The sequence below is a fragment of the Diadema setosum genome, chromosome 10 (assembly GCF_964275005.1).
Source record: "Diadema setosum chromosome 10, eeDiaSeto1, whole genome shotgun sequence".
NCBI lineage: Eukaryota > Metazoa > Echinodermata > Echinoidea > Diadematoida > Diadematidae > Diadema > Diadema setosum.
In genome coordinates this window covers 3,457,179-3,529,267 of record NC_092694.1, presented here as the reverse complement: position 1 = coordinate 3,529,267, position 72,089 = coordinate 3,457,179, and the positions used below count along the sequence as shown (strand labels likewise).

General features: G+C 39.9%; 1 protein-coding gene and 1 pseudogene across 1 annotated transcript; one reads left to right on the top strand and one right to left on the bottom strand.

Annotated features, from left to right (window-relative positions):
- The first annotated feature begins 9,877 nt into the window (after nucleotides 1–9,877).
- Nucleotides 9,878–14,069, top strand: LOC140234415 (uncharacterized; annotated as a pseudogene).
- Nucleotides 14,070–36,064: 21,995 nt separating this feature from the next.
- LOC140234414 (lysine-specific demethylase 8-like) lies at nucleotides 36,065–69,246 on the bottom strand. Its single transcript, XM_072314464.1, is given in 9 exon segments — nucleotides 36,065–36,229; nucleotides 45,908–45,997; nucleotides 47,198–47,557; nucleotides 49,383–49,436; nucleotides 50,019–50,157; nucleotides 51,092–51,270; nucleotides 67,025–67,231; nucleotides 68,135–68,241; nucleotides 69,054–69,246. Coding segments are annotated over 9 exon segments (1,494 nt in total).
- Between the last annotated feature and the right edge of the window lie 2,843 nt (nucleotides 69,247–72,089).

Below are 72,089 nucleotides of genomic sequence, written 5' to 3'. Positions count from 1 at the left end.
CATCATTATGCATAAATTAGCATAATTTAGTGTAAATGATACTTTTTGAAAAAATTAACTTCATGGTACTTTAGATTACATCATAGGCAATGCATGTGCCAATTTTCGTCGCGATCGCGCGGTCGACGGCCGAGATCCGGAGGGGGGGCCTGGGAGGCCCCCCCCCCGGCTCTATCATCTACCTGAATAGCCCGGCCTAGTTAGGGTTAAAGCAAGACTTACATGTAGTTTGCTTGCATCATTTGAACTTCTTTACATGGAAATGAATCTGCACGATGGATGTACAATGTAATATGAAGATGTCAATGTACAAACAAGAAGGAATTAATAATGATAAGAGTTATGCCACTGATACATCAAAGTACATGATTTATTTTATTTAAGAACTGAGTAATGAACATATTATGAGGCTAAAGCATTATTCAAAGGTTTGCTTTTCATTCTAATTTGCCTAAAGTTTATCACATTTTAATGAGAAAGGAAAGTATAATACAGCATATTTTTGTTTCCATACCCATCGCAGGAACAAAGGGTAAGATTCATACAATAAACATGGCTGTTTTGGTCACACTTTATCATTTCTGACAATCAAATGCACGCCAATAAATTGCATCGTTGTTATGTTGTTGTTTTGTCATATCACTTCACAAGGAGGTGCACCTGCATGTTTTGGAAGTATGTGTATACTGCACTGTGTCTGGTTTTATGGCACCTTTTCAATGTGACATGTAAGCAACTACCAACTGAGCTATGTTTGAGTCGACCTTCAAAGTCATAATTTACCATTTGCAGAAGAAAAAAAACCCTAGCATTAGTGCTTTAAGATAGTTCCAAATTGTGAGTTAAGGAGTGAGGGATAGAAACAACCACTGTAAAAATTTGAATCTGTATAATCGATGTTATCATTGTTACACAAAATGTGAACAATAGTTGTAATAAAAATGTTTCCAGATTAATCTGTCTACAATTATGGCTTAATGAGAATAATACTGATATCTCTTTATATTTTAGGCTTTATTGCAAATATTTTATATGGTAGGATGTTGTGTGATACAACAGACCTACACACATGTATCAAATGTGATATCTTGAACACTTTTAAATCACTACTCCCAAAGGTAAACAGGAGCTTTAAAGGAAACCAAAGTCCAAATGAATGTGAATTTAGTTAAAGCAGCAGAATTAGAAAAACAAATCAGTGAATGTTTGTTAAAGGTAATATTATTCCCCCTGCTCTCTGGAAGAGGTAAGTCAAGTACTCTTTCATTATGTTACAGTAGCAAAATGAAAATAACAATGTTGAATTTTCTTTATATTTTCTTTAACTCTTCATGTGCCATGGTGGACACCCCCTTTGTGCCACATTATTCTGAGACACTAATGGTTTCATGCTTTGAGAAAACATTCTGTTTTTCAAGTCTATGTAACTTCTATAGATTTCTGTTGATCTGGACAAATAGTAAAGTTGTAGAGAAAATACCAAGCTTTGCTTTGATGTATTATTGTATGACAAATCTATGGTTGTTTTTCTTTCACATGACCAGAAGCTACATTAGTGCAAAGGGATGACTTTTGCACACAAAACAGTGACAGAAACTTAGAAATTACTCTCAAATCCAGTAGAAAACACCTCTTGATAATCAATCACTACATGAAATGCAAGCTATATGTGAGAGGAACGGAAGCGCGATAAACGGTTTCATTGTATCGCGGCATGTGGTGATTTATCGATTGGATTGGGCGGATTGGTGCGTTTGAGCAGAATATGCGAAGTTGGCACGCCGTTGACTGAGTCGGACGTGCGAACGTGGCACATAAAGAGTTAATGATGCCATGAAGTGTAGTAGTCTCCTTTATCCAGTAATGACGGCACCAAAACTTTAAGAATTCATAACATTTGAATCAATTACATGACTTTCCTAGAAACTTTCACTGATCAGATGTGTTCTAAAATAGTTGCCTTCATTCAATCCACATTGATATATGGGCTTTGGTTTCCTTTTAACATCCCCAGGACCACCAGCCTAAAATCCTATAGACATTGTATATAAAATGCTGTCCACAGGACTCATAGCAACAACATGCCCCTTTGTTGTAAGGCGAGATCATCACACTCTTTTCTGATTGCCTTTTGCCCTGTATGCATACTGCACATAGAGTTAGGCATTTACTGCATCCACCCCCCTATTACTGTGATTGAGTAGTCACTTTTTTTTTCTTTTGTGAAGGGGATGTTTATTTGTTTGTTTGTTTTTCCTGGCTAGTGATCGAAGTTACATTATAATTTGTTTTATCTCAAATTTCCTCACAGTTATTTGACCATAGTAAAGTAAAAAAAATAGTACAAGCTGGTTTGTGGCAATTTTGCTTGCATAATCCTTTGTTTACTTTAAGGAAGAGCTCTGAAGAAAGATAATTATGTCAAATGTTTGTCTTTCATGTTCCGTGATGAAAGTTTAATTATATGTCCGTTGTTGTTATTATCCCACATTAAATACTATGTGCACAAAGTGTACAACCATTATTCTTGACCTTGTATATCTTTTCAATTCTTTGGCCTGTTGAGACCTGTTCTGTGACAGTCATTCTCACATTTTAAAATGTCTGAAGTTTTGGGCACAAGGATTGGTTTTAGACATTCGAAACTAATGGACACTGCAGATGAGTCAGTCAGCAAATGTACCAAACTAGAGTTGTGATAGCAAGGTTTTGTTTTTTGTTTTTTTATTGTTGCATTTCTCAGAAATGGTCATAAAAAGAATGTTTTCCTATGGTAATATGTATGTATGTATGTATGTATATATTTTATATATATATATATATATATATATATATATATATATATAACATATACATACATGTATTATCGCAAGAAAACAATCTTATACATTTTCCTTGAAAAAGCTTCTTTTTTTTTTGTACTGATGTGAGATTAACTCGGTGCATGGTCAGCTGCCTATAAATATACAAATACACATATATAAATACAAATATATAATCATATATGTATATATGATATATATATATATATATATATATATATATATATATATATATATATAATATATATATATATATACATATATATATATATATATACACACAATACAAAACACACACATGCGTGCACACACACACACACACACACACAAACATGCTCATCACTAAACCAGGAGAGAGCAGCAGGTTGATCAAGTAACCATTCACATGACTAAAACTCAGATCAGAAGTAACACCTGAACACAAAAAGAAACTTGGCAAGAAGACAAAACAATTAAAATCTGAGACCAGAGAAGTTGTAGCCTCACAGATTTTATTCTAAAATTCAATTTTCTGTCACATCTCCTCAATGATATACATAGACATATATTGTATATATTATAATAAAAACAAGATGAATGGATACCCACAATAAGAATGCCCACAATAACAAAATGAATGAATACCTAAAATAAAAAAAAATATATATATATAAGAGTTGCTCTAAAAGAGTGTTACTGTTAAGTGAAGAATAAGAAAACAGTAATAGTGCAGCGGATGTGAGGGAGCAACAAAGGGCTTTGGCTCATCAGAGGCTAAACCCTTTGGACTGAACCTTCCAAGTAAAACTTGTCTTATGCATTTCAATTTCATATTCCCTGTGTCAGACTGTCAAATAAGGCAAGAAATATAAAATGGAAGTGTACAATGTAACAGGCACAGGAGCAAATAAATTAATCTTTAAGCATCAAAATACAAGAAAACATTTAAGACAGCGAATGCGGGCATGGGTGCATGATCGGCAAACCAAAAAAAAAATAACATTTCAACAGACCATATATGGACTGTGCCATGAAAATTACTTTTTTTTTTCTGGTGAGATTGCCCAATGTTTCCCAAAGTGCATTATTTCATCAAAACATGACATTCTATGGCATGATAAGAAACATGTCGGTTCTACCAAGGCTATGAAACCAGCCATTGCCTCAGCCAGAAATAGAGGCATTTGAACAATGATCTATTTGAAGGACATTCTCATTCCATCCCACACCAGTGAAGAGTGCATTAATAATACCAAACTAATGATAACCTGTTCTCCTCCTTGGGTTTTTCAATCGATTAATTTATAGACAAATTGAGAGTAAATCCAAAACATGTGGAGACCCTTTCATAGTTTTTCACATTCACAGAAAACAAATCTGATCTTATCCCATGACAAAACTGACAAACAATTCATGAATTATCAAATCCTTGGGAATTCATCTCTATTTTGCAAAGAAACGAAAGTTTGGCATGTAGTCAAAAGCGTTGGGTCTTGTATCTACCTTTGAATGCTTTCCACAAGGAAAATTACATAAAATTTCTGTCATTTGGAATCAGAGAAAACAAACTCTGATGACTCTATCATGTTATCAAGTCACATCAAACACAAAATTTGTTTGCTGGCTGTCTCTGAAAGCCAAATAATTTCCACTGTTATGAATCCTGCTCTAATTGGCAAAACAATTTCAACTGATACAAGCAAGAACAGATGGGAATCAAATTTGAATAAATGGCAATTAAGTATCCCAGGTCATCTCTAATGCAAAAAGATTTTTCTTTTCATATCAGTGTTTTAAAATTGTTGGCAATCCAAGATGGTCTTCAGGTTTTGTGTGACTCATGTACACACAACTATTCATATTCAATCAGACAATACTATAACCTTACTTTTGCAACAAAGTAGATGTCAACATACAGTATATACTTGATATGAGCCAAATACATTGTAACTGTCAGCATTTTGAAATGGTGTCTAGACTACAACGATAGCCCACTTCAGTAAATGAATTCAAACTTTATGCATGCCTTGCTTATGAAAATTGCCTTTATCAACCACAAAGCATGTTGATGACTTGCAATACTGAGAAACAAGGAATTCCTGCCTACGGAATTAATTATTCCAACTGTTCCTACAGCTTAGTTACTACCCTTTAGGATTACGAGCATGCTGCAAAACATTAGCGAATGGTCCATTGGCTATCAGCTTCCCATTGAACTGGTTTTGACAATTCTGAAGTTGATCAAATGTCCTCTGGGAGCTGCACTCATGCTGTCAGGCACATACTTTCAGAAGGTTGTTACCTAAAAGATCACACTAAACATTATGGGAACTTTAGAAGGCAATTATCACAGGCAGTTATTGTATGCTCTGCACAGTCACTTTGCAGGCATATTGGGGGGGGGGGATCTAGGAATTGGAAGTCCATGAAGTTGTGGAGTGAGGTAGGTAAAGGCCTGATGTCATCGTCGATTGGTTGTTCAATTTTCATAGATGTAATTGAAATTTTTAGGTGCAGTTTAAAATTTTCTTTATGGTTGCTATGCATCAATTCATTTCTTGATAAGCCTAGATAATATTGTGTGGAGATACCTGCAAGAGTAGAGATTACCATATTATTTACAGTATGAGGCCCATTATAGAAAAGTTGTTTACATTCAGGTTACAGGACATTACAGCCTGATACCACCAAAAACTTCAATGTAGCAGCAAGATTTTCCAGCTATGCTACTCCAGAAGGTCCTTCTTGTAGGTGATGCCAGAAACGACTGCCCTGGGTATTGTGCACAGTACTGCACTTTATACAATCCTGGACCACACAACAAAGAACATCCAAGGTGTGGAGTTCCTTGATAAGAGGGAGATGTGTGACAAAAGACCTGTCTTCATTCTGATCCAGGGAAACTATTAAACCCACTCAGAACTAGCTCAAGATAGTTTGTAAAGTAGTCGCAATTAGCACGCTATTTCGTGGGTTTCAGCTCGAGCTTACAAGCCCAAGTCAACTAGGTTTTTTTTTTTGCTTGTTTTTGTTTTTTTAAATAGCGCACTATTTGGTGGTCGACAAAAAATGTTAGATGACAGACTCTCCAAAAGACTTTTGTCTTTGGGATTCAACAAAACCGAGAAACATGATCATATATGAACTCAATCTTTCCATTGTGCGAGCCATGGAGGCTATAACGCACAAGGATGTGAAGATCTCGCGACTGATCACAAATGAAATGCATTTGCTGTAATCACAGCACAACTGAGGATGCAATTTCTCCTTTGAAAGGGCACTGCCTTTTAAATGCAACACATGGATTCATTATCTGTGCTTAATTGCACTGGATAGCAAATTTCAGCATGTGAGAAATCACACTGCAGGGCAGCAGCAGACTTTAGGAAAGGGTAACACACTTTCAACAGAAACTAATGATATTTAACTGCGGGTCTGACAGATAACACTTAGGGTGCGTTCGAGCGCTCTCCTAAAGCAAATTGTACCGTACCGTACCCGCGCCAGAGGAGCGCTTGAACGCTCCTAAAGTGTACCGTACCGTAGTGTACTCTACCGTACTGTACCGAGCCAAAAGCGGACCACTTGATCCTGATGTGCTCCAAAAGCGTACCAAAGCGTACCAAAAGTTTGTTGTAAAGCATGCACGTATCATGTGCATACGTCACAATGCAAAGACATCATTCTCTTTGTTCCGGACAGCTGTAAGTAGTAAAGAGCCAGGTGGATGACATTCTTTACAAACAAGCGTGACCTTTCCTAAAAACAACTCGTGAGGTACGCTTTCTCCACAGAGAGCGCTCAAACGCTCCAAAACTGGCACAGTTCGGTACGGTTCGCTTTGGTTCGCTTTAGAGCGCTCGAACGAACCCTTAGACTGATTGCCATGTTCATGTGAATGTTAATGTACCACATGACGAGGCAAACGATAACACTGGAAATCCCAGTCAGAAGACTCTGCAAGGGAGAGTATTGATCCCCAAGCTAACATGATATATGTTGGGGAAAGTGTGAGCCTCAGTGACAAAACTGAGCCTCATGCTGTTCTAGACAGCGTTCATAGAAATGCAACGTCCATGGCACACAAGTCACATATGCCATGCAGAGCTCTGATTAGTGATGACAAAACTTTGTTTAACTCTAGCAGCATGTCAGATTTATCTATTGCTACCACTACAATAACATTATGTGATAGCCAAATAGCTGTGACCGCTATTAAAAGACAAACAAAGTTTTGTTCACTTTGGACAAATTTGTGAAACAGTCAATCTGCACGGGCACATAAAGAAAAATGGATACAAATTTATTGATTCATGTCATGTGAAGCATAAGTTTCACATCCATTCTTCATTCATGACACAAAACATTTGTGTGAAAAAACAATATAATTATTTGCGTACCAGCTCTGCAGCTCCTAACTGAAGAATTAAGATCAGGAGATAAGGACACAAAAGTACAAATGTGTAAAGAGCTTTCTACTGAAATAGCAAAACTTGCTGCGCATGCTCATTGCTGTCAATACACAGGATGGAAGTTCACAAAAAGATTCAACATCAGATGAGGAAAATGCAAAATAGAGGGCAGACAAGAAGCAAAGGTACAATCTGCCGCCTGAAGAGCTCATTTACCCCACTGAGAATTTTAGTAGAACTGGACTGGTAAAACAATTCAGGAAGAGATATCCAGCTGTGTTTCCATCACTGCAGGTAGAAAGACAGACTAAAGAAGTGCTGATGTGTTTCTTTAACCCTAATCAGGCTGGGGGGGGGGGGGCGGAATCCGCCCCCCCCTCGACGTTTCGCGCAATATCTTCGCAGCGCGATAAGCTCCCACCGCGATGTTTCATGACTTTTTTCTTTCAAGTATCGCGCAACTTTTGAGACCAAAATTGTTGCGCCTGCGCGTACCGTTTTGACACGACGCCCGTTCGAAAAAAATTTGTCAACCCCAAAATTGCTCCAAAACGTGATTTTGTGTACAAATCCAATGCAAATTGTGTTTTTTCAATTAATTCACATAAAAATTCATATCTTGACTTAGAATGGACGAAATTAATTCATTTTAGCATAATAAAGCTTCGAAAAATGTCTGTGACAAATTTTGGCATAAAAACAAACAAAAATAAAAGGTCGAAAAACAAAGAAATACATAAGAAATTCAAAAAAAACAATCAAATACATAAGAAATTAATTTCGAAACAAATTTTTTTTTATCCTATGTCTCAGGAGAATGATACAAGAAACATTTTAAAAAAGAAATTAGCTTAATTAGAGCATTAATAAATGAGTTATAGCCCAAAACTGATTTTATGCATAAATTACAATAATTTATTAATATAAAATATAAGAAAATTTTTCGGAGAAAGCAACCATACATTTTGATAGTATACGTCGCGGGCGTCGCGTGTGCCGATTTTCGGCGCGATCACGCGTTCCATAGGCGAGATCTGAAGGGGGGGCGGAATCCCCCCCCCCCCCAGATATAGCATAGCCAAAAAAGCCCAGCCTGATTAGGGTTAATGCAACATTGTTTACCCAAACACACTGCAACTGGGTGGTTCATTGATCCTGGCCATCTTGTACAAATTCTAGCATTTAGTCATCCATTCCTAAAAAGTGGTCCTTTGCATATCAAGTTGTGGGGAGATAGCAGAGCAATAGACGGTCTTCATGGTACATTTTTGACACTGTCAATTTTGAATAATAAGATGCATCTCAGAGATATCTCATTTCATAGACCTGAACATTCATATCCCTTTGCAGTGTTCTATGAAGGAGATTCTAGAGACAATTTGGAGACAAATCTGGTGAAAAATGAAGGCAACATTCCTGAAATTTTTTATCAAAGGCAGGAATTCAGATCAGTTCTATTTGACAGGCGATGAGATGTTTCTCATAAAAATGCTGGATGGATCTAATTAGTTGGGACTCACCTCTGAGACTGGATGGAATCTCTACCATTGTCAGGGAAAGGAAAAGAGTTGTGTTAATGATAGTGGCTTACACATAGACCATGATGTCTTGATGGATAGGGAACATCCAGAATCTCTTGTTCCATTCATACCTCTAGGCCATGTAATTTTGTAGATATTACTCGACTTTATATGTATTGTGGAAAAATTACTGAAACTTACTGAAACAATGATGACTCCATATATTTTCCATCAAACTGTGACCTATGCACTACAAAACTCACACGTTGGAAAACCAAACAACGGAAAAAGCAACCAGCTGAGGTGAACATCACTGTGGATAACTTCGGAAAACATGCTGAAAATTATGTAGTACGTAAAACAATGAATCAGCCCAGCATTTCATTCTTAGACAAAGTTAAAGAATATGCAGGTGCATGTAATAATGTGTGCGTTGAAGCAAGAAGGGACAGGGTACTCATCGTAGAATTGGACAGTGAGGGCGACTCATGCAAAGCAGCCATCATAATGGAAGAAGGTACATGGTGAGTAAAAGTTTATGGGAAGGACGTATCAAAGAATGAACTCTTACAGCCTTGTCCATCCACTTTGACTGCCAACACGTTTTCAACCTTCTTGGACACATTCATTACCCTTCATGTTTGCAGTGGAAATCCGGAATAAAGATTTGACAGAAGAAGAAATCTCTGCCCGGCCAGTATATTTTCACCTATGTCCATGACTTTTCAAGAAGAGTGGGTCACAATGACTGTCCCGTGTTAACCAAAGAGGCAGGAAAGTGTCCAGTGCGCCGGATTTAGAGGAGCAATTGGGCTGTTCTCCGCACTATGAAGGGAAGAAAACAGGACATGGCTCACACCTCAGCTAACAAACCCCAAAAATACATGACAAAGACAGAACTGAAAGAGAGATTGCAGTCCGTAACTCAAGAAAAAAGAAATGTCAAAAAACAGCTTGCAGTTCTGCCAATTAAAAACAATTGAAAAATACGATTCAGCAGGATGGACATGAGCTTACTAAAACTCAACATAAAGCGTTCAAAAAAAAAAAAACTGTCGCCGAGAATGCTGGTGTTTCTTCCAGGTTACAAGAAGACTCTCCTGCAAGACTATTTTTGTAGGGACAACAAAAGGTGGCATCCACAAAAAGTGCCCGACAGATGCAATGACATCCTGCCATGATCCGATTATGTATTGCCCTGCATGCCAAATTCCTTTCAGCGTACAGTTTGCTGCGTTCCTCTGGTTTCATCAAGTTACCCTACAAACACACACTATAATTACACTCATGCATTTGATGTCTCTCCTGGATATAACTTTCAACTACCGGAGAATGTTTGTAAAGACATTGGTTTTGATACTCTGCCTGCTTTTAAGAAATATGTTTCTAACATTTTCGATAAAATGAAAGTTAAAACAGGATTGGTGTACACCTCTAAAGGAAGTCTTGTTGGCTTCACAGATCTTGGGGAATTAACAATGAACTGCAAAAGTCCCTGCAAGCTGCAGCAGACATATCGAAGCCACCTATTGCATGTACTTGCAGTTATGGTTCGCGACATTTTTACAAGACTTCAGTCTCCATTTGGATACTTTCCATGCACTGCCATGACTACTGATTAACTTTACCATATAATATGGGAAGGTGTGAAGATGCTGCATACAGTAGGATTTCGTGTCAGAGCCTTTGTCACGGATGGAGGTTCTACAAACTGTAAATTTTAATAACTCTGTCCAGCTCACCACTTCATAATCGGTCCAGTCGAAGAGGGAAGTCACATTTATTTTTTCAATTTTTCTTTTTTTTTTTTCTATTTTTCATTTGTCTCATAGAATGCCTCTAACTACGAAAGATAGGCTTGCACACTACTGAGCCCAGTTTAAGGACAATCCTGCTAAGTATGCTGAGCATCTTGCAAGAGAGAGACAGCGAGAAGCAAAATCAAGGATGGCAGCTAAAAAGAAAATGACAGCGAGGGAATGGACAGCTCATAGGGGTGCAGAAAATCAATGTGTCTAGGCCTATCGTCAGAAGGTCAAACATCAGACCGAATGATGAAGCACCTGTAAACCAGCCTTACCAGTCACGCCAAGCCATGAGTAAGGCAATTAAGAAGGTACGCTCCTCCCTGCCAATCTCATCCCGCAAGAGAAAGGTTAAAAGTTATATGAGACATTTGAAAAGGCAGTTTCGGTCAGGTTACTGGTACAATGTATGTGATATTACAGAAAGATACTACAGAAAACTTTGCAGCAAGATCAAGTTATTTGTCAGCTCACTATGTATCAAGCCCCTCTTGGCTCTTAATCTTTGGACTGCAGACGCCAGAAATGACTCACCAGGGTGTAGCGCCAAACGCTGTACATATACCATCCCGGAACATTCCACAAAGAATAATTATGCTTGATGTCAAGTTCATGGACAAGAGGGAAACTGAAGATACAAGCCAAAACATGGAAACTCTAGCCCTTGTGAAAGCCATGGAGGATAAATGAACAAGACTGTACATACATCATCCTGGATCAGTCCACAAAGAATATCCTGGACGTCAAATTCGTGGACAAAAGGGAAAGTGGAGACAAAGTCCCAAACATGGAAACACTGGCTTTGTGAAAGCCATGGAGGCTATGGAAAATCAATTTATTTTTCAGCTCACTATTGTAGTAGGAGCACCCCTGTGGTACCGGGAATAACGGGAGATAATAGCGCTCCACACACCAGTTATGGAGCATTCCATACACATTACGGGAGTCCCATCCCATATATAAGTGGCCAGTTTTTCACACACCATTTAGTTGGTGCACGGGTTTTTGACAGAGACAGTTGATAAAGATACAGTTTCCAGGGATTATCACGGACGGTGAGTTTTCATTGTGGATGTGTGATTTCACAACATTGGTGTCACGGACAATTATCTATTTCCGTGCTCCCCGTTGGATTTCGGGAGGTTGATTCCATAGATTTTTCCACTGCTCTTGCTTACTCTGCTGCTGCGAGGTTTTTGCCGACAGGCGTCGCGCTCCGATTCCACACCGATACGCAAAGGGAGGAGTAAATGCGACAGAGCCCAGGTAAAAGCAGGCCTAGTGAGAGGCTAATTTGGCAGCTTGAGGGAGCCTTGCAGTCCTAAATTAACTGTTTGCGCCCTCCGTGTAAGTTTTTTGTACTTTAATTCATTCTTAAACATCAACTTCTGTTGTATTGTCTTTGCTTCGTGTGTTCGTTGCTTGCGTGTGATTTTGTTAGTGAGAGGGAAGAATACCCTCCTTTCCAACATCAAGCTGCACAGAGGCAGTATAGGGAGGATGATAGTGAATCCTACTCCTCAGGTGTGGGACAACAAAATCCTCCGAGGCACCAGAACCCAACTAAGACCATCACCTTTTATAATGGTATGGGTTGTTGGCGGGCATTCTACCGCAAATTTGAAGCATTTGCTGCGGACAGGAGTTGGACCCTTCCGCAGTGCCTCAACCACTTGTGCTGGTGCCTGGAAGGCAAGGCGAGCAAGTATTTGGATTCACTATTAGATAGGGAGCCTAGGCTGACCTATGTTCAGGTGATTTCACGTCTCGCAGAACGCTTCGGTCAAAGTGAACCACCAGAAGCAGTGTAAGTGGGGTTCCTGAGCACAAAGCAGGGCACGGAGGAGTCCCTTGATGATTGGGCAGATAGGCTGCGCGACCTATCTGCAAGGGCGTTTCCTGGGGTACAGGATAGGTACCTGCTTAGGTAGGTAGTACTGCGTCTGTGTCATCATTTTCGATGAAATGAAAGTGAAAACGGGATTGGTGTTCACCTTTAAAGGCAGTTTTGTTGGCTTCACAGATCTTGGGGAACTGAACAATGAACTACAAAAGTTCCAGCAAGCTGCACAGCAGACATATCGAAGCCACCTACTGCATCGCATGTATTTACAGTCATGGTATGCAGCATTTTTACTAGACTTCAGTCTCCATTTGGATACTTTCCATGCACTGCCATGACTACTGATCAACTTTACCTTATAATATGGGAAGGTGTGAAGATGCTGCATACAGTAGGATTTTGTGTTAGAGCCTTTGTCTCGGATGGAGGTTCTAGAAACTGTAAATTTTAGTAACTCTGTTCAGCTCACCACTTCACAATCGGTCCATTTGAAGAGGGAAGTCACATTAATTTTTGATTTTTTTTCCTTCTTTTTCATTTGTCTCATAGAATGCCTCTAACTACGAAAGATAGGCTTGCACACTACTGAGCCCAGTTCAAGGACACTCCTGCTAAGTATGCTGAGCATCTTGCAAGAGAGAGACAGCGAAAAGCAAAATCAAGGATAGCAGCTAAAAAGAAAATGATAGCACGGGAATGGGCAGCTCACAGGGCTGCAGAAAATCAACATGTCTGGGCCTATCGTCAGAACGTCAAACATCAGACCGAATGATGAAGCACCTGTAAACCAGCCTTACCAGTCAAGCCAAGACATGAGTAAGGCAATTAAAGAAGGTAGGCTCCTCCTTGCCAATCTCACCCCACAAGAGAAAGGTTATAAGTTATATGAGACCATTGGAAAAGCAGTTTACTGGTATAATGGATGTGATATTACAGAAAGATACTACAGAGAACTTTGCAGCAAGATCAACTTATTCGTAAGCTCACTATGTATCAAGACCCTCTTGGCTCTTAATCTTTGGCTACAGGTAATGCCAGAAACGACTCACCAGGGTATAGCGCCAAATACTGTACATATACCATCCTGGAACATTCCACAAAAAATATGCTTGATGTCAAGTTCATGGACAAGAGGAAACTGAAAATACAAGTCAAAACATGGAAACTCTAGCCCTTGTGAAAGCCATGGAGGCTCAGTGAACAAGACTACATACATCATCCTGGATCAGTCCACAAAGAATATCCTGGATGTCAAAATTCGTGGACAATAGGGAAAGTGGAGACAAAGTCCCAAACATGGAAACACTCGCCTTTGTGAAAGCCATGGAGGCTATGGAAGATCAATTTATTTTTCAGCTCACTATTGTAGTAGGATCACCCCTGTGGGGAATGACGGGGGATAATAGCGCTCCATACACCAGTTAAGAAGACTTGGTGTACATCTTGGCTAGTGCCAAGATCAAGGGGGTGTGTAAGAAACTAAGTTCTCCTTGGAAGGGACCAGCCCGCATTAGGTAATGGCTTTCCCCTGATCTCTATCGTGTGGAATTAAGGAATATTGTCTCAACCAGACATCATGATAGGTTGAAGCCCTGTAGGGATAGGGATATTCCAGCATGGTGTAGAAAGGACAGTCACCCCAGAGAGGATGCTCTTTATTGTATTTGTCATGGACCAGACGATGGTGCCTTCATGATACAATGCGATTATTGTGATGAGTGGTACCATGGTTCCTGTGTGGGAGTGACTCCACAGGAAGGGGAAGCCATGAACAAGTGTACAAGTACAAGTGTCCCCCTTGTCAGGAAAGGAATTAAGGTGAGTAGGATTCCATGGAGGGGGGTATTAACTGCTCTTTCTGTTTTTATTTTTTTGCAGGATGCCGCAGGAAGGGGAGCCTAACTGTCCCTGGACAGGAGGGACGCCTCCTCCACCCAAGTGTTTGGATACGAATAGTACCCGTCTGGGTGATTCCCTGAGTGTTAGATGCTCTGGATGTGCAGTTCCGGAGAGCAACCGCCACGGAGGACTCTAGGTGGGTTGCATGTCTGCAGGAGTATCTCCTGGACCACATGGACTATGAGGAGATCATCCTCAGGTTTCCAGCCCCCGAGGGAGTAGGGAACTTGGAGGCTCTGGGACAATCTATCCCAGAGAGGTTGTACTTTGACCCATCAACCCCTTGGTGGGATGCCTTCTCAGCTCCACGTCTCTCAGGGGTGTTAACACTCCACCCCTCATTTTCTGAGCGTGCATCACGGATAATCCCCTGTTGTGGTTCACGAGATGTCCAGCCAAACTGAGGGGCAACCTGAAGTGAGGATTAAGGGGGATGACGCAGCTGATGGGTTGGGGGACCTATCGGACATTTCCATTGAGGAAAGGGAACTCCCAATGGAGGAGGATTCCCAACAACTACTTTGGTTAATGGGGAGCCTCCTATTGTGGTGGAGATACCACCAACACCTCCACGTCCTGTATCCCCTCTCCCACAGCGCGTACCTCAAGAGCGGAAGGCAAGGGAACCTCCCAAAACACCAGAGCCCTCCCATCCACCTAAGAAGGTGCATTGGAAGGATCAGAAAAAGGCTGGGAAGAAGGGGTATCCTCGCTTGTATAAGCGAGGAGCAGAGTTCACCCCAGCCCAGCCTAGGGCTAAGGTGCGGAGACGGCCATGTATGTACCCAGGCTGCTCAGGGGTGACCCTGGTCCGTTTTCAGGATGGCGGCGAGACCATTTCTGGGAAGTACTGTCTGCAGCAGGTGGGCTGTCTGCAGTTCCTCGCTTGTGCATTAACGTCCAGCAATGATTTGGAGCAACTCCTCACCCTGTTGGATGAGGAGGCACCAAATGAATATAGCTGGGAAGTGCCGGAGCACCTGGCGAGGGAAATGGAGTGCCTGATTCGCACCATTGGCTGGAGGTGTCCTGCTGAGCTGAGGGTGAGGACAAGCTCGACTGTGGCAGCACTGTTGCATTGGAGAGCACTGGCCTGGCTCATTAATCAGCTCTCGCATGAGCAGTGGGAGGAATTCCTCTCACTTGGGTCTGAGGGCACCTCAGCTAAACCAGCCCAGGCTGCTCTGCGCAACACCCCGCCCCACTGTGAGGAGTTCCTCTAGTGGTGGTGAACGGGTGGCTACACCTAATGGCTGAGGAGCAGTGTCCTTGGAAGCCTCTGGAGGGGTAGCACCTCCAGAAGTTCGGCCCACACCCCGTGCCGGGCCGGAGGAGACTACTCAAGCTAGGGCTGGAGTTAGCCTTGGCAGAGGCGGGCCTCCCTCCCAGGGTACCCATTCACCTTACAAGCGGGGTTATCAATTATTGTGATCCGGCTCAGTTCAATGAGGTCAAAGTCCCAGTGGACCGGAATTGAGTCATGTCTGTGGGGATTCACCCCAAGCATGCAAAGACTGCTAGGGAGCGGGAGGTCGATGCCCTGGGTGGATTGTTGTACAATCCAGGCATCCGTGCAATGGGTGAGGTGGGGCTTGAATACACCAGCAGGTGGCAGGGGCCTCTTTTACATATGTGTCTTGCTATTTTCAGCTTCTAGTGATGACTGTTCGGTGGATGCTTTTGAAGGTGATCAAGTAGGCCCTTTACCTGCTGGAAGGAGCAGCATGGAGACAGATGGGGCGTGTAATTTTGACGAGGAAGCCAGTGAAACTTGTGCTGTAGAAAGTGAGGAGAGTGATGATATTGAGGATGAGTTTGAGCATGAGCCCAATATTTTGGCCACATCAGATAATGAAAGCCATTGTGCATGTCATTTTGACTCTGAAACTGAGTCATTGGAATTTGGTGAGAGTGACGTTGAAGAAGATGAAACCCAAGCTGAGGTGAGTGACACCACTGGTGAGATGTCAGAGCCCGAAGTTGAACTTAATCAAGACAATCACAGGCAGGACGTTGGCAAACCAGTGGACCAGGCAGATCAGCCGATATATATAAAGGAAGCAGGCTGACAGAGATGATTAGCACGATTGTAATTGCAACAGTTACTTTTATAATGCGTCATGGACTGCCCGGAGAATGTGCTCAGGTCCTTTGAACATTGATTGAATTGCACTGTTTGAGTGACAATCTGTGCTGTACGTCTTTCAAGGTATTTCAGAGATTTTTCAGTAAAGATGTGTTTGGAGAAATTGAGCAACATTTTTACTGTACCAAATGTTATACATACCTTGGCAAAACAACCACCCGTAGGTGATTGGACTCGGCAAGAAATCCCACCCTTTGCCAGCTTTTCCCAGGGATTCCCAGAGATTCCCAGAGATTCCCAGAGATTACCAGCCGATCCCAGACAATTGCCAGGAACTTCCAACCAATTGCGCTGCGCTGCGAGAGGGGCAAAAAGTGCGCATGCTCATAAAATATTGATGACGTACGGGTGATCGTTTGATCGACCCGGCTCAGATATTACTGCAGCACGCACTCACGAAGCTCTTGCCATGCTCTCGCGAAGACGAAGCTCTGCGACAAAGTTGATGAACTATTTTGGCGGTCCCTACCCTTTGCCTTTGGATAAAAAAAGGTCAGTATCAAACGACGTATCTCATAATTACTAGTGCCATTTTCATAAAAATGGGAAAACCAGCAATTCAGTTGACTTTTACTATTCACTCATCGCCTTCGACTTCGGTACCGTAACCGGTTCAGCTGATCATTAACGTTACACTTCGTAGTCTGTGGCGGTGGCCGTAGTCCGTGGGCCATGCACAGCCTGTGTCTCTGTCGCTAGCGATCGCCATACATAGAGACAATGTATGAAGCAAGTTAATAAATAACTTATAAATATCACGCTCGATTACAGATTACAAAGCATTGTTGCAGAAAAGATGTGTTTTTATAATGGATTTTAAGTCATGAAGAGATTTGTGGTTTCAGGCTGTGTTGAGGACTGAGAGATACCTGAGAGATACCAGAGTGGGAAAAGGCTTTATCACCACAAGAAATGTGTAAAACCTGAAAGATAATAAAGCAAATTGAGATGAACAAAGTTGTCTTGTAGGTCACAATCAATGAAACATTTAATAAGGACCCAGTTAAAAGCTCACAAATTGTACAAGAGGAGGGCATGACACATTACAGAATATAGTAAGAAGTTAGGAAAGAAATGGAGTAAAAAAAATAACAGCGACTTCATAGAATATTTTATGAGAAAGGGCTGATTTGTTTGTGCTGCTAGTAATCTTAATGATCTTTAGACAGCAATCACATAATCTTTTTGTGCATGATTATGTAATGAATTACAGGTATGCTAAAGCAAGGAAAGTCAAACGACAGTTGGGAGGCTGTGATGAAGAGTTATGCAGCTGGTTTGTACCACTTTGGGACAGGCCGGGCTCCTGGCTCCAAGAGATGGAAAGACATCAAGAGTAAGATAGACAAGTGTCCAAGCCACAAGAAAACGAGGCAGTCTGTGGATCTCTCTGGTAATACTATCAAGTGCAGTTGTGGCTACCATGAGGCGAGTAACTTAAGTATAATACTATATATGGTGGTCTGCAAAGAATGTTACACATGAGATCCTTATGTAAATCAAATTTACGTACATGTTCAAATATAATCATTTGGATTCGAACTGTATAGATTCTTCGAAGTTGGTACCAAGATCGATCATTTCACCCAATGCATTAAGAATTTAGAGTCGTTCTCTTGAAACCGTTTTTTTTTTTTTTTTTTTTTCATGAATTGGACAGATTTGCCTTGAAATTTATTGTTGTTCAGGAAGTAAGTCACATTCCACATAAATTACTTAATCAACACGACAAAGACAATTTATAGTACACCAAATGTATTCATATACTAGTACTGAATCGCTGTACTCTCAATGGAAAGTAAATCAAACAATTTAAACTTTGGTTTCATGTTCATTACCATGGAGCACCACTTTAGGACCATCTTTAGTATCTTCTTTCAACTGTTGGTTTGTAGTGAATCTTGCAAGTTTGGGAAAAGGTCCTTTTTGAGAAAATGGCCATAACTTCTGAGCATGTATGCCAAAATGTGTGATTTTGGTGTCATCTTTAAGGAAAATGTATATTCTGCAGATTTAAAGTCAAATGCTTTTATTCAAAGCTTGTAAATTTGATTTCATTAGGATCTTGCATATAAAATTCTTTGCAGGCCACCCTGTATATTGATAAAGACTTTGAAATCTATGTTTATTTATTATTCCCTTAGTATGCTTCATAGTCCCTGCCAAACAATGGTTGCCTCTGACGAAGATTCTGCTAGGATCGAAAGCTCAGGCCCCTTTTGACTCCATTTTACTCCATTGGCTCACCTTTATTGGATAAGCAGTTTTCAGCAGCCTTTTTTGCTACATTTAAACAATGTTTTCAACTGAACTATGGAACGGTCTGGTTCATTTGCATGTGCTCGTTCATGTATGAGTGTGTGTGGGGGTGTGTTTGTGTGTGTGTGTGTGTTTGTGTGCACACACGTGTGTTTATATCCATCCTTAAAATGTAAGAAAAGGTTACTTCATTTATTTTAGATTTGGATTCAAATTAATTGGTGATTTTTATAAGATAATGCTAGCTCAGGGCTTATAAAGTTATACAGAATTTTGAAATGTATTACTATTTTATTTCATATTAACTGTGCAAATAAAATATTTATTATGATTTAATATGATTAATTGTGCATGAAGCCAAGACTGGCTGTTGTGCACTAGTTAGTTATCTGGTGTCTGGTACTTTTCCATGTGCTGGCGGAGTCTCAAATAAGCAACCACACCTATTTTCTGTTCGTCCATCTTTATTTAGTATTATGTTATACTAACAGTTATTCAGCATGGGCCACTATACAACAATGATAATATGTTTATAACACTTCAGGAAAGTAGATTCAGATGTCAAAATGGGTAATGCTAACATGTATGCAGGGGGCTTTTGGTTATGCAGATGATTTATCACTTTCAGCTCCGAAAAAAAAGGGTAAACAAAAAATGGTTGACATTTGAGAAAATTGTGCTCAAAATCATGACATTTTATTTCATGGAAATAAGACCCAGTGTCTGATATTTAAAGGTAATTAAGCGGTAATTTTCCTTCAGATTGCAAAGTTACAGTAAAATGTGCATTAGTCCAGCCTCACAGGGAAGAGAAGCACAAACTGTGAGGGATTGTTGCGAGAAGACGGTCGGGAGGGTCCCTCGAGAGATCGCCAAGCGGATATCCAGGGGCTTAGCGGATCATGTGCTAAGCGATGTGTACTGTCTGTTTACCGACGAAATCATGCACGATGGACCGCGCTCAGACGAAGGCCCGAAGTTGATGTACTGGTACGTACTGGTGCCATAGCGCCAAATCCAGGCAAGGAGGATTCACATGCATCATTGGCATCAAAAGCCGCACCTCAACGTATGCAAATGTGATGGACCTGTAAATTGACTGTTGTATGTTCATGGTTGGGTTTTTCGTAGTTTAGGCCAGTTTTTTTAATTGTTATGGTGTTAGTTATCTTACAATACTTGTAGCCTGTTTTGCATTTACCAATCTTTTTTGTTTTTAAAAATAGTTAGTTGAATCAATGCAAATGGGGTGTAGTTTTGGTTGAGGCCAGTCGACCACACGCAAGAACCGAGAGAACATGTAAACCCAGCGTAGTGGCAGCCCTGCTCAAACGCCTGCTTCAGACAATGGTGTGTGCTGGTACCATTGGACCTATGGAGAGAACGCTTGCCGTTGTCAACCACCTTGCCGTCAACAATCGTCTTCTGATTCTCAACTGTCCGCTGCCACAGACCAGGGAAACGGAAAAGCCAGCGCCTAATGGCGACAACCAGCACTGGTGCACACACCCACGGTCACCTCTTTTACATATAAGACAGGAACACCGATACGCTATTCCTCATCGACACCAGTGGAGAAGTCATGTGTTCTTCCCCCTTCCCCGGCTGAGAGGTGATTGCAATCGAACAAAATTAAGCTACAGGCTGCAAACTCGTCCAATATCACAACATACGGCGAACGCTCAGTGACGCTGAACTTAGGACGGCGAATGCTCACCGACGCTGAGGACTGCGACAGGTTTGTCAATGAATCTTCATACCTGCGGACGTGCCAACACCTATATTAGGAGCCGACTTCCTAATGCATTTTGAACTTTTAGGTGACGTTAGGCAACACAAACTGAAAGATGCAGTGAGGAACCTTTCGATTAGCAGCTTCGCCACTGCAACCGATGACAACGTTCCTCAGTCTCAGGTGAATACACTAAAAAACTCTGGATTACAAGAGTTTATTATCCCTCAAACAAACAATTTCATAGGCCTACATGATACTGTGTAGGGACACCTGTACAAGTACAGATTGACACATTGTTTATGAGACCCTTCGAAAAGAAGTTTACATTCAGGTTACTGGTATGTGATATTACAACAAGATACTACCAAAAAATTTTGCAGCAAGATTTCATTTTTCAGCTCGCTATGTATCAAGTCCCTCTTGGCTCTTAATTTTTGACTACAGGTGATGCCAGAAATGACTCACCAGGTTACAATGCACAGTACTGTACATACACCATCTTGGATCATTCCACAAAGAATATCCTGGATGACAAGAGGAAAACTGGAGACAAAATCCCAAAATTCACTCAGTAGGCCTACTCATGCACTCTGTATTGCATCGCACTGCCTTGCATGCAAAAGAGAAGATCTCAAATACTAGAATCATCAGTCAGTAAGGATACTATATACTTTGGGTAAGTGTAGGGAATTGGAGACCGTAGGGAATTGGAGACCACCAAGCTTGAACCAACCCCTGTCTTTCCGTGCTGGCTGCTATATTGCTATAGCGCCATCTACGGCCTCTAACAACACTATAGTGTTAGATGCGATTCATTTTCAAGACTTCCAAGCGATATTTCTCCGAGAAAATTGCCCAAATTTACCAAGGTAAGCCATTTTGATCGTAACATTTTGCTCTGATATAAAAATCACATTTTCAATGAATGTTGTGGTGTATTCACATAGCTAAGGGGTAACTCGTAAAAATAGTTTTAAGTGAAAATTTATGAAGTGGGCTAACCACCACAGACAACTTACGGCCATTGTGTGTAGTGAATGGGTGATGCAGTGCACATTATGAATGGTGTCTGATCAATAATGTGTGTAGGTAATGGGGGACACCAAGATGGCAGCCGTTTTTTGTGAATATAGAGTATGCTGTGGACAGTCGGTGACCTGATGTTGGTGGGTTAATTGCCCATGTGTGAAATAAAACCCCTCATTATGTTAAAAACAATTGTACACAACTCCACATATTGTTATTTGTTTATTTGTTAAGTAAATAATAATATAAAAAGCCTAAAGGTATCTTTTATGAATGATATTGAGTAAAATACTGTGAACGTGGAAATTTTCGCGGTACATTAATTTTCGCGGATTTCGCGCTACGTTCGGCTAGCGCGAATTCAAAAACGCGCGAATATATCTTCACAATTCATCGATGATACTGCTACGTAGTACAATGTACAGGCATGTTTACGCTACTAGTACTGTGCGAAGAGACGATAGATTGCTGTGTACTGTACAGTAGCATGCATGTGTGCACCGCACGCACCGATGCTACATTCCCCCGTGACTGCGGTACTACAGCCACAGCTGTACTACGTATTTGAGTGCTTGTACTCGCAGTCGAGCCGCTCGCTACGTCGCTTGTCGTACGCTGGCATAGCAAGCTATGTAGCAGAGGCTTTGGATGAAAGCAGTGAATGTGTACTACAGTAAAGTAACCTGCTGCGGAGCGCGAATTTAAGAACCCGCGAATACGTTTTCGAGCCGCTCAGCGCGAAAAATTAATCGCGCGAAAATATTGACGTTTACAGTAGATTATTGCAATTATTTAATTTTTTCTAGTTGTACTGTAGAAGGCATAATCTGAGTCTGAATGTGTAAACTAAAGCTGAATAATTAGAGAATATAAATAATAAAGACCATAATAGCCTACTTACGAAGTTATGTACATTTAATTTTTTATCAATGAAATATATTGCACAATAAGCATAAGTGAATAGCCGAGTCAATAATTTGTAATGTATTTTAAATCGTGCTGTTCCAATGGTATAATAATGGCCTTCCACTACCGAGTAGTCAAGTACACATGTAGTCATAAATGTAAAATATGGCATGGCTTTAAGCATGTCTTGTGTATTTTATATAACATTTGTATATGTATGCAATTATTTATATTGATGTTTATCAATTTCTATTGTTTTATTTGTTGTTTATACAGATGCCAATGTTCTACGTGCGAAAGACCGACAAGGCATCATACTCTCCAGAGCAGATGCGGAAAGCAGTAGCTTCCTGTAAGAAGGGCGAGATGGGTGTACGTCGTGCTTCAAAACAATTTCATGTTCCTAAATCCACTCTTGCAAAGAAGGTTAAACTGGCTAAGAATGGGAGTGAATTCTCAGTCCGTTTGGGAAGAAAACCAACCTTGCCACTGGAGAGTGAAAATGAGCTGGCCCAGCTGATCCTGGACATGGAAGGACGGGGCTTTGGACTCACAAGAATGCAGGTCCGTGCACTAGCGTATGAGTTTGCTGTTAGGAACAACCTACGCCATGATTTTCATGAACAAACTGAGATGGCAGGGAGATTTTGGTTGGAGGGTTTTTTGAAACGTCATCCAAACATTGTCCCGAGGAAGGCTGAAGGCCTTTCTAAATCTCGTGCTATGGGCATGAACCGGCAAGCAGTGGGCAAATTCTTTGATCGCCTTGGTAACATCATGGACCGCGAAGGGTTGCATCAAGCACCAGAAAGGTTGTATAATGTTGATGAAACTGGACTGCCGATGATCAATCGTCCTGGAGTGGTGCTAGCACAGAAAGGAAAGAAATCTGTGGTTACGATCACGGACACTGAGAGAGGGGAAAATGTGACTGTTGTTGGTTGTTGCAGTGCAGCTGGACAGTACATACCACCGTATGTAATAATGAAGGGGAAGCGTAAGCGTGATGAGTACAAGGATGGTCTACCAGCAGGATCCGAACTTGCCATGTCTGACAGTTCATACATCAATAAGGAACTCTTTTTGGACTGGCTGAGACATTTTAAGAAGCATGCTGTCCCTGGCAAAGTAGTACTCTTAATAGATGGCCATGCTTCACACGTCAAGAGTGCTGCCATCCTTCAGTACTGTATTGACAACAGCATCGTACTCGTCTGCCTTCCTAGCCACACGACCAAATACTTACAGCCCCTCGATCGTTCTGTATACAAGTCCTTGAAGCTACACTTTCAAAACACCACAAACTTATTCAAACGTAGAAATCCAGAGGCAAGCATAACAAAGTACCGTTTCGGTGCCCTCTTCAATGAAGCCTGGGGGAAAACTGCAACTGTTTCTAATGCTGAATCTGGCTTTGAAGCATGTGGAGTGTTCCCGTTCAATCCAGACGCCATTCCAGATGAAGCGTATACTCCCGCAGAACTCACTGAGCGTGAAATGCCAGAAAATGGAGAGGAAGCAATGGACATCAGCGACTCTGAAGAAGCTCAAGCTCCTGCTGATGTTCACCCGCAGCAGATAGCAGATCCATCTGAACCAATTTCACCAGGCACAAGCATCTCCTTCAGAGATTTGCAACCACTACCTAAAGTGCACCGCCCAGTAACAAACAAACGGCCAAGACGCAAACAACAGTCAGGAGAGCTAACAACCATGGAGTATCTTAAAGAAGTGAAGGAAATTGAAGATAATGCATCCAAGAAATCTGACAAAGGGAAGGCCACTCCGGGTCTTGCAGTTAAATCGAAAAGGAAAGATAATGCCAAAAAAGAACACAATAGGCCTAACTTTGCTAAGAAAAGTAAAGTACCAGCTGGTGCAGAAAAGGACCCTGCCAATTTCTGTGGATACTGTGAGGGGTTTTACTATGACGAAGATGATACTGGCAGTGATTGGATAGAGTGCCAATTGTGCCGCTCTTGGTTCCACGATGAGTGCGCAGGAGCTCATGGAATGGATGAGTTTACCTGCTATGAATGCAGTGTTTGATCATGATAAACATTAAATACAGTGCACTCTCATGACAAAGAACACTGATTCACACAAAAATCCCATTCTAGGATGTTATGGTGGTTAATTTGGGTTAGCTATTTAATTTGAATGCATTTGATTTTAATTTCTTGTTCCCATTTTAATGCTTTGATTGTAAAGTCACATTGCAAAGAAGATTGACTTTGCCATGAAGGGAAGAAACATTGCATGAAATGCATAAAAGTATAGTGAATAAACACATGACTACAGAATGGGAAATAAATAGGGTCTAATTTTAAAGGCATTGGTTAACATTGTATTCAGTTTAAAAAATATGAGCTGCATGTCCCTACATGCCATCAGGATATCTGATGGGATGTAAAAATGAACCTGTGAAAAAATTATGCTTCAAGATTATCATTTAGTGCTTCAAAAGAGTGAAAGCCCAAAATATCACCCCATAGACTACTGTACTGGAATTATTGTCCTAGGCGATAATGATTACAATTTTCATAGATATCTTCATAGTTAATATGTATCTTTCATTATTTTTGCATCCAAGTTGTTTTTTCATCCACCTGAACATAATTAGATGAGCCATGCAGCTCAGTTTTAGAATTTTTAAAATCGATCAACAACAATGTTAACCAGTGGCTTTAAGAAGAATAACATTTTCAAGTTTTAATGCTTTGACCAAAGTGAGAGTCACAGTGCCAGAATATGCTGAAAGCATTTTTTTTAATTCCATCATGGCGTCATTCTCATTAAAGAAACAAAGCATCGTACTGTATGTAAACAAAAAGCTAAAGAAATACATGTATCTCTTGGGCCACATTATTTTAAAATCATTTAAAAATAACAGTAAGTTCATTGGCTGCATGTGTCTGTTTAAAAAAAAATGTTTAAACTTACTATAACAATCTCATTTTTATTCAAATTGTATTTGAAATGACTCGATTTGTAACTGTCCCTTATTACCTACACATGTAGGTAATGAGAGACCTTTGGTAATGACGTCATTTATCCTTGTTATCTTATTAATCAGCTACATCATGACCACAATTTTGTTACCAAATATAGAGAAAAAGTTACTGAAAAGAATCCAAAACTTTCTGTATGTGCATCATTATTCATGATTATGTAAATTAAGCAAATGTGCTTAAGGGTCTCCAATTCCCTACACTTACTCCTATGTGAACAGGCTTTACTAAAAGGAATGTTATTTTTTCTTTGATCAGATCTGAGCAGAATCATCTCTCTGGATCTCTGGATAAGGGGTGAAAAGGTTTTCAAGGTATAGCAACTGTGACGTCAGTGCGAAGTTCACATAGCAACTTTCGCAAGTTCGGCAGGAGGACCAAAGTGTAATTTTAGCTCATGTCGCGCAGTTAGATACATCATTATTACGCGCTGTAACTGCTCGAAGATATGAGACAATGCACGCGCAATCCAAAAATTCACATACAAGTCAGTACAATGTGATATGCGTTTACTGAGGTACATGCGCAGTATCTCTTGCACTTTTGTTTGGAGGTTGCTTGGTGAACTTTGCGATGTCAGCAATATCGCGATGTTAGACTGTTCGTTTCCACTGTCGGTCTAACTTCATGATTTTACTGCCATCGCGAAGTTCACTATAGCAACTGTGACGTCGGTGCGAAGTTCACCTAGTAACTATCGCAAATCCAGCTCGAGCTAACTTCGCATACCAAAGTGTAAAGTTAGCTAACTTCGCGAAGTTAGATCACTTGTCTAAGCTTGGGGTTCAGTGCCCGCGCCATCCCAAATGCACTTAGAGCTCTGAGGCCATGCTACAGCTACTACATGGGGATCTAATCAAAGATCCTACAAATGAAACAGCCCATTGTATGCAGCCATCCATACAAACGTTCGCGATTCGTAGTTCGGCCAGAATTTTTAATCCCTCTAGTGGATGGCAACTTTTCCTGCTGGAGCCACGAAAGAAAATTCCTTTTGTCTATGTGGTGACAAGATGAGTTATTGAGGCAGTGTCAGAGTGTCGGGAAAGCAAAAACAGCACGGCATATGCATATCTACGTGGAAATGACAGACTCGATGTCGCGTTCTGGTTAGGAGCGAAACTGGGAACCGATACGGAACAAAATAAGGACCCTCACCATGTCGTAAAGCAACGTGAACAATCATAACAAACGAAGCGGCAACGATAGAATTTTGTGCGAATATTATGATGAAATGCATAGATTTTTGGGAAAATGACCAGCCCCGTATCCTCCATCCGGGCTGATATTGTCATCCTCAACAGAATCTACTATGGAGTCTACAGACAGTACAAGAACGAGTACTAGGACATCCCCATCGATGACTGACAGAGAGCATGGGTTGGAGATGAAATCGACTTCAAGCTCATCAGGAGGTACTGAAAGTACAGATCTACCTTCTTTGCACAACACACAATTTTGAATGTATAATCATTCTACTAATATTGTTTATGTTCAATTGTTATTCTAAGTCATATAGAAGACCAACTTTGCAACTATTTTGGGGGGCATGACTACTTTCTTCACGCTTCAGTTGCACCCGCTTGCATCAAATGACGTTATACTTAATATACTATCATAGGCCTAGACCCTATATTCCAGCCAGTGCAGTGGGTGCCGAACGAATGTTAGACATAGAAGTCTAGAGTGGTGCAGCTAGCTACACAATTGAGGTCTGAAAAGGCGACATGGATCTACTGTGCACTGCAATGAAAAAAAAAAAAAAAAATTGAAAAAAAAAATGATGCTGTACACCAACCAATACTACAATATATAGATGGCAGTTTTCTGAAAAATATTAGACGATACATAATATAAATTTCGCAGAGCTACTCGTAGATTTATAGAGTCCCTCATGTTCAGTAGCTTACCGAGAAATCTAGCATTCAGTTGCGTGACCATGCACATGTCTCCCATGCCCTCTGATCATGGCCATGGATTATGTGTAACGTTAGGGTGCATTAGTTCTAACCACTCTTAGCACACTTTTAGCACTGGCTGAAAATATACGGTAACTGTCAAGATCTAGACAGGCGACTAGCTACTCAGCAACTGGCAGTTAGAGCCAATTTCTTGAGCATGACTTTATCTGCTACATTCATGAACAGGATGAAGAGAAGGACCTTCAGCATGTACATTACTTTTTCTGAGATTGGCTCTGCAAAATATTTAAATCAGCAGCAGGTAAAGCATACTCCCACAACAGCATGGTCAGCAGGATTCGGCTAGCAAATAGAAAACAAAAATAGCAGCAAGCAACACGCGACAGCAAGCACAGCCAAGAAGCGTTTCTGAAGTACAAGCTTGGCAGAGAAGATCTCAAATACTAGAACCATAAATCAGTAAAGCAAGGCTTGACATTATTGGAAGCCTGGTGGCAATTGGCTCCCCAAAACCTCCGCGGGCTCCTTAGAAAACCTGATTAAATACGGCTGGCTCCCTAAGTTTTTCACCCCTGAATGCCACTTTTGACAAAGTCTGTTTTTTGATTTAGAGATTTTGAAATCCGTTTAGGTAAATTCTGCATTGGTTATTCCACTGAGAACTATTCTCCCTGATTTTATGGTAGATTTGATACACATCGCTTCAAAAAAAAAAACAATCACACATATACTTAGTTCCACACAGCTAACAATTGCACTGAATACCAGCGCAGCTAGCTCCCATTTGTGCATGAAAGTACACTAAAACAAGCCAGACTGGTAACCGGTTTGTGCAGATTCCGTGTACTATCCTGGATCATTCCACAAAGAATATTCTGGACGTCAAGTTTGTGGATAAGAGGGAAACTAGAGATAAAAATTACAAAGATGGAAACACTTGCCCTCATGAAGGCTATGGAGGCCACGGAAGATTAATTTAATTTTCAGTTCACTATGTTAGATCATACTGATTGGAGAAGAATATTTTCCATCTGTCTTCTACTTCACTGAGTCTTGAAAGAACGACCACTTTGAAATTGTTTTCTTTACCTTCGTTGTCTCAATGTAAAACTCTGAAAATCAGCTAGAGTTCCCCTTTGACCACAATGGGACGTCTCATCTCCCTGTCTTGGTTAACCCCCCCCCCCCCCCCCCCCAAGACATAGCCACATAGTATGTGTTTCGTATATTTCCGCAGACTGTTTCACACTTTTTATGTCTGGGGCTCCACTAAGCACTTTGCACGGTTATGAGGTATTTCACAGTTGATACTTAGTGAAAACATACATTTCATGCAATGGAAGTATATCAGCCCTGAAAAGGAAGCTCTCCTATACTGAAAGGAGGATGGCAAACAGGTTTATCTCCCAGCGCTGTCAGAACGGTATAAAATATTCCCTAACTGTAACTCTAGTACTCTGGATTTGGTTGGGCCAGGTGGATACCAACATCCCAATGAAAATGTCCCCTATTTCCATCCCCCGAATGTTTATGCCATATCCATGGAGAAGACAGTCTCCTGCATCAGAAGAGATGCTGCCAACAAGTTCACGCCAATAACTCAAATCTACAAAAGACAACCAAGAGTATCAAGTGGCGGGACTCCAAAGCTAAATTTGTCCCTGCAGCTGTCGTGTAACAATCTAGAACTGCCTTGGTCTGATCATAGACCCTACCATGGTCACATACTCATAGTTGTTCATGACACTCTTCAGAAACAGACATTCCTTCTATAGAAGTTGTGGTGCAGCTGATGAGATAACCAAAAGCAGAATGATCAAGGAGTAGTACGATTCCAAAGACAGAAGTAACATGAAGACGTAATATTTTGGGGAGAAAGAGTCCTTAGCAGGTATGCAACAATCTGTGCTTCCTGGATGCAACCTATAAGACAACAAAGTATGAACTGCTCATGTGCTTTCTGGTAGTCAGGACAAACTTTGACTTTGATGTCATGGCAGAGTTTGTTGTGCAATACCATGAAACCAAGACTGCTATGAGGAGGGGATTATTAAAAGGCTGTACTTCAATGGAAGTAGGATTCGCATGACACAAGTAACATGAAGATGTAATACCTTGTGTATTTTGGGGAGAGAGTGTCCTCAGCAGAAATGCGAGAATTTGTGCTTGCTGGACGCCGCGTACAGGACCTCCAAGTATGCACTGCTCATGTTCTTTCTGGTAGTCAGGACAGTTAAACTCTGGCTTTGGTGTCGTGGTAAACTATGTTATGCAGTACCATGAAACCAAGGCTGCTTGCCTAGATAGAGGAGATCAGGATGAGGTGGAACCCATCCTTTTTACATGACAGACTTATCAATGAGAGAAATTTCTTTTTTGTTTTTTTGAACAAGGATATATCCATGACAGTAGTAACATGAAGACATGGTATACAGGAAATATAGACCATTGCAGTTATGCAACATATGTATCTGCCTGCTAGATGCAATGTACCAGAATCACTCAGTGTACATTGTTACTATTCTATCTGTGAAAACAACTGGGCTATCTGTGCTGTAGATGAATTTGTTGTCCAGAATGAAACAACAGTTGCTGAGGAATACAGGTTTATCCACTGTGCCGTGATGTATGAAAGAGATTGGATTGCGATGGAAACCGAGCTTCTTCATGACAGACTTTTCGGAAAGAGAAATTGCCTCTATTGAAGAATTCATGCAACAGTAGTAGCATCAAGCTGCAATACAGGGGAAATAGAGTCCTCTGCTGATATGTAAGAATACAATTATATCTGCTGAATGCCACATACAGAACAACTAAATATGCCATGCCACTGTCTTTCCTGGTGGTCAAAACAGACTGTGGCTTCAGTGTCGTGGAAGAGTTTCTTGTACAGTATGAAACCACAGCTGCCACAATGAGAGGCTGCACTACTGTGCTGTAATGGATAAAAGAGCTTTCATACTGAGGTTCCACTGTACTTACATTTTAAGGCCTTTTTTTGGTTAAGTTTATAAGGATGCTTTTGACACATACACTGCTATTGAGTACATGTCTCCAATACCATTCATTACCTTCTTTTTTTTTAAAAGTGATTTGAACAGAAATTAAACAATTCCCTTTATTTGTCTGTTTAGATTTTCACATTTAGCTATGATTTCTCTCTTCATATCAGGTGCTGCAAATTTGTGACGAGGCGATACAGCTTACATACCTTCATCAGACAGGTTCGAATCTTAAGGCCGTGACAACAAAGACACATCTTGGTAGCTCATTGGCAGCTCACTGTTTATACTTCTGGCAAGATTATTAGGATCTACCCTGTGATTCTGATTGGAAAAAGGTATTGCAATACAAGTTTCATCATATTAATGATAACAGAATAAAGCAAGCTAATTTCAAGCTTTTTCATCAAAATTAACATTGCCCAGTAAAGACAATTTGTTTATATGGGAAATTTTGAATGATAATTTGTGTATTATATGTAATTGCAAAGAAACCATTTGTTATTTCTAGCTGAAATGCAAAAACAAAATCAAAATGTATTAGAAAGTGGTCTCAGTTTTAATTTGAAATATTTTCTATCTTGTAATTGATATCAATGAAAAGGTTATAATTCTCTGATATGGTATACAGTTGGTAACATAAAGATGAAATTAGTAAACTCTGTTTTGAACTATGCTCAATTCATTGTTTACAGGAATTATGTCAGAGAACGCAAGGAAAAAAAAAAAATGCTTGTTCAATGTTCACTATTTAGTAGAAGATTTGAAAGCGGAATTAGATTTTATGTCAGTTTTAAGTGCAACCAAACAAGATTCGATGAAACTCGATTATTTTAAAGAAGAATACGCAACTACTTCGGTTGGTATCATTGATGTACCCTTTTTAATCATTTTTTTCCCGTCAAAATTATTATGTTGAATGCCTATTGGATACTTTTGGATAAAGTGATTGTAAATATGCAAAGTTATGTGGAAAAATAAAGTACCTCAAATGAGGAAAATAGGAAAAAAAATCTTAGCAGCTCAAGGAAGACGTCTTCTGAACAGTCAATCCCACAATGATGCTGCTGGGAACCAGGATCAAGCTCACTCTCCAGCTCCAAAAAATTAACAAATTATTTCATCTATTAACTAAGGAATCTTGAACTGTTGTAGATGAGACCCAAGTTTACTTGGGCTTGGGTGTATGGGGGTGAGATACATCCTTCTTCATGACTGACTTCTTGCAAAGATAAATTGCCTGTATTCAAGATTGCCCTCACCAGTAATAAGATGAAGACGTTATGTTTAGGTAATACAGTCCTCTGCAGACATGCAACAATTTTCTATGCCTGCTAGATGCCACATACAGAACATCACATGCCTCCCAGATGCAACGTACCACACCACAAATTAGACACTGCCCCTACTTTTTCATGGCAGTCAAGACCAATAGTGGCTTCAGTGTGGTGGCAGAGTCATTATGCAAAATATGGGAGCTACACACTGATGGAAATGAACAAAAGGAAATCACTGTCTGATATCTCACTATTGTAGGTGAGAGAAAATGTGTTCTGATACCCTGGAGTTAGTTTCTCTTGAGGTAAATGGCCATTTTTTTTTTTCCTGGGGTATTTACTTTTTTCACTTTAAGATGTTTAATGCTTTACTTTATGTAGTACTGCAACATGACAAAATACATGAAGTATAAACAAGTGAATGGAATCAGAATTATTATTATTTCACTCACATAATCAGTATTTTGTGGAGTTTCATCTGGTCATGAATAATTGGGGTTTATAACAGCATTTAACAAATGTTTTCCCTGATTGTCATACAGAGCCTGGTTATTTTAATTTTAGCTATGTATCTAATGCACACAGGGGAGTAATTCCCTACCCCAGTTATCAATGTTATGACAACACTTGTTGCACTAACGAAAGTCGATCTGGCCGTTATCTGATCGTGTCGTGTATGCGGGAAGGAGGTGAAGACACAAGCTGTGATGATGGGACATTATGAGGAGAGACAATAAACGCAGAAAGAACAGGTAGACGAAGGATATTCCATCCTCAATGAGTTTTGGAGGCTGCGAATGCTGGATCCGTTACGACAGCCAACCCCGCACCTGCCTCAAATGTGGTCGACCAGGGCATGATGCCAAAGATTGCCAGGTGGTGCGGTGCTTCACGTGCCACAAGGAGGACCACGCCGCCTGGGGGTGGAGGGAAGACCCCAAGTGTACCCTGTGCGGCGAAACTGGGCACACTTTCAGATCCTGCCCAGTCTCCTTCGCCAACAAGTTAAAGCAGACGAAGGAGTGGGTGAGCGGTGGAGGCGTTACAACTGAGCCGGCGAAGAAGGAGGAGGTTGAAGCTGTGGTTGAGGAGGTGGTCGATGAGGCGGTCGACGAGGCCTCAGCAGGCGAAGCAGAGAGGACCCCCACCGAGGGAGCCGTGGGCGGAGACGTGATGACTACTGATGTCGAGAGCGACGCGACCCCCAGCGTGGTCGACAATGTCGAGATGGCGTCGCAGCGGTCGTGGGCTGAGTCGGAGTTCGCTGAGGATGCACAGGTGCTGCCAACACCAGGAAGCCATCCCCTGCTTGCCCCGGAGGAGGAGCCCGCTGACAGTCGACAAGGGGTGAAGAGGCCACCGTCACCATCCAGCAGGAAGGCGCGGTCGCTCACCCGGTCGAGTTCGCCACGCCTGACGAAGGCCAAGGAAATTGTGAGCGGGTGCAACATTTTAACGGGGAAAGAGTCGTGGATGTCCTGCACGGTGGAGCGGTGCTCGATAGGCCCGCTTCTCGGAGTTCCGCGACTTCGTTGCGCACAGCAAAGAATGTCATCCTGGCAAGCCCCTCGGGAGGTACATGTGTCCCATAAACCTGTGTCGCAACACATGCAACAACCCCCAGGAGTGGCTAAATCATATGTCGTCAAAGCACCCAGACTATGTTATTCAACATGGCGCTGAGTTCTTCGACAAGTATTATCTCCAAGAATGATTTGTTTTAGTATTATTATTATTTTCGTAATGATTAATATCTCAGTGTGTACCCTCAATGTCCACGGTCTCAGGGATTCAGTAAAATGTAAAAAAAGTAATTATGTGGTTGAAAATTCTTGCTTTTGATATTGTTTTATTGCAGGAAACATATTTAGGTACTTTAGATTTTGATAATTTTAAACGTCTGTGGAATGGGCCAGTCTTTATCTCCCCGTCACCGTCCAACCATTCCGCCGGGGTGGCTATTTTGTGTTTTGATTTGTTATCTTGCTCATTTTTCTCAAATTCGGGCAGATAATGAAGGCTGATTCATTTCTGTATTAGTTTCCTTTCCAAATTCCTCTGTTCGTATTTGTAATGCCTACATCCCGTGCGACCCAAAGGAACGAGTTTCATTTTTAAGTAATTTGTTTTTATATAGTCGTGGAAAGGTGCCAGTAATTATTGGTGGAGATTTTAATTGTACAGTAAACCTCGCTTAAGTCGACATCGCATAAGTTGACAACTCGCTTAAGTCGACACGATAAAAAAGTCCCGATTTTTGCCTTAAGTTTGTTATTCCTTGAAAATTTCCTTGTCTTAGTCGACATTTATAAGTCAACAACTCACGTAAGTCGACCTGATTTTTCAACCAATATGAGTCAGATTAGCATCCATGTTTAATTCCTTTCATTAGAGCTAGTGATAATTTCTAACAAGAAAATTAATGTAAGAAAATTTGCACAAATGTGATCTGTGTGCAGGTACATCAATGAGAAGAGTAAGTAAATTGCAAAGAGTCACTTAAAGGGAAGGTAAACCCAAAGAGCAATGTGGATTGAGTGAAAGCAGCAACATTAGTAGAACACATCAGTGAAAGTTTGAGAAAAATCGGACAATCGATGCAAAAGTTATAAATTTTTAAAGTTTGGTGTTGGAACCGCTGGATGAGGAGACTACTAGAGGATATGACGTATGAGTGGACAACAATACAAAGAAAATATAAAGGATATTCAACAAAAATTCACTTTTCTAGAATTATGAAAGAGCAGTGGACCAACCGCTTTCAGAAAGCAGGGGGAATAATTGCTACCCTTAACATATGTCAATATCAAGTTGATGGAATTTGTAATTTTCATGAAAAATGGATTTTTGTAGTATTTTCTTTATATTTTCTTGATATTGTAGTCCACTCATACGTCATAACCTCTAGTAGTCTCCTCATCCAGCGGTTCCAACACCAAAACTTTAAAAATTCATAACTTTTGCATCGATTGTCCGATTTTCTTCAAACTTTCACTGATGTGTTCTACTAATGTTGCTGCTTTCACTCAATCCACATTGTTCTTGGGGTTTATCTTCCCTTTAACTCATTTACCCTTAAGCTTTCAAAGGACAGGGCTCAGAAACAAGGCAGTATCCCATCCAGCTCAAAAGATGAAGCCCTCAGCATTGTTTCTAGACAGGTCTCACAGACGGCACCATCAAATGAGCCACAGGAAACTTGTACAAGGTAACGGATAGTTTTGACCTAGCAAAATGTTACGAGAGAAAGTTTAATTTCCACTTAGCAACCATTCTCTATCACTTCCAATCATTACTGTGTGTACTTCCTGTAATCCCTTATCCTGTAGCAAGTCATTATTCCTAGTAAGAGCATGCTATAAGGCCAAAAAAAAAAAAAAAATTGTTGCATTGGCGTAACATGAGATTTTCAAATAGGGTCGGTCGGGCGGATTTTTTTTTTTTTTTTTGCTACCTGCATTTTACGTGTAAAACTCGTGCTCAGCTCAGTAAACAGTTACAACTGCTGCACCGAATGTGCTGTGTTCATCTATTCTACAAATCATTTATGAGGCCGATATTACTAGAATTATACCCCTTCACAGAATCTAAAGATGTTGAAATCCCTATCCTGAATGTTTTCACTTCATATTTTACTATTTTGACTTAGATAAGATAGATGCAAATTGACCCATATGTACGACCTTTTCATCGCACACGGCGATCTCTATTACAGTCCCACATATACAGATTCGTGTAAGTTCTCCACACAAGAAACCTATGGCAAAACTGTGCACAATATATCGCAGTCTGAATGCTACGTATACACTGAATAAATCTTGTTAGAGTACGTGTCCGTGTTGGAAACAGATGACGTACTGATCAAGGAAGGCTTATGCGAGGCGCTAGATCTCTCCCTCGTACATCCGATATCACCAGAGCCGTTTCCACTTCCGGGTTTGTGCAATCGCGATCGCAATCAACAAGATATTTGATATCGATAGCAAAAAAAATAATAAAAAAACATGGGGTCGGCGGAATTTTTAGGGTCGGGCGGGTTACGCCAATGCAACAATTTTTTTTTTTTTTGCCTAACTAATGGCAATTTTCTTTTTAAAAAGGCCCCCTTCCCTCCCCATATAAAATTCAGTAATTTGCATCAGGAATAATATTTACCTTTCTGAATCTTGCTTGCTGTTAGTTGCTATCAGTAACTCCTAAAATATTTGTTCCAGCAAAGACTACCTCATTCATCATCCACAGACATTGGGTTGCTGAAATTAATGAAGGAGTGTCTTTACAATAGAGTAAGACAGTAAACCTACATACTCATTCATATGATTCTGACAATCACTGAGGATGCAGTTTGCAATACGGACTTTACACAAAAAAGTTCTATTTTATGCTTGTGTGAGCTACTGACATTCTAAATCACCATTGCCTTCCTGCCGCCCGACCCCGGTGGCCTCAGCCAAACAGTCGCCATGGAAACCGCCTCCCCTAGGAGTAGACACCCTGACGTCACCTCCACCAGAAGCTGACTGAGAAGCTCGTGGAGAGTGACCTGACGTAATGCCAGCAGCCAGGGGGAATGTATAGCATCTCCCCCTCAGACAGTATGCACTCCTGGTAGGGAGCCTGGTGGAAGAGAGGAAAGGCCTCATCGTCTGCATTCTCCACATCCACCTGTGCACAAAAAGACAAATTTACACACAAAGGAGGCTTTAGATTTTGCGACGCTGACATTCAGAGGAAAAAAAATATGTTCTACGCATGCACACAATTGCCTATCAATATCAATCTATAGCTTGTGTCATTATGAGTTTTCACTACAAGTTCTGGGCCATTTCTACATCAAGACGCAGAGAGCTACAGTTTGTATTTGATGCGCTGATCATATGGGGGCGCCATCTTACTTTTTATAGGTTGCGTCTCCGCGTAATCTAGAGCTACTTTGCAACACGACGCAGGGAGAGAGGAGGAAAGTAAATGGAATAGTCAAAAATGTCTGTTTCACAAATCTAAAGCTCCCTATAGATTAAAAGAGAAAATACATTTGAGGCTTGAAATTTTCCCCTATAGGAGCCCATGACCTTTTTTGCGGCATGAAAGTTTCACAAATCGCTATTGGCATTCAATGTACAGTCAAACCTGTCTATAGCGGCCACCCAAGGGAGACGGAAAAAGTGGCCGTTATAGACAGGTGGCCGCTATAGACAGGTAATCCAACTTTGTGTGCATTGCTTACATGTATCATCGTTGTATCCTTACATGTACATTGTACAGTGTATGTGTGTACGTATGCATACACCGTGTGTTTCATGCATTTAACTATGCCGGTGTATATGAAATTGTTGCACAGTAGCATGTTTATTGTCGTGAAGAATCGTGCATTATTATGACTGAATGAGGGATGAATGCAGCGGTGGTGATCACTGAACGTTGCTCGCACGGCTACCAAGCAGAAAAATACGCTGAATTATCGGCTTGGCAACGGCTCCATTGGGTTTTTGGCCGCTATAGACAGGTTAATATCTCCCGCGGGAAACGAAGTTTGTGGCCGCTGGCCGCGTTAGAGAGGTGGCCGCTATACACAGGGTCTTTAACAGGGCTTTTCTCTCGGGGGGATTTTGCAGTGGCCGCTATAGACAGGTGGCCGCTATAGACAGGTGGCCGCTAAGGCAGGTTTGACTGTATATCACATAGACAAGAACTAATTCACAGGCAGTCTACTTTTGCGAATTTTGGCTCTCTCATAAAATTTGCAGTATAGAGTTCACAATGTCATGGAGAAATATGGGACAGCATCGATGCACCTACATATTCACTTTAGACGCAATGACAATGTAATCAAGTACGTACAACAAACACTACTAGCATTTGACAGCATCACACAACCTCACAGTCGGAAGGACTTTATACACGCCAAAGGAAAAACGAACTAAAGAAATTTTGACTGCTATGCCATCAACTAGAAAGCCTCTGCTCCATACAGTCATATTATTCCCTCCATGTTCATATCCTTTAATTTACAGTTAATTACACTTTGATAAATTTCACAGATCTTTTAATACCAGAGCTTTCATCTGTCAACTTTTATCACTGCTGGAACTTCAAAGCAGAAGTAATGGTCAGAAATATTTAGGTGATACGCTATCAGCGTATCACCTATTGTGATTGTCAAAATCTCTCTTTATTTTTTTTTATTCTTCTTTCTTTCTGGACAATTTCGTGTCGTCAATATCTCAAGAATGACATTACGAAATAACATGACATTTTCAGTCAACATGTCTCATGACAAAATCTAGCCACAATAAGGTTTTCATGACAGTAACATATCTATGACGTCATCTAGGCGCCATTTTGTGATTTTCGGACCTTGTCACATGATCGATCATAACTTCATAACTAGATGTCATTTCTGTATCATTTTCGGTGGACATGAAGTTCAGGTCACGCTCTATCTTACTTTTTAACGCTAGTTACACAGGTCATCATTACGCGCGCGTAAGCGCGCGTCAAAATTTTAAAAGGCTCAAAACGACTTCCCAATGGGAAATCTCGAAGTTTCAGACAATTCTAAGCGTTTCAAACATTTTCTCGCGTGCGCGTCCGTCCGCGCAATTTCGCGCGCAGAGCCCGTAAGCAACATGAAAATGCATTTTTTTTGACTGATTTGGATTCCTGATACTTTGAGTAACAATATCCATTGATTTCCGATCGATTTAGACCTATAACAAAGGAATGCACTGGCGTCAAAGTTGAAATTCCGCGTGCGCGTCTTTCTGCAAATATAGTGAAAAAACATGTCTTCGTTTATTTCGCCATAGCTCTTTAAATCGTCCGTCGACCCTATATTTCTATTGCATATTACAAAAGTATATGAATTGTAAATAACATTCCAAGTATCAATATTGCCAGGAAAACGCGATGACGTCATCATATCGTCATTTTAAATAAAAAAAGTAGAATTGATTTTTTTGAGGTACTGTTTCTGACATTCATTTGCTCGTATCTCTGTTGTTTAAGCTCAATATTATCCCAAATTCAGATATGTTGTACTTTGAACATTTGCCTCTCAAGTCCATGTGATGGTTTTGAAATATGATGACGTCATCATACTAGAAATTGTGATTAAAGGTAAAGACTCAAAATTGGACAGGTTTACGTGTTATGTCTATGGGAGGTGATTTTTTTTTAGAACCATGCATTCACTTGACAACGTTTAAGCACCTTTACCTCATCTGATTTTGCTTCATTTCCTCTGAAACTTAAGTATGTTGTAGCTCAGACAATAAGCTGCAGTCATCATGCATTTTATATTTTCAAATCTCCTCATCAGGTCGACAATTTTGTAGTTAAAGACTGAAAATGAGAACGCAATCTGTACGGAACGATTCCCGATTGTTCTTTGCAACTGTATATTGGTCGAATCCACGCGGCCACTTGTGGGAAGTTGAATAGCGCCATCTCAATCAGCAGTGTCACGATAGTATTATCATATATTTCAGTTTCTCATGGGATCTTCAGGATAGCCGTGTGGCGTAATCGCTTAGCGCGCTGGGTGTTAATAACTCCATATCCGGACGGCGAGAAGTTCGACTCCCGCAGGAATTTTCTCTTTCTTTCTTTTTCTTTTTTTTTTTCGGCAGTTCAGCTTTACTCCGATGTCATTTATCGTATTATTTTATCAAGTATACGTAACCCGTGAACACGGCTGCTCTATTTCCCTTGTTTTGTATTGGAGATTTGGAGATTGGGTTTGCTTCATTAATTTTGTCACACTTAATGTTGTAAATTGCCCCTTGTTACAGTGTCCCGCTTGCCACCTTTCGTTTGCTCGTTCCTTTTCTCTTCATTGGTTCTTGTTATATTGTAACAGGATAGGTAGGAACATGTACGTTTAGATAACTGGCAGGAATGGGAGCTGATATGATTAGCCAGTCCAGGTGTATGGCGTCTCGCTCATCTCTTTGAAATTCCAGGTTGTTATTGTTTGACCCAATATCGGAGTTGTATACAGGTTTTATGTTGCTATAGAGGTATCTTGTGCCACATGAATGGAAGGCATCACTGTTTAGTAGTAGTAATGAACTTTTTCATGTTGTAAATGATATAAAGATATGAATTTCACATCCAATCTTCGGGACAGCCGTGTGGCTTTATAGTCGCTTAGCGCGCTGCATGGTCATTATGCACTACCTTAGGACGAGATGTTCGGGACCCGCAGGACGCTATTATTTTTTTTTCTCTCTCTTTCTTTGTTTTTCTTTTGGCAGTTCAGCTTCATTCCGATGTCATTACCCCACGACACACAGTCACTCAAGTTCCTTTTTTTTTTGTCGGAGGCTGGAGGTTGGATTTGCTTCATTTATCATACGTAATGTTGTAAATTGCCCTTGGTATACAGTGCCCCGCTTGCCACCTTTCGTTTTCTCTTTCCTTTTCTCTACGTTTGTTCCTGTTATACATTGCACAAGACAGGTCGGAAAATAATTTACATAACTCAACTGGAGCAGGAATGGCAACTGAATAAATTAACTCTAGGCCAGGTGTATGGCGTCTCGCTCATCTCTTTGAAATTCCAGGTTGTTATTGTTTGACCCAATAACGGAATTGTAGACAGGTTTTATATTGCTATAGAGGTATCTTGTGCCACACGAGTAGAAGGCATCACTGTTTAGTAGTAGTAATGAACTTTTTCATGTCCCTCCATGTCAATCATAGTGTGTTCAAAGGGGTTGTGTGTCTATCTGTCAAAGAAAAGGAAAACCTTATTTTCGTCATGGCTATTTCTCTATACGTAGCCGTAGGTGATGAGTGTTGTTGGTATCTGAGCAGTGAATAACGCAGCATCAGGCTAAAATCCCCCTTAGTTATACGCGCTAAGCGTTCAATTTGATATATCTTTATTTAGTGTAGTCAATCACTGCTAATGGAGTTACAGAATTATGTTATGACACCTTTCACTGAAAGTTTGTAAAGCAAAGTTTATGGACAAGGTAAGCAATTGTACATGAATAATACCAATGATTTCAGAGGGAAATTATGGCATACCTAAATGTAAGGGTATCATTGCTTTGGAATTGCTGAGACAATATCTTGGCACGAGGGCTTCCACTTCTGATAACTGATCCTTTTGAACATGTGTCGGTCACGGGTGATCATTGTGATTCATCTTTCACGTAGAAGCTTCCGTTCCACACTCTTAGTTCGAGAAGACTTACCATCATACTTCAAATTATGATTAAAGGTAAAGACTCAAAATCAGACAAGTTGACGTGTTATGTCTATGGGAGGTGATTTTTTTTTTAAACCATGCATTGACTTGACAACGTTTAAGCACCTTTATTTCAGCTGATTTTGCTCCATTTCCTCTGAAACTTAAGTATGTGGTAGCTCAGACAATAAGCTGCAGTAATCATGCATTTTATTTTTTGTGATTTTCAAATCTCCTCATCAGGTTGATAATTTTGCAGCTAAAAACTGAAAATGAGAATGGAATGTGGACCAAACGATTCCTGAATCATCTTTCACATATAAGCTTACGTTCCTGATATTTTCTCGTCAAGACGTACATGGCCGAGAGGATAAAGGCAACGTCACAAGAGACGTGAGGTTGCATACGTACGGGTTCGAACCCCATAAGAGCACGAAACAAAATGCTTACATCTTTTGCTTTTTTTCTTTTATAGAGTATTCACCTTCGTCCATGTAGAAATCACGTTTTCATGTAGACGTACACACACACACAGGTACACACACACACACACACATACAATATCCCTTTGTTTTGTGTTGGAGACCACATTGCTTTGACTGTCAACTTGGACTTGAAATTACAAATGTTAAAGTGAAGATGACTCTTAAAAGACCGCATGGCCATGTTTGATTTTCTTTTACAATATAAAGACCTATTGGTAAATACTCATTCACATATCCTTTCCAATCAACTTACTTGGACACGCCGACACCACACGAAATTTTCAATTGGTTGCATGACAGAAACAATTTCATCTGAATTATGTAGGACTGTATAAAGAATTGGACTTCACGAATATTTCTCAATATTACTTCAAGTCGCTACTTAACATTATTTTCGTTGTCGATCACTGAAAATGAGAATGGAATCTGGTCGAAACGATTCCCGATTTATCTTTGCAACTGTATATTGATCGAATCTACGCGGCCACTCGTGGGAAGTTGAATAGCGCTATCAGTCACTTGACGTATATCGCCAAAAAACTGAATATCAATGTAAATTTGTGTTGTGTATAGCATACATAGATAGATTTAAGTTTCCCAGAAGATCTTCGGATCTTCCGTGAGGCAGAATCGCTTAGCACGCTGCGTGTTTATAATGCCCGACCGGAAGGAGAGAAGTTAATCGAGTCCCGCAGGACTTTTTCCTTTTATTTCTTTTTTCTTTTTTTTTTTCTTCTGCAGTTCAGCTTCACTCTGATGTCATGAACACAGCTACTCTATTTCCCTTGTTTTGTATTGGAGTTTGGAGGTTGGGTTTGCTTCTTTAATTTTGTCACGCGTTATGTTGTAAATTGCCCCTTGAAACAGTACCCCGCTTGCCACCATTCGTTTTCTCTTTCCTTTTCTCTTCATTTGTTCTTGTTATACTGTAGCAGGATATTTAGGAACGTGTACGTTTACATAACTAACAGGAATGGGAACTGAATTAATTAACTCTAGTCCAGGTGCATGGCGTCTCGCTTATCTCTTTGGAATTCCAGGTTGTTATTGTTTGACCAAATAACGGAGTTAAAGACAGGCAGGGAAGGAAGTGACTTGATATTGCTTCATAATGAGGAATTTCGGGCAACACCTTTCCAAGTGTATAGTGATTATGACGGGGTTCTCTGTCGTTTATTTTCGTCATGGCTGTTTCACTAGTTTAGCCATAGGTGATATTATGTTGTTGGCATCTGGGAGAATAGAACAGATCAGTACTAAACTGGAATAGCCCTATAAGCAATGTGGTAAGCGTTCAATTTTTTGCATTATCTTTCTTCTTTAAAGTCAATCACTACTGATCGAAATACACAACATAATATGACACGTTCCATTGGTAGTTTAGGAAAAGGGAGTTAATGCACGATGCAAGGATAAGTGCTACCATTGATTTTAGAGACGTCATTGTGGTGTGGTACTGGTGATGGTAAGGGAACCATAGATTGCTTTTAAAGTAATGAGACAATCATTGGACCTTTGCATCAAGACCGTATTCCCATCTAGAATATAATGCATGTTCGTGCAGCGTTTTTTTTTTTAATCCTGACGTGGATATTTTCTTTTTCTTGTTTTTAATTTAAGAATGTTATATCTAAATTTGTTTCTTTCCCCTAACATGTTTTTTGGTTGAATATAAAGTTGGACGTTCCGTGACCGAGCAGCGATTTAGTTACAGTTTCAATGCATCTTGTTTACCATCTTCTCTGACATTAAATTGATGGTTTTTATATTTGACATTGTCTGTCTATTTGCCTGTTTATGCTCATAAAACACTGCTATAACAACTAATACATTTGCTTCACTTGTCACACGCAATGATATGGATTGCAGTTGTGCATGCAGTTTTACTTCCGCCACCTTTCGTTTTTCTCTCCCCTTTTCCCTCACTTTGGTTTTGTTATACTGCAGATGGGAATGATTACAATAACATAACCCAACTTGAAGTAGGAATGAGAACTGAATAGATTAACTCTAGGCCAGGTGTATATAGCGTCTCGCTAATCTCTTTGAAATTTCAGGTTGTCATTGTTCGATCAACGGAGTTGAAGACAGGCTTTATGTTGCTATAGAGGTATCTCGCGCCACATGAATGGAATGCATATGCTGTTTAGTATTAGCAATGAATTTTTTCATGTCCATCCCTGCCAATAAAAGTGAAGTGTGTTTGACGGGGTTCTGTGTCATTCTGCCTATGAGAAAGCAAAGTTTTATTTTCGCCATGGCTGTTTCTCTATGCGTGGCCGTGGGTGATGGGTGTTGTTGGCATCTGGGCAGATAAGAACCTAGTATCATGCTATAATACCCCCCCCCCCCCCTGTTAGGTTCTAAGCGTTCAATACGGTGATATATCTCTCTTCTTTATTATGTCAATCACTGCTGATGGAATTACAGAATTATGTTATGACACGTTTCACTCAAAGCTTAAAAAACAAAGTTTATGCACGATACAAGTAATGGTGCATGAGTCCTATAGGCCATTGACTTAGATGAGAAATTATGATATGCCTATAGTAGGGGTGTCATTGATTAGGAATTAATGACACGATTAAGCACTCCTTCCACTTCTAACTGTCCCCTTTCAATGTGTGTCGATCACATGAGATCGTCATAAATTATCATTCACGTATAAGCTTACGTTCAAAGTGTACTCTTAGTTGGAGGAGACCTATAGTTACATGGTTAAAGGTGATGTCTCTTTCGCTGGAGCCGTACGTTTGGCCCGTTTTTCTTTTGCCCTTTTCTCTTTAATTGAGGCATCACTTTCGTCCCGGATAAATCACATTCTCATGTAAACAGACTCACTTGCTCGATATCCCTTGTTTTGTATCGGAGGCTTCATTGGTCTTACTGCTGGTAAATCTTGTATATAGCTGTAAGATGGAGCTCTCTGAACTGATCATTATGATAGCAAGATTAGAGGGAGTCATATTGGTTATGTAAATAATGGTTAAAGGTCATGTTATAAAAGGCCACTGTTAAAGCCAAGATGGTTATAAACACTTAATTGTCATGTTGGTACGTGTCGAGGATCACTTGGACCCCGTTTACAGTGCGAGGCTCGGCCGCGGCTCGGCCGCGCCGAGCCCACCTTCATTTCGGTGTAAACGCGCAAAAGGCCCAATGCGGGGCCAAAATTGGCCTCGCATTAGGCCACGCTCTGGAGGTGGTCTCGGCCGCGGCCGAGCCGCGGTCGCGCCCGGCCTTTTTCTCAGTGTAAACGCAAACTGGGCTAAATGCGCGGCCAATTTTAGTCTAGTTTCCAAACCCTAGCCTGTACTATTTCGCTATTCAGGATATTAACCACTTCAACGTCGAAAACTAGTATAGTTTAAGGTGGTTTTGTCCTGCAAAGGATTTTCTCCTTCGGCAAAGGCCTTTGCCCGAACGGCGACTTTGTCGCCACGGAATTCAGTTGGCAAAGGATCTGAAAACCAGACAATACCAAATTGCGTTTGTTTACATGTAGAGCGCCACTACGACAAAATATTGAAAGGTTTGAATCAAAAGCGCGCCGAGCCCGGCAGTGTAAACGGACTAACTTGCGGGGCTCGGCCTCGCAATTGAGGTTGGCCTTGGCCGCGGCAAATGTGATCTGAATAATGTAGGCCCAAAAAAGTTCAACTAAGTATCTCATTATAACTTCAAGGTGCTATATCATATTCTTTTCTTTGTCGATCACGGATGACCGACATCTGATGACCCCCAGCGTATCACCTAACTCGTCTTCAGTGTGACGAGTTTCATATCTCGTTTTATTTTTATTTTTTCAATGTAAGGAAAATGACCCAAGAGCTTGAACTTCAAACAAGACCTCGGGGTTGGACAAACAGGATGACCAGAGAGAAAACCTGAAAACATACAGCCTCTAATGCCCTCTTGGGCAGTGACATTTTAAATACAAGGCCATACAGGTCCACCACAAAGCATGATCCTCTTAGTTTCTTCATTATGTTTTTCCAAGAAAAGGTAGAGATATACCATCAAGTTCAGGCACAGAAAAGAAGGATGAGAAATTTGACTACAATATGTTTATCAATTTCGTTCCTCGCTAGGATTTCGCCGCCACAAAACTTGGATCTTAGTCTTTATGGTAAATTGGTTTAAAGGGACTGTACAGTACTGGTTGAGGTGGGGATTCATGTTTTGAACATTCCCAAGTGAGATAATGAGAAACCTCTTAAGAAATATTAAAGAGCATGTAATTTTAAGAAGGATTCAATGTTTATTTGATGAAAATTGGTTTTCAAATGGCTGAGATATGAAAAAAAGTGATAATAATAAAAAGCGACAGGCCACAACTTTATTAGGGTCTCTTTGTTTCACCTTGTTTTTTTATATCTCAGCCATTCCTAAACCGATTTTCATCAAATAAACTTTTGATACCCCTTAGAATTGCATGCTCTTTGACATCTCATAGAGTGGTTTCTGAATATCTCGCAAAACGTTAAAGCCTAAATCCTCACCTGGACCAGAACTGTACACACCCTTTAAAGGGGTAACTCAAGTTTGAGAGTACACTGTAAGAATTCCATACAAGTATCTAATAAGTATGCTGTCTAGAGGAAAAAGCCATGAAGCCTGGTTACAGTGACAGATGATACAAACTTGGGCACAACATACCTGACTAGTGTTAGAAAGCATGCCTTCGTGTGGGTAGACCATTGGAGTAAATTCCTTTTCATACAGCCTGATGTACTTCTCTCCCACTACCTACACGACATATGGGAAATGAAAAATAGACATGATATCATGCACAATACGGAACTGATAAATGGCTCTTGAAATGAGAAGAATTAAATACTGACATGGAGAAATTTTGGACACAAGCAGGAGATTGTAGTTGTCTGATTAATACAAAAGCAAACAATAATATCTGTTTACTGCACTTGTTGTAAGCTTTCATGTCAAGCACTATGTCCAGAATTTTTGCCCTTCCATACTTTCAATATGATTTGCATGATGTCACTCAATATGTGTTCTATCATACATATGTATTGGAAATAAAGAAACAGAAGGTACTACAGCACATTATATTGTCTTTTTCAAATATTGGTATAACAACAACAGCAACAGCAGTAACAACAACAGCAGCAACAGCAGCAACAATAACAACAATAACTAGAAAAGCACTCTGAGAGCGCAGACCTCTGCCAAGCATATAACAAATCCATCATAAATTCCCCCAAAATTGTCAAATCACTATCAAAAGTTAATCATTTGTTACTTGTGTCATTCTCAACCTTTTCTGCAAGTTTCATCTCAATCCGTTAACTACTTTTTGAGTTATTTTGCACACAGACAAACAAACTAACGAACAAACCAATGGTAACGAAAACATAACCTCTTCCCTTGGCGGAGGTAATAATCAAACTAATAATATCAATTTATAAAGTGCAAAACCTACATAGTATGTACATATATATTCTTCTGCTCTGCACTTGATGATAATAGACAGTTAAATCACTTTTAAATCACTTGATGGTAATAGACAGTTAAATCGGGGGGGGGGGGGTGGGGGGGGGGGACCCAGACTTCCGTCAAGAGGGGGCGCGTTTACAAAATTAAAGGGGGGCACACGCACCCCTACCCCCATTTTCTTCTTTTATTTCTTTTGCTTCAACAAAAAAAAAAAAATAAAGGGGGTGTGCACCCGTTGCGGTCCTCCCTGGATCTGCCACTGGTTAAATGAACAGGTGTGTCTTGAGTTGTGACTTCAAGACTGACAGCTGGGGATTTTCTGGCTTCTAATGGTACATGTAGGTATGCTTGTAACTTAATGTAGGAGAAATGATACACAGTGAAAATTGTAAAAGTTAGTGAACAGAGAGACAGAAATGACAAACTGGAAAGAGGATGAATTCTGTACACTCTACATAATCATAAATATGAATGCTGAAATATAAAGAGCACCTGACAGAGAAGATTGTGTTTGGGGTCAAAGTGCAGCGGTGACACCGTTCCTCCAGGACCAAACCATGCATTGATGTCAATGTCTTCTTCCTCCTCCTCCTCTTCAACGTCCTCTTCATTTCTCGTCTTTTCTCTCTCTACTCTGATTATCTCTTCTTCAGAGGAACATTTGAAGTCTCTCTTTTTGCCACTGTTTCTATCACCTGTCACTGAAGGGCCACAGTCTTCTGTAAAACTGCTCAATGTTTCTGAAGCTTGATTTGGAGTCGAACTCTTTGCCTGTTTTGTGGGTTTGGTCTGCTTGGGTAAGTGGAGGCAGCAGTAGTCTGGGATACAGATGTCCCGTTTTAGCTCTGGTATCTGAAATGCAGTATGATTAACATACATGGAGATACAAAGTATAAGACACTCTTCAAACAACACATTTAAAGGGGAAGGCTAGTAACTGATCAGTGGGAATCAGTGGATATGCTGGGAGATGATTGTTCCAATCCTTATGGGATTCATTCAAGAGTTCATTGTATATTTATTGTTGTGTGAAAATGATTTGCTTCAGAATGGTCTCATATTCAAGTAATGTGCAGTTTAATGCTTCCAGGTTAGCGTCCCTGGTCAGTGACGGAGCATTAATCTGCACATTACTTGAATATGAGACCATTCTGAAGCAAATCATTTTCACACAACAATAGATATACAATGAACTCTTGAATGAATCCCATAAGGATTGGAACAATCATCTCCCAGCATTTCCACTGATTCCCACTGATCAGTTACTAGCCTTCCCCTTTAAGTTCAGCAAATCTAACCTACATGTACATTAACCCCAATGAAAATAGACTAGGATACAATGCAGAAGGTACAATCTGTCCATGCTCTTTCAACCCTTTCTGTACCAGGAACTCTGGACAGTGTGTGCACTCCGGACAGTGTGTGAACACGATGGGTTTCTCGTTGCCAATAGAGTCAGTAAATACTCAGTTCTTTATCATAAGAAGATCACTTGGTAGACATTAAATCAATCTGCAGTCCTTTTTTTAAAAGGTTCATTCTATATCAGCTTAATGACTGACCTAGTGATGATGGTATTGCACATCACCAATAGACAAGCATGTACACACAAGAATAATAATGAACTCGTGCACGAAGTCATACTCAGGAAAGATGACTTGCACGTGATGGGCAAAATTGTAATGCTTTTTAAGTCTTAACAAGGAAAAGTAGAAATTACGCGGTGCGTAAAATATGTCCCCGCCGGAAGTAGCATTTAGTAGCAAAATGTACAATATCGGTAAAAAATCAAGGTCAAAGGTCAAAATTCTGTGTAGAAATTTTGAAGCCCTCACCTAGTGCCATCACAAAAAGCAAACGGAATCAAAATCGGGTTAGAAATGGCGAAGGAGTAGCATTTTGTAGCCAATGTACAATATAGGTAAAAAATCAAGGTCAAAGGTCAAAGAAGTCAAAGGTCAAAATTCTGTGTAGAAGTTTTGAAGCCCTCACCTAGTGCCATCACATAAAGCAAACAGAATCGAAATCGGGTTAGAAATGGCGAAGGAGTAGCATTTTGTAGCAAAATGTACAATATAGGTCAAAGGTCAAGGTCAAAGGTCACGACTGAAATTCTGTGTAGAAGTTTCAAAGCTCCCATGTAGTGCTATCATATAAAGCAAACAGAATCAAAATTGGCTCATAAATGACAGAGAAGTAGCAAATTGAAGATTTTGATCACACACAGACGCACACACGGACGGACGGACGGACACACGGACGGACACACGGACACACACACGTACGGAGCCCGTTTCATAGTCCCCTGCTCGAACTCGTTCGGCGGGGACAATTAGCACTATGACAAGAATAGTTAGAAAAAACATAATTTTACCAACAAATCTGGGCAAATTCTATAGCATGTCAATCATATGCTACACATGCTATACTTTGCCAACCACATGAATTAACCCGTTGAGGAAGAGTCCCAAGTATACTCGGGCAGGTGTCTATGGGAAACGTGTGTTGTAGCAAAATCAGCCCATCCTCAACGGGTGAATGGAGCAGAAAGAGCAGATTTTAAATTTTTCATAAGTGCTGGTTAATAGCTTGTGTATCAAGCACATAAGATGAGAAGGAGAAGAATGTGGAATATGAAAAAAATCAATATCAAGAACATCATAAAAACACTCCATACCTGATCAAATAGTTGGTGCTGAGCCAGATAGCCAACTTGCCCTTTACCCAATCTCTCCTGAAATACAATGAATAATAATCAGTCACGTTTCTACACTTTTTTTAATGGATAAGGCAGCGTAGACAGAGTCATCAACTTATTATTCTAGAAGTGGAAAATCAATTCTTTATTACTGAGATAACTGCTAAGAACTTTGCATGTGTACACTTTTAGCATGGGAATATGTTTTTTGAACACAAGTTTATAAAGATATTTGCATGTCATAATCTTAAGACAGATCCAGCTGAGTACAAACTTTGGAAAATATCCTATCCCACATTCACAGCAGTACATACAATATATTTCACTCAATCATTCATTTGGAGTTTATATAAATCATTATAGTGTGACAACACTTCAAAATCTAGCTCAGACTAAGCACTTGCCCTGGCAAGCAAGTTATACATCTTCAAAAAAGCGTAAAATATGAGTAAATTCACACTTTGTGGCAGACGTGTGATAGCATTGTCTAAAGCCCATGAGAGAAAAGTTGATATGCAGAATTGCAGATTTCAAAGCCAAATCCTTTAATTCATCTACATTGTACGCTGATAAAATGCATGCATATTACATGGAAATTCTTTTACTGGTATTCACCTGGGTTCTGTTAATGATATACTGCTGTATGAAGTCTCCTACCGTCATGAGTGTTTGGGACCAGCTGTCATCGGTATACTTGGCACCTATCTCCACTGGGACTGTCCGCTTTCCCGCTACTTTGCAGAGATATGACAAGCTGGAAATAAAAGAATCACTGATTATCAAAAAGAAATCAACAATTCAGTTTTATAGAATGACAGTGGCCCTGCTGTTGCTTTATACACTGTAGCATCATTACTCAGTAATGACAAGCACTTCTTCTGATACGATAAATAGGAAGACGATGAATCGACTCAAAATCTTAGGGGATTGATAGAATCCTGCAATAACTATTCATTGATATGGGCAACTAAATTGTACACTGACAAATATCAAAGAAAAAGACATTCCATTTGGTGTGCCAATTTGTAAACATGGTACAGCAAGATTCAACCTATAGTGCAACCCACATACAGCAAGTCATAACAAATTTATTTTCACAAACTTGTGCAAGTTTGTGCATGCGTGGCATGCAAAATTGTAACCTTCCATAAAACTAATGTATTGTAAGTCGCTCTAAGGTAGGAAACCATTACTAGTATCTTCTTGACCATGGGGAATACTTCTTTTAGCATCCTTCTGTCACTATAGTTTTATCTTGCAAAGTTAACAAGTTTCAAAAGCTCTTAGTCTTTGGGATTAGTTCTGTGGATATCAATTTCAGAGGCACAATGTAGCACATGCTTCATTTGCAATGATTAAACCTCTTGTCGGAATCCCTCTTAAAATTGAATGCATTTTCTCAGCTGTTTGGTGATAACATGCATCTGAGAAAATGCTATCTTGTATTACACATTTTCATATCCAGCACTTATTTTTTTCAGTAAGACAAAATTTCACAGACAGAGTTAAAATTCTGCTAATTTCAGTTTCTGTGCAGTTTGGAGTATACAGTGCATACAACTGGATCTCATGGAAGACCAGTTACTTCAGGTGAGTGTGGGCTATCAAGCCATCTTGTACAGATGGAAAATAAAAACAAGTTAGGAAACAAACACTACAGGTACAATGTATGTCTGTTGGTAACTCACCTCCAAGCCCGTTCTTCCCTGGCTGGCCAGTGATCCATGGCACCTTGTACGATGACTGGTGATTCTCTCTCCATATTCTCAGCTTGAAATGAATGCAGAGAAGGGGTCACCACTCGGGGTATCTCATGACCCTTCCCTATGCAGTCTCTATGGTGATGAGTTTTCAGTTTCTTAGTCACCTGGGATAGAATAATTATGATACTGCCTTCATACAAACACAACCTACACACAAACTTTCAAACAATACATTAACATGTACATGTATATTACACAGCTATTGTACATTTGTACACACTAGCCCATTTTCTACATGTCTGACCTACATATATCTGACAGGCCAGTAGGTACCTAGTTAGGTGATACGCTATCAGCGTATCACCTATTGTGATTGTCAAAATTTCTCCTTTTTTTTATTCTTCTTTCTTTCTGCCACATTTTGTGTCGTCAATATCTCAAGAATGACATTACGAAATAACATGACATTTTCAGTCAACATGTCTCATGACAAAATCTAGCCACAATAAGGTTTTCATGACAGTAACATATCTATGACGTCATCTAGGCGCCATTTTGTGATTTTCGGACTTTGTCACATGATCGATCATAACTTCATAACTAGATATCATTTCTGTATCATTTTCGGTGGACATGAAGTTCAGGTCACGCTCTATCTTACTTTTTAACGCTAGTTACACAGGTCATCATTACGCGCGCGTAAGCGCGCGTCAAAATTTTAAAAGGCTCAAAACGACTTCCCAATGGGAAATCTCGAAGTTTCAGACAATTTTAAGCGTTTCAAACATTTTCTCGCGTGCGCGTCCGTCCGCGCAATTTCGCGCGCAGAGCCCGTAAGCAACAATTGCCTCTCAAGTCCATGTGATGGTTTTGAAATACGATGACGTCATCATACTAGAAATTGTGATTAAAGGTAAAGACTCAAATTCAGACAAGTTTACGTGTTATGTCTATGGGAGGTGATTTTTTTTTAAACCATGCATTGACTTGACAACGTTTAAGCACCTTTACCTCATCTGATTTTGCTCCATTTCCTCTGAAACATACGTATGTTGTAGCTGAGACAATAAGCTTTAGTAATCGTGCATTTTATGTTTTAAAATCTCCTCATTAGGTTGATAATTTTGTAGTTTAAAACTGAAAATGAAAATGCAATCTGTACAGAACGATTCCCAATTTTTCTTTGCAACTGTATATTGATCGAATCCACGCTGCCACTTGTGAGAAGTTGAATAGCGCCATCACAAGTCAACTAGTCACGATAGTATTATTATATATTTAAGTTTCGCACTCAATCTTCAGGACAGCCGTGTGGCGTAATCGCTTAGCGCTGGGTGTTCATAACGCCATACCGGAAGGAGAGAAGTTCGACTCCCGCAGGACTTTTCCCGTTCTTTTTTTTTTTCTTTCTTTTTTTTTTCGGCAGGTCAGCTTTACTCCGATGTCATTTATCATATTATTTTATCAAGTGTACGTAACCCATGAACACGGCTGCTCTATTTCCCTTGTTTTGTATTGGAGTTTGGAGATTGGGTTTGCTTCATTAATTTTGTCACACTTAATGTTGTAAATTGCCCCTTGTTACAGTGTCCCGCTTGCCACCTTTCGTTTGCTCTTTCCTTTTCTCTTCATTGGTTATTGTTATACTGTAACAGGATAGGTAGGAACATGTACGTTTAGATAACTGGCAGGAATGGGAGCTGAATTGATTAACTCTAGTCCAGGTGTATGGCGTCTCGCTCATCTCTTTGAAATTCCAGGTTGTTATTGTTTGACCCAATAACGGAGACGTAGACAGGTTTTATGTTGCTATAGAGGTATCTTGTGCCACATGAATGGAAGGCATCACTGTTTAGTAGTAGTAATGAACTTTTTCATGTTGTAAATGATATAAAGATATGAATTTCACATCCAATCTTCGGGACAGCCGTGTGGCTTTATAGTCGCTTAGCGCGCTGCATGGTCATTATGCACTACCTTAGGACGAGATGTTCGAGACCCGCAGGATGCTATTATTATTTTTTTCTCTCTCTTTCTTTGTTTATCATACTGTATATAAATATGAAGTATTCATATGTATTGTATACGATGTCCAGATAAACAAACAGACGAATAGCCAATGAATGATAACCGTATGTTCACCTGTGTAACCAGATTTTCCTTGAGGGAGAAATTTTCTCTCCCCCTGTTGTTTTTTTTTTTTTTTCGCTCCCACAACTTGTTACGCTACACAATTTATATTTGCTCCATTTTTTGAGTATGTGTGAATGAATATCTAATTTTGTAAAAAGCACAGTGCTTTGGTGGTTACCCGTGCGCTGCTCTTGTCTGTTGTTTGTTTTTATCAGATTTAGTTTTCTTGTTCTTTTTTTTTTTTCTTCTTGAGCTTGTAATCCGTGATGAGTTCTATGCTATGACATAGAGCGGCCTGCTTCCGGGGGCGCTGGTCCATTCTATGTATGGATTTAGTTCTCCTGGGAGTATGCTCTTCATCTGTAGTTTGGAAGCAAACCGTTAGTCTACTGAGCGTATACTATCAACAACACCATCTTGAGATTGGTGTTGGTATTGTAATCTGTTGTTTGTTTTTTTTTCCTATTTCTAGAACTCGGGTACATAAAATCAATTTGTGCTATTGCACGTTTGCATGCCAATGAATGCGTCTCAATTGCTTCCTACTCCACTCCCCCCCCCCCCTTCCCCCACCCCCGTTTGATAGAGACGACCATTAAGGTCTACCCAGGTGCCATTCGGCTCCAAACACAATGTTTGACTTGAATGAATAATTATTAGCTGAGCGCCTAGTTTGATCTGGGTCTAATGGTCATGCATTTACGTGTGAACCATGCATATATGAAACAATATTTCATTGGATTATACAATGTCCAGGTATGTACTTGACATCAGCTCAAGAATGATATGTGAATCTACAAGTGCACTATATCACCAATTTTTCATCTAAGTAACCTCCTCTGTCTTTAGAGGCAATCCCTATACCTATTACAGCCTCATACATCACAATATTTTGCCTCTTTAGGTGAAAATTTTGTTGTAGTCTGCTAGAAAAGCAAGTTTCGAAATATTGTTTATTGGAACTCACTATGATTTTGCTGGTTTGTTTTTTTGTTTTTGTTTTTTTTTTTCTTCCTAGTAATGCTACTGTCCTCTCGTTTGATTGCATATTTTGGTTTGTCTGAATGCTAGTGATAAATAAGAGGTTAATAGATGTACAAGTAGTTTGCTGCTTGGAAGAACGAATAAGCAACTGAGCGCTTAACACATGTATAAACAGCGCCACCATGCGGCTGGAGTATCTCCCGATGCCCGGATATGTTGAAAAAAAAATAGCTTTTGAATGTAAATAACATTATGCACGGGAAAAAAAACAACCCACATACCATATTTTTTACCTCTTTATCCCTGATAAAGACGATTATTAATGTTTATCTATGTTATATTTTCCTTCTAAACAAAATATTTGTTTTTAAAGGATAGTCCATAACTTTTAATACTCCTCTGATCTGAGTGTACGAATTCTGGGCCTTTATCCGAGTATCCGCAGTCTTCCCTTGTGAGAAATGTACTAGTGTATAGAGCAGGGATTATGTAACCCTTTCGTATTTAGCATGTACGATGTCCAGGTTTATGTATAGAAAGGGTACACAGGTAGCACATAGATACACATCCTATGGAAATATACTAATGATAAGATTCCTGTACCACCAGTATTTCTGTCTTCTTTTTTTATTGCCTATGTGGATTTTCAAGACGCCATTGCCCGTTTCACTCGCAGTAAATTTGCTACCGATGTGTATATTAGTCATTTGTGTGTATATAGCTATGTTTTTATTACTTTTGTTACGTCACTATGCCATAAATCTGGCTTTTTCAGTTTTCATACACTCATTTCTTTCTATTCTATTATGCTCCGCCGAACTTTTTGTGCACGTTTATCTTTTCATTTTTTATCGGAAGCCCACCGAGACACTCGAATCTTCGCTCACCTGTTCTGTGTGTTCCTTGTTCTTCTCTCTCATCGTTACTGACCCTTCTAGCTCAACTTATCCTGCATTCTTTTATTCCCAGTCCCCTTCCTTCGCAACGATCCTCTACTTATTCAGGTCTTTATGCAACCCATGCACATTGCTATGTGCATCGATTATTTCCCGTGCTTTGTCACATTCCATCTGCTGGTTATTCTCCCATTGCATAATAAATTGGCACTTCCCCATTACACCTATACTGTTAATGCAGGTCTATATTTTAGGCAATCTCGTCTTTTGTTATGGCTGATCTCTCAAATGCACCCTTTTATTCCGTGCCAAATGATGATTTTTTTTAAATTGTGTAATAGGCTCACAACATCCGAATCCGACTCAGTTGATGAGGCACCAATTACTCTAACAACTCCTTATGACAACTTAGTTGCCGATAATCTTAATTCAGCGGTAAATGAACTGCCTTATGATTTAACTAATGATTTAAATTTGAATATGTCATGTAATTACGTAACAGTAAATCAATGTAAAGATATGTATTTTAGTTTCTCTAAAGACACATTTTCTTTGCTGCATTTAAACATAAGAAGTTTGACTAAGCATTACGATGAGTTAAAGTTTTTATTAGAATCCGATGCTAGCCAATCACTTTCTGTCATTGGACTTAGCGAAACCTGGTTGACTTCCACTACGGAAGATTCCTTTGCAATTGACAGATACAATATGTATGTCAGTAATAGATCGGACAGAAGTGGAGGCGGTGTGGCATTTTACGTATCAAGTATTTACAAATGTATTGTTCATAACGACATTTCTAGAATGGATAACACTGTTGAATCTCTTTTTGTAGAAATTTATATCCCAGGATGTAGGAATGTGTTATTGGGCATAATATACAGACCTCCAAATTCAAATATTTTAGATTTTGTGACTTATCTTTCAGACGTGTTAAAAAACCCAGTTTTTCGAAATAAGGATTGTTTTCTTCTTGGTGATTATAATATTGATTTGCTAAAAGCTGGAGATGATCATATCCCCAACGAGTTTCTCGAAACACTTTTGTCTTCATCCTTTCTGCCTCTCATTTCCAAACCGACTCGCATCACGGATCACTCTGCTACTTTAATTGACAATTTGTTTTGCAATATCTTACCCCTTCCCGAATCTTTTATAGTTCTTTCAGATGTGACCGACCATTATCCAAACATGACCCACTTTACTTTGAAAACTTTAGTCAATGACGCAAAACCTTCATCTCCTTTATTCAAACGCAAAATTTCATGTGAAAAATTAGCCAGTTTTGATGCTGCTCTTGAAAATGCTGATTGGTCACGAGTGTATGAAAGTGATGATGTTAATGAGTCTTTTGATAATTTTATGGAAATGTTTAATTTTCTTTTGGATGTTATTATTCCAAAGCAAAAAAGTAAAATGAATTATAAAAAGACACCTAGGTTACCATGGATTTCCAAATCAATTCTCCGTTCAATAAACAGAAAAAATCGATTGTATTATAAATACAAAATGGAAAAAACTGAACGAACAAAGAACAAATATACATTATATAAAAACACATTAACTAGGATTTTACGTTTGGAAAAGAAAAGGTATTATTCTCAGCAGCTGTTGAGACACAAGTCTGATATCAAGAATACCTGGAAAGTTTTAAAACAGGCTATGAATATTCCGAATAAAAAAGCAGAAATTAGTGAAATAAAGTGGGATGATGAAATAATTGATGACCCTGTTGATATTGCAAATATTTTTAATTCTTATTTTTCAAAAATAGGTGAAACGCTTGCTCATGGTATTCCGGCTACAGAACAGAATTTCACTGAATTTTTAGGCCAGAATAACCCAAATTCTATTTTTTTAACTCCAACAAATAGACATGAGATTATCGACATTGTATCCTCTTTAACAAACAAACGAAGTTCCGGTTATGATGATATAGATAATTGTATCCTTAAAGGTGTCATATCCTCAGTTGCAGATCCCTTGGCCCACATTTTTAATCTGTCAATTTCTAATGGTATTTTTCCTGATGAAATGAAATTGGCTAAAGTAATTCCAATATTTAAGAAAGGTAATAATCTGGATGTCAGCAATTATCGTCCAATCTCTTTATTATCTTCATTGTCGAAAGTTTTAGAAAAAATAATATACACCAGAATTATTAATTTTTTTAATGTGCACAAAATATTCACAAATTGCCAGTTTGGTTTTCGAGAGAGACACAGTACCATCCACGCAGTTCTTCATTTTATTGATAAAGTTGTTAATGCAACCGACAACCATTCTCATTTAATTAGTATATTCTTGGACTTCTCCAAGGCCTTCGATACGATTAATCATAACATTTTGCTCCATAAGTTATCGCACTATGGAATACGCGGGAAGGCCTTGGAGTGGTTCAAGACTTATTTAGCTAACAGAAAACAGTTTGTTTCAATCAAAGATAATCATTCACTTATAAGAGATGTTAGGTGTGGCGTTCCACAGGGAAGTCTTTTAGGGCCGCTGTTATTCATAATTTATATCAATGATTTCTCCTCTGTTTCAGAGCTACTTTCTTTTATACATTTTGCTGATGATACCAGTGTTTTTCTTGCCCATAACGATATCGATGTTCTTGTTCAACAAGTAAATACGGAATTGAAAAAAGTAACCAACTGGGTCAGAGCTAACAAGTTATCTTTGAATGTTCAAAAAACAAAATATATGCTTTTCAGCAATACTGTTGATTCTTTGAATTCAGAAATAGTTCTGAATGATTGTAATTTAGAAAGTGTGTCATGTTTTAAATTTCTTGGTATTTTTGTAGATAATAAACTTTCTTGGAAAATACATATTGATCATATCTGCAAAATTATCTCTCGCAATATAGGTGTTATGAATAGACTGAAATTCTATATTCCTGAAAAGACCCTATTAGTGTTATACTCCTCTTTGATACTCCCTTACCTTAATTACGGAATTTTAGCTTGGGGCAATACTCATCAGACACTGCTGAATAGAGTGTTATTATTGCAAAAGAAAGCCCTCCGTATTATTTCTAATTCTCCTACACGTTCACATACAAATGCATTGTTTGACTGGTATAAGCTATTAAAAATCAACGAATTATTCTTATTTAACTTAGGTCAATTCATATATATGTATGATAACAATTTACTCCCACCTATCTTTGGTTCTATGTTTCAAAAAAAATCAATCATTCCATAATTACCCCACCCGGCGTTCTAACGAGTTTCATTTACCACTTCTTCGAACGATTTTAGCAAAGAATACACTTATTTACACTGGACCAAATTATTGGAATTCCCTGAATCATGATTTAAAATCTGCTCCATCTATATGTGACCCGCTACAACAAAATGATCCTAAAGTCGGGTGAGGTCGATTATTTGAAAATTGCATGACAAAATTCCCTAATCTTTCTGCTTTAAATTGATATATAACACATCTTATGAAAATAATCGGCTGCGGAGATATCGATGTTTAAAAGAGAGCATGTCGAGACGTATGGGAAATCACTGTTTTGAGAAAAGCGCCCTAAAAGTTTTCCTTGCGACGCAATCGCAATCAAGGGACACGCAAGTCAGTTTTCACCTCCGGACAATAGAAGGTAAACCCTAGCAACCCCCGAAATGCTCATTCAAGCACAGCGTCGGCGGTCTCCTCACCGACCAATCAGTGACCAGGATGCCAGGAGAAGCGGCTGGGCATAGCGCACCCCGCCCGCACGCACCAGTCGACTTGGCAGTGTGCGAGCTTCACGCTTCGGTTAGCGGCAAGCAGCAAACTGACCAATGAGATCACTCCGGTCGTTGTTAGGGGCGGAGCCTATCTGTGGCGCTCAATCCAAATTTTCGAACCGGTTTCTGCTTGGTTGAAACGCCAAAAACATGGCCCAGATAAACGCTATTTTTTGGTTTTTCCTTTCATCATTTTGCTTCAAAATTTTGACAGATGATAGAAGACATGTAAGACTTCAATAATATGTCAAAATCAGAAAATCGTAAGTTTTGACCAATTATGATGCTCTGACTTCAAACTCGATTTTCACGGCTTCGACCGTGCGCGACTTTAGGACCTTTTTGTTGTAGCGGGTCACATATACTCCTTTAAAAGGAGATTAAAGTCTTTTCTTTTACAATCTTATAATGACGACTCGCAGAATCAGATTAGTTAATAGGCTTACTCTGTTACTCAATATCGGCATTGCCGTTCTCTTTATCATTCTAGCTATTGCTCAAGCCTTGATTATAAGATTTTCTTTAACCTATACTTTGCAGTTGAAGGGTTTGTTCTATATTCTTTTTTCTTCTTCTCTTTCTTCCTCAAACCTCCGAGGATCGTTGTCTGTGTTGCATATTACTTTCTATTCTGTTACCCCTTTATCACGCTATAGTCATGTTTCCCTTTTGTGTCGTCAAGTCTGTTTGTTTCTTGTTTTTCCTCCTACAAGTAGTCTTGTTGCTGTCCCAGTCCTGTTGCATGTTCATAACTCTGTTTGTTGTTGTTTTATGTATAACTGTTTGTTCGTCTGTCTCTTAGTGGGCTCCCAAACTTTTTTGTGACGAACTTTTTGTGCGGATTTTTTGCTGTTTTCAATACAATTTTTACATCGGGCTTCTAATTCAAGAGGGGCCCACACTCTACAAGCTCTGTCTTTTTAGTGGGTCCCTCCGTTTTTTTTCACACAATGCATATATTGAAAACCATTTCACTTTCGTTATCTTAGCACCTATTGCAATGTATCGCTACTGTTAAAAATTTTTTTTCCTATTATTGTTGCCTTCTCTGTACAATTGTATGCATTGTTTTTGTCACTTAAGAAAGTGAGATTTATGTTTGTATATTGTGGAAAAAACGAATAAATATGAACTTGAACTTGAACTTGAACTTTTTCTTTTGGCAGTTCAGCTTCATTCCAATGTCATTACCCCACGACACACAGTCACTCAAGTTCCTTTTTTTTTTTTGTCGGAGGCTGGAGGTTGGATTTGCTTCATTTATCATACGTAATGTTGTAAATTGCCCTTGGTATACAGTGCCCCGCTTGCCACCTTTCGTTTTCTCTTTCCTTTTCTCTACGTTTGTTCCTGTTACACTGCACAAGACAGGTCGGGAAATAATTTACATAACTCAACTGGAGCAGGAATGGCAACTGAATAAATTAACTCTAGGCCAGGTGTATGGCGTCTAGCTCATCTCTTTGAAATTCCAGATTGTTATTGTTTGACCCAATAGCGAAATTGTAGACAGGTTTTATGTTGCTATAGAGGTATCTTGTGCCACATGAGTAGAAGGCATCACTGTTTAGTAGTAGTAATGAACTTTTTCATGTCCCTCCATGTCAGTTATAGGGGTTATAGGGGTTGTGTGTCTATCTGCCAAAGAAAAGGAAAACTTATTTTCGTCATGGCTGTTTCTTTATACGTAGCCGTAGGTGATGAGTGTTGTTGGTATCTGAGCAGTGAATAACACAACATCAGGCTGAAATCCCCCTTATATACGCGCTAAGCGTTCAATTGATATTTATCATCTTGATTTATGTAGTCAATCACTGCTAATGGACGGTTACAGAATTATGTTATGACACCTTTCACTGAAAGTTTGTAAAGCAAAGTTTGTGGACAAGGCAAGCAATTGTACATGAATAATATCATTGATTTCAGAGGGAAATTATCGTATACCTAAATTAACCCTATTCTAACTGGGGGGGGGGGGTCAAATTGACCCCCCCCTCGACGTTTCGCGCCACGATTCCGCAACGCGCAAAGATTTTGCCGTGTCGTTTCATGACTTTTTTCATTTGAGTCTCCCGCATATTTTGAGACCAAATTTGCGACGTCCGGGTACACCGTTCTGAAGTTATGCAATGTTTTGCATATGCATGTCAACCCGAAAACCGCTCAAATTCATGATTTCATGTGCAAATCCAATGCAAACTGTGGTTTTTTGTTTAATTGATATAAATTAGATTATTTCAACTTTTAACCATTGAAATAAATCAATTCTAATGTAGATAAGCTTGAAAAAGTGCCTCCAACAAATTTTGGCAAAAAAACAATAGAAATCATAAGATCGAAAAAACAATAAAATAGATAAGAAATTAACTAAACAATAAAAACAAAAGAAAATGATTTTGATTTGCGCAATTTTTTTACAAGAAAATTGTTTGATGTGTCTTGAGGAACTCTGACACAAAAATTTAATAATCCTTCAGTCTTTTTGATGGAGTTATAGGTGAAAATATGATTTCATGCGTTAATTTGCATAATTAATTTATTAAAAAATATGAAATCAAAATTTTTTTATTGTATGATCATGTAATCTTGTAGTTGACATCCGGCTCTATGTTCAGGCAAAATTTTGCGGCGATCGCGCGATCGGCGGCCGAGATCTGAAGGGGGGGTCAAATTGACCCCCCCCCAGTAAAAACTTGGTCTCAAATAGCCCAGTTAGAATAGGGTTAATGTAAGGGTATCATTGCTTTGGAATTGCTGAGACAATATTATCTTGGCACGAGGGCTTCCACTTCTAATAACTGATCCCTTTGAAGATGTGTCAGTCACGGGTGATCGTCATGATTCACCTTTCACGTAGAAGGTATACGTTCCACACTCTTAGTTCGAGAAGACTTACCATCATACTTCAAATTGTGATTAAAGGTAAAGACTCAAAATCAGACAAGTTGACGTGTTATGTCTATGGAAGGTGATTTTTTTTTTTTTAAACCATGCATTGACTTGACAACGTTTAAGCACCTTTATTTCAGCTGATTTTGCTCCATTTCCTCTGAAACTTAAGTATGTGGTAGCTCAGACAATAAGCTGCAGTAATCATGCATTTTATTTTTTCAAATCTCCTCATCAGGTTGATAATTTTGCAGCTAAAAACTGAAAATGAGAATGGAATGTGGACAAAACGATTCCTGAATCATCTTTCACATATAAGCTTACGTTCCTCATATTTTCTCGTCAAGACGTACAGGGCCGAGAGGATAAAGGCGACGTCACAAGAGACGTGAGGTTGCACACGTATGGGTTCGAACCCCATAAGAGCACGAAACAAAATACTTATATCTTTTGCTTTTTTCCTTTTATGGAGTATTCACCTTCGTCCATGTAGAAATCACGTTTTCATGTAAACGTACACACACACACACACACACACACACACACACAACACACACACACACAAACACACACACACACACACACAATATCCCTTTGTTTTGTGTTTGAGACCACATTGCTTTGACAGGCAACTTGGACTTGAAATTACAAATGTTAAAGTGAAGATGACTCTTAAAAGACCGCATGGCCATGTTTGATTTTTTTTTTTTTTTTTGCAATATAAAGACCTATTGGTAAATATTCATTCACATATCCTTTCCAATCAACTTGCTTGGACACGCCGACACCAAACGAAATTTTCAATTAGTTGCATGACAGAAACAATTTCATCTGAATTATGTAGGACTGTATAAAGAATTGGACTTCACGAACATTTCTCAATATTACTTCAAGTAGCTACTTAACATTATTTTCGTTGTCGATCACTGAAAATGAGAATGGAATCTGGTTGAAACGATTCCCGATTTATCTTTGTAACTGTATATTGATCGAATCCACGCGGCCACTCGTGGGAAGTTGAATAGCGCTATCAGTCACTTGACGTATATAGCCAAAAAACTGAATATCAATGTATAGCATACATAGATATATTTAAGTTTCGCACAAGATCTTCGGATCTTCCGTGTGGCAGATTTGCTTAGCACGCTGCGTGTTTATAATGCCCGACCGGAAGGAGAGAAGTTAATCGAGTCCCGCAGGACTTTTTCCTTTTATTTGTTTTCTTTTTTTTTCTGCAGTTCAGCTTCACTCTGATGTCATGAACACAGCTACTCTATTTCCCTTGTTTTGCATTGGAGTTTGGAGGTTGGGTTTGCTTCATTAATTTTGTCACACGTAATGTTGTAAATTGCCCCTTGAATTAAAACAGTACCCGCTTGCCACCATTCGTTTTCTCTTTCCTTTTCTCTTCATTTGTTCTTGTTATATGTAGCAGGATATTTAGGAATGTGTACGTTTACATAATTATCAGGAATGGGAACTGAATTAATTAACTCTAGTCCAGGTGCATGGCGTCTCGCTTATCTCTTTGGAATTCCAGGTTGTTATTGTTTGACCAAATGACGGAGTTAAAGACAGGCAGGGAAGGAAGTGACGTGATATTGCTTCATAATGAGGAATTTCGGGCAACACCTTTCCAAGTGTAGTGATTATGACGGGGTTCTCTGTCGTTTATTTTCGTCATGGTTGTTTCACTAGTTCAGCCATAGGTGACATATGTTGTTGGCATCTGGGAGAATAGAACAGATCTGTACCAAACTGGAATAGCCCTATAAGCAATGTGGTAAGCGTTCAATTTTTTGCATTATCTTTCTTCTTTAAAGTCAGTCACTACTGATGGAAATACACAATATAATATGACACGTTCTACTGGTAGTTTAGGAAAAGGGAGTTAATGCACGATGCAATGATAAATGTGCTACCATTGATTTTAGAGACGTCATTGTGGTGTGGTACTGGTGATGCTAAGGGAACCATAGATTGCTTTTAAAGTAATGAGACAATCATTGGACCTTTGCATCAAGACCGTATTCCCATCTAGAATATAATGCATGTTCGTGCGGCGTTTTTTTTTTTTTTTAAATCCTGACGTGGGCATTTTCTTTTTCTTGTTTTTAATTCAAGAATGTTATATCTAAATTTGTTTCTTTCCCCTAACATTTTTTTTTTTGTTGAATATAAAGTTGGACGTTCCGTGACCGAATAGAAAAGCAGCGATTTAGTTACAGTTTCAATGCATCTTGTTTACCATCTTCTCTTACATTAAATTGATGGTTTTTATATTTGACATGGTCTGTCTATTTGCCAGTTTATGCTTATAAAACACTGCTATAACAACTAATACATTTGCTTCACTTGTCACACGCAATGATATGGATTGCAGTGGTGCTTGCAGTTTTCCTTTTGCCACCTCTCGTTTTTCTCTCCCCCTTTCCCTCACTTTGGTTTTGTTATACTGCAGATGGGAATGATTACAATAACATAACCCAACTTGAGGTAGGAATGAGAACTGAATAAATTAACTCTAGGCCAGGTGTATATAGCGTCTCGCTCATATCTTTGAAATTTCAGGTTTTCATTGTTCGACCAACGGAGTTGAAGACAGGCTTTATGTTGCTATAGAGGTATCTCGCGCCACACGAATGGAATGCCTACGCTGTTTAGTATTAGTAATGAACTTTTTCATGTCTATCCCTGCCAATAAAAGTGTGTTTGACGAGGTTCTGTGTCATTCTGCCTACGAGAAAACAAAGTTTTATTTTCGCCATGGCTGTTTCGCTATGCGTAGCCGTGGGTGATGGATGTTGTTGGCATGTGGGCAGTAAAGAACCGAGTATCATGCTATAATACCCCCCCCCCCCCCCGTTAGGTTCTACGCGTTCAATACGGTGATATATCTTTCTTCTTTATTATATCAATCACTGCCGATGGAATTACAGAATTATGTTATTACACGTTTCACTCAAAGCTTAAAAAACAAAGTTTATGCACGATACAAGTAATGGTGCATGAGTCCTATAGACCATTGATTTTAGGTGAGAAATTATGATATGCCTCTAGTAGGGGTGTCATTGATTAGGAATTAATGAAACGATTAAGCACTCCTTCCACTTCTAACTGTCCCCTTTGAATGTGTGTCGATCACGTGAGATCGTCATAAATTATCATCCACGTATAAGCTTACGTTCAAAGTGTACTCTTAGTTAGAGGAGACCTATAGTTACATGGTTAAAGGCGATGTCTCTTTCGCTGGAGCCGTACGTTTGGCCCATTTTTCTTTTGCCCTTTTCTCTTTAATTGAGGTATCACTTTCGTCCAGGATAAATCACATTCTCATGTAAACAGACTCACTGTCTTGCTCTATATCCCTTGTTTTGTATCGGAGGCTTCATTGGTTTTAATGCTGGTAAATCTCACAGGCTTGTATATAGCTGTAAGAGATCTCTAAACTGATCATTGTAATAGCAAGATTAGAGGGAGTCATATTGGTTATGTAAATAATGGTCAAAGGTCATGTTTTAAAAGGCCACTGTTAATGCCAGGATGGTTATAAACACTTAATTGTCATGTTTTATTTGTACGTGCCGAGGATCACTTGGACCCCGTTTACAGTGCGAGGCTCGGCCGCGGCTCGGCCGTGCCGAGCCCACCTTCATTTCGGTGTAAACGCGCAAAAGGCCAAATGCGGGGCCAAAATTGGCCTCGCATTAGGCCACGCTCTGGAGGTGGTCTCGGCCGCGGTCGAGCCGCGGTCGAGCCCGGCCTTTTTCGCAGTGTAAGCGCAAACTGGGCTAAATGCGCGGCCAATTTTAGTCTGGCTTCCAAACCCTCGCCTGTACTATTTCGCTATTCAGGATATTAACCACTTCAACGTCGAAAACTAGGATAGTTGAAGGTGGTTTTGTCCTCCAAAGGTTTTTCTCCTTCGGCAAAGGCCTTTGCCCGAACGGCGACTTCGTCGCCACGGAATTCAGTTGGCAAAGGATCTGAAAACCAGACAATACCAAATTGCGTTTGTTTAAAAGTAGATCGCCACTACGACAAAATATTGAAAGGTTTGAATCAAAAGTGCGGCCGAGCCCGGCAGTGTAAACGGACTAAATTGCGGGGCTCGGCCTCGCAATTGAGGTTGGCCGCGGCCGCGGCTCGGCCGCGGCTCGGCCCAGCCCCGCACCGTAAACGGGGTCTAAGTTTATGCACTGTACGTACTCAAAAAGTCCGTAAATCGACTTAGTCGCACACGCACAGAATTTCCACTTAGTTTGTGTGACAGAAAAACAAATGTGATCTGAATAATGTAGGCCCAAAAAAGTTCAACGAAGTATCTCATTATAACTTCAATGTGCTATATTACATTCTTTTCTTTGTCGATCACAGATGACCGACATCTGATGACCCCAAGCGTATCACCTAACTCGTCTTCAGTGTGACGAGTTTCATATCTCGTTTTTGTTTGTTTGTTTGTTTGTTTGTTTTTTAGCGGTCCATTCTGAAAAAGTGACTCGTCTGAGAGTGATTTTTACCGGTCCTGGACCGTCTGACCAATGCCAGTGTGCAGCATTGTATAAATACAGTTTTTCTTGATTCATGCAAATATTAAGCATCTCATTTAGTACTTTAATAAGACAGAAAAATGTATGGTTTCTCTTCATACACGTATTTCTTCCTGCCTGAAGAAATGTGTCTGCTGACAGGCTCTGGCCTCTATGGAAGATTGAGACCATTCAGTTGGATATATTTCCAAGAGTCGTCAGAATTACTTCCTTTTTCTTTTACTTTGTATGACTTGTGCTCACAGGTAGATAAACTAAAGCTGCAAATTGAGGTTGGCCAGTCAGGTGAGGGCATCCCCAGTTGTCTGAGGGATATCACCTACAAGCTTTTTATTTTTTGGCGGGGCAGGGAGGGGTGGGGGAGAGGGGGCGGGGGGAGGGACAGTCATTCACAAGGTGCTCCACTGTCTGATACATCCACAATAGCAAGCAGAGCTGCCTTTTATCTTCCACTTTGTGAAAATTGGTGAGCAAAAAATGCATGGAGTGTCTGCATGTGATAAAGTCTCTTCCCTTCTCGGTCACATATCATTGGGTATTTTGTCAGATTAATTTTCCTGACAAATCCTAGTCAATTAGAAGCAAGGATTTCAGCAGAGTAAGACAGCTTCTTAGGGGAAAAAAATCTGATAAAACACTCGATCTATTGCCTCCCTGATATTTGTACACACCACAGAATGTTAAAAATGTAGAATGTAGAACGTCACGCAATCAACATACCTGGCAAACTCTTCCTGGCTCCTCAGCTGCTCTGAGTTCCTGATCAGAAGTCCTCCCTCCTCTAGCATTGGCAGGGTGGATGTTGTCAGTTGCTATGGCAACCTTGGTTGTAGATCCATGGAGGCAGGATGCCAGTTGAGTAAGAATTCCATTCATGATTGGTGCTCCCATGAGAAGACCTCTGTCACAGGCAGAGAGTGCCTCCTACTGGTAAACAGTGATTGAAAACAAAAATGAAATGATGATGAGTTTGACTTGCAGGAGTCACTTATGCACAATGTTAGCCACACTGTAGCACTTATCTAATTCACAATCTTGAAACTAAATGCAAGATACCAAAATGCATTATATTCCAAGTCATACAAGGCTGCCCAATTGTATCATCTCATTTACAGAATCCTTGTGACTTTGTATGTGGTCTCATATTCCATTAAAGGTCCAGTTTACCTTTGGGAACAGTGATTTTAAAAATGTTCAAGATATAACATTTGATGCATATGTGTAGGTCTGTTGTATCACAAAACATCCTACCATATAACACTTTTGCAATAAAGCCTAAAATATAGGGAGATATCAGTATTTTTCTCAATAAACCGTAACTGTAGACGGTTAATTCTGGAAGCATTCTTATTATAACTATTGTTCACATTTTGTGAATTTAACAATACCTAACATCGATTATATGGACTCAAATTTTTACAGTGGTTGTTTCTATCCCTAACTCACATTTCAGAACTATTTTAAAGCACTAATGCTGGGTTTTTGTTTCATCTGCAAATGGTAAATTATGCCTTTAACATATTTCTACACAAACCATGTAGTCATTCATGAGTCCAAATTTTCAATAACCTGGCGTAGAATCAAGCGGCATGTTTTCACTGAACACATCATTCTACAAGTCCACCGTTTTTTTTGTTTTTTTTTTGTAAATTTAAATGAACTATTACCCATTTGTGCAACTTTTTGTCCATAATGCTTCAAATTGTAGCCTGAATGGAATGTCTTCATTTGCATGAGGCGAGGTCAGCCTATGTCTCCAAACACTAAATGCTGAGGTTACTGTATAACAGGGAGTGAAATCACTAAGAAGTAGATCGTAAATGAACACACCCTGATGTTGGGCATCTTTATCTGGTTCTTATAGATGCAGATGGCCTTCAGCAGGGACGCATACGAGAAAATATTTCGCCATGCCAACTTGACATCTTTCCAGTGTCCTGTAGATACAAGCGAAGAGATTTTTACAGTCAACACAATGCAGCTTTACCTTCTGTATATCGATAGTTTGCCACAGTGGAGAAAGAAAAACTTGATAAAGTTTACAACAGCTAGTGATAAATGACAAAAATGATGGTGAAACACTTTAACTACTGGTAATTCAGTTTAGAACACTTACATATCTGGGTAGCGGGGAGGGCAGAGCTACCAAGTCTCACGCATTCTGAGTGAGACTCCAGCATTTAGGGGTCGTCTCACGATCTCACGCATGGCACCCATTTTTCTCACGCATCGGGCAAAGTCTGCAATTTGGGCCTATAATAAGGAGCATAGCTCAAAGGATTAAAGTGATAGTTACAATTGAAGGTAAATTTTCCTTTTGCCTTTAAATAAGTTAAAAAATAGTCACTTAAGTATGCACCTGATCGTACCATTAAGAGCTAAAAATCGAAAAAGCTCCCTATCTTGGGAGTCCAAGGGCACATTCGCTCACCGAGATGCCAGGTCACGAAAATCTCACTCATAAAAATGAATGTTTTGAACTTGGCATCCCTGGGAGAGGGGGGGGGGGGGGACTATTCACCTCAGTAAAGAAGTGGATCACTCCTATAGAAAACTCATTCATTTCAATGGTGATATTCTTAAATTAATTCACTTCTAAATTGGTGTGCTTGAGCTCCTTAAACCTACTTAAGACAACTTCTGAGAATACTCAGGCAGGTATCTACATGTATGGGAAATACAAGTTATAGAAAACTTCGTTCGTCCTCAACAGGTTAAAGACAAAATTTCAACCACAAGCATACCACACCTGTATTAAGCTTCTCCCACACAATGTCAAGGACTTCTTCTGATTGCTGTAGTGCAGTTATGTGGTCACCGTGGTAACACTCATGGGCACACTCGTTCAAGAGAAATCGGACAGCGCTGGACCCAGGAATGGATGCCCAGTCAATCTCTGAATCCAGTTCCAGACTTTGCCATGATGGGATTAGGGAATCCATGATACTCAGTGTTATTGTTGTTTTCCTGTCCTTTCTTGTTTGTTTCTATTCAGTACAGGGCAGAAAGATAGGAAAAAAAAAACAACTTCAAACATTCTACTTAGCAACTCAACAGATTTCTACAATACTTATATTGTACATATCTCAATAGCTTAAATAAGTTCAGATGGGGATCCCTAACCTTAGGGGTAGCTATCTTTGAGGATAGACTAGTTTAGGCACCGTGTAGACACACTTGTTGATAGCATAGTGGACTCTGTGTTGGAGTTTAAGTCAAAGATAGCTACCCATGCACCACAAGATATCTCGGGGCTTAAAAGCGCTGTCTCAAAGAGCTGCAGGGGATCCCTGATCGAGTGTATTTTGTGGACAGAACTTGTTGATAGGAAAGTGTGGTTATAGGGTGGGTGGGGGGGGGGGCAGGGAGCCTAGGGTGTATCCTTGAGGATAGCTACCATTCCTTCTCGAGGACAAGCTTCGTCACGTGAATGCATGTCGATGATCATCACCTGAACGTATATACTACATATGAGTTTATACAATAAATTATATTGTGTCATCATGAATGAGCCGAGATCTTTGAAACAGATTTGCTGTTTCGATCTTTTCCAGCATATCCCTGTAAATCCCAAGGAATAGTTGCTGAATTCCTGAATACAAACTTTAACAAAGAATGTCAAACATGTTACAAACTAAAGCAAGTGGCCCAATGTTCGACATCATAAGCAGCGAAAGCAAAGTAGCGTGCACGATCCGAACGCTTGCCATGCAACCATCATTCGACCCCATATGTCCGTTCTTCCACATTCGCGACGTGCGCTCGCCCTGCCTATGTGAAAGTATCAGCGCACGTGTAAGTAACGCGCGGGCGAAACTGTATACATAGTACATCACACTACGAGAGCGCGGAACTCCATGTACTCCATGCTGTGCGAGAGATTCAACGCATTCACAACACGTTACGATCGAACACTGGTGATACAGCAAATTCTGGCAAAGGTGGCATATATGCAAAATATGAATATCGCGTAAACGCTCAAGTTATCTCAGGAACGGCTGCCATCATGGCTGTATACACGCTATACCAAATTCAATGCAGAGAAATGGACTAGTTACTTAGGCCGTCTTTATGCTTCCCCTTTTCGGGCCAGAATCAGCATTTTGATAAGGGTTTACTTCAAAACGCGGTTGCGTCCTTGCTCATTTTGATGTACCGGTAAACACCGTTTCAAAACGTCGTTTCAAAACGCACAAAATAGTGCGTTTACGATCGGCGTTCGCACAGAAACGCTGATTGAGGGGAAGCATAAACTTAACTCACATCACAAACGCGTTCAAATTACGTCATCTCCATCGCCTTTCCGGTTCACTTGAAATTCACGCGCCAGGCCAGTCGACCTTGTACTGTGCTGCGGCTGATCCCTCGAGCTCCCTGTTGGTACATTACTGTACATGGTGACAGAGTTAATGCATGAAGAGCTCACTATTATATCATACATTCCGATTATGTCAACACTTTGCTGATGAATTAAATACATTGCACTCCCGTTACACAAATACGGTTAGATCTATAACGAAATTTCGTTTAAACGAAGTAAAACTTCTGGTCCCAAAAATAACACCATTAAAGTCTATGGTACAAAATTCGCTTATAACGAACACGGTTATAGCAAATTCTCGTTATAACGAAGTCTTTTCCGGGCGCCACTGACAAAGAAAAACAAAAGAAATGTGCTCTGAACCGTAACGAAATGCGAATTGCTTTCGAAAATACGTAGCAGAACAAGCATTTTATAGCATCTCTGCACGAGCGAACGCTTCACATCACTGCGTGTTCCCTCCTTTTGTCACGCAGTTTCTGAGGGGAACTTACGTTTATATTGTATAATTTGTAATAATTCCATTCCATTTCACATAGCTTTTCAGTGTATGATGAGTATTCAGCAAACATAATACACAAACACACACATATATCGTTGTTTCCGTGTTTTTCATTATATGTGGTATTTGTTCAGTTATAACGAAATTTCGTTATAACGAAAGAAAACTGCCGGTCCCGAGCATTTCGTTATAACGGAGTTACTTGGCTAACAAGTTAGATCTAACAGTTACATTTTCAGCTGTCAACACGACTCGACTCGAGTCGAGCCGCTACGCTCGCTTTGCTGTAGGAGATTTTAGCCGTACAAGCAGAGTAACTGACATGTTAAAGCAACTTCAGTGGGCCACTCTTCAGGAGAGAAGGGCTCAGCAGAGAGTGTGCATGGTCCATAATCCACAGGCTGGTCGACATCCCGCATGAACACTTCATACCAGCCACTGGACCATCTACACGAGGGAATCCAAACAAATTTCAAATCCCGTATGGCAGAACCCAAACATATCAGAAGACATTCTTTCCTGACGCAATTAAACTATGGAACTCTTTACCACCAAGACAAGAAGTAGAAGCACCTCCCTAACATTTGAACATGTTACAGTTCTTCAAACAGGGGTGCAACAGATGTAGGCTTCGTTAAACCTCTTCTGTCTTTTTTAACTGCACATATAAAATCTGTAGTGATCCTTTTACTCGCACTTTTCATCTGGGCACTTCACAAGCACAAGTACGATACCGGTACGCCAACGGCGGTCTGTACTTTACTGGAAGAAGGAGAAGAAGAAGAGTCTGTAAATACAGTTGAGTTAAGTAAATTTTACAGCTGTCATCAGCGGAATGACCCGTCTTCGCCTTGATCACATGACGGTCATAGTTTAACACCAATTTCAGTTGAATTGGAAAATCGCTTACCGGTCATAACGTCCCCACGTCAAAACGTCCCCGAGCCAAAACGTCCTCGGGT